This window comes from Podarcis raffonei, chromosome 1 (genome assembly GCF_027172205.1).
Source record: "Podarcis raffonei isolate rPodRaf1 chromosome 1, rPodRaf1.pri, whole genome shotgun sequence".
NCBI classification, from domain to species: Eukaryota; Metazoa; Chordata; class Lepidosauria; order Squamata; family Lacertidae; genus Podarcis; species Podarcis raffonei.
Genome location: NC_070602.1, coordinates 20,144,359 through 20,216,447, shown reverse-complemented (window position 1 = coordinate 20,216,447; position 72,089 = coordinate 20,144,359). Strand labels below are relative to the sequence as shown.

Sequence of the window (72,089 nt, the reverse complement as noted above, 5' to 3'; positions counted from 1 at the left end):
TCCATTCTTTTTTCTTTTTCTTTTTTCATAACATAAATCCCCCACCCCCAATACAGAAATCCATCCTCATTAAACGTGTACATAACATACAATAAGCATAACATACAACAATAGGTAAAGGTAAAGGTACCCCTGCCCGTACGGGCCAGTCTTGACAGACTCTGGGGTTGTGCGCCCATCTCACTTAAGAGGCCGGGGGCCAGCGCTGTCCGGAGACACTTCCGGGTCACGTGGCCAGCGTGACAAAGCTGCATCTGGCGAGCCAGCGCAGCACACGGAAACGCCGTTTACCTTCCCGCCAGTAAGCGGTCCCTATTTATCTACTTGCACCTGGGGGTGCTTTCGAATTGCTAGGTTGGCAGGCGCTGGGACCGAGCAACAGGAGCGCACCCCACCGCGGGGATTCGAACTGCCGACCTTTCGATCGGCAAGCCCTAGGCGCTGAAGCTTTTACCCACAGCGCCACCCGCGTCCCTTACAACATACAACAATACAAACAACCAAATAAAAGACTTCCTTTATCCTGTATCTGTCCTCCTGATTTACCAGTACTTCTTATATGCTGTTTCCTTTATGAATAATTATTAAGATTTTTCTAATTATAACTTAAATATCCACAAAGTCTCCTGCAGACATTAATTGAAACAAGTCCAGGTATGTATTTTAAGGCACTGTTTTGTGAAGTATTCTCTGCATTTCCCCCATGCTTTTTGTAATTCTTGTCTAGTGTGATCTCTAATTGCCTCTGTTATTCTAGCCAGTTCAATATACTCTAATAGTTTGTCTTGCCATTCCGTTTTTGTTGGCACAATTTCTTTTTTCCAGTTTTCAGCAATTAGGATCCTTGCCGCTCCTGTGACACAGAGGAATATTTTCTGATCTTCTCTTGCTATACCTGTGTCTGTTATCCCTAGTAGAAAAGCTTCTGTATTTTTCATAAAGTTATACTTAGACGACAGAGGACGAGACGGTTGGACAGTGTTCTCGAAGCTACAAACATGAGTTTGACGACAGAGGACGAGATGGTTGGACAGTGTTCTCGAAGCTACAAACATGAGTTTGACGACAGAGGACGAGATGGTTGGACAGTGTTCTCGAAGCTACAAACATGAGTTTGACGACAGAAGACGAGATGGTTGGACAGTGTTCTCGAAGCTACAACATGAGTTTGACCAAACTGTGGGAGGTAGTGGAAGACAGGAGTGCCTGGCGTGCTCTGGTCACACCAGAATTGGACATGACTAAACAACTAAACAACAACAATAACAAAGCAGTGATTCACGGGGATGTGGATTAACCCTTTCCCTCCCTGCCACTGCGATCCAAATGAAAATTGCCTATCCTCCAAGCTGCTATTAAGGTAGGAGGTCACCATCAACGCTGTTTGTCAGCTAAGAAGGTCTGGAAGTGTGTTTATATCAAAATTTTATTGAAAATACCATGGATCCATTCTCCAGAAATATCTAATATCCCAGGAAAACTGAGGACAGGATATTCAAGAGCAGGGGCTATATTTCAAAGGAGACAAATAAACAAGAATATAAACTTTTTTTCATTATGTTTTAAAATGTTGGTTAGAGGGCTGCCTCCATCCCTAGGCAATGTTTAAAAACACAATTATAAAATCAAAGAAGAAAGAGGTAGTGGGCAAGTGGTCAGTAAACCTGAAAATGAATTATTTCACTTTGGTTTTCTTTTCACAACAAAAGTAATCTGTTGTATAGTGAGCAAAATACACTTAAGAAAATGCACACTTGCCAAACTGAATGCATCACCCCAATGAATCATTTAACATCCTGATGTTTATTAATGCATTTAATCCATTTTGTTTGGAACTTTCCTTAAATAAATATGACCAATTGTTCTGTTTTTATTTAATGCATTAGCCTTAGGTCATAAAGCAATCCAATAAATTTAAAAGCTGCAACAACCGCAAACATATACAAAACAATAGTTGAGCAATAAAAGGGAAACTCATAGAATGAATGGATCCAAAAGCATATGAGAAGGTCGCATCTAGAAAAGAAATAAGCCACATTTATGTGGAAGCAGCTAACAATATTAACGACAACATTGTAGCTGGCAGTCATTATTGTTTTCCAAAAAGAGTCTCATACAGTGCAAGCCTATCACTGTCTGCTCAGACATTAGCCCCATTGAGTTCAATAGGCTTTACTTTACATATAAATGTTTATATGACTGCACATTGGGAGGATTTGTTCATTTCAAGCACTTCCAGGCATTGATTTATAAAAGCTTTTATCACAGCTGTTGAGCTACAGCAATATGTCTCATACCCAATCATAATTTGCACTTAAGATCAACAGATTTGAAAACAGTCACCGTGCAAGTGGGACCTGTAACAAAAAGGTGCAGCATGCAGAGACCCCTGTTCATAGTGTGGCGATATCTCCAGTATTTGAAGGTCTGTCTAGTCTATAGGGACCCTGAGAAAGAAGAGTGGGTGTGGTCTTCAGCCCACTAGACTTGCCCAAGAATAGTGAGCACCTGGACAGCAGACAGAGCAAGCACACAGGTGACCTGGTCACCTGCTCACAGTCTTTACCACCATGTCAGAGCATAAGACACCACTTTACCTGTTCAGTGTCTCAGCCACTGCCTCCCATTCCCCCTCCCAGAAGTTTTCCATTCCCGACCCCCGAAATCAGTCAGCATCAGGTGGCCACTGAGCTATTTTAGATATGTCCCACCCTGCCTCCTTAAGAGTTTTATTCCCAAAGATTTCTGCAAACCTGGTGGTTCCCTGAAATCTGCTTCTTGTGCAGCGTGCCATTTTATCTATGCAGGCGACAGCAGCCACTTCTGTATGTATGGCATGAAAAGCTGCCCATTGAATGGCCCCTTTGTGTCCATGTGTATGCATGTCCTGTCACAGAATCACGGAGTTGGAAGGGACCTCAATGGTTATTTAGTCCCGCCGTTGATTTGATTGATTTGTTTCAATTATATCAAATCAAACACAACTCTGTATACAGTGGTACCTCGGGATGCGAACGGGATCCGTTCTGGAGCACCATTTGCATCCTGAAGTGAATGTAACCCGCGTCTGCGCATGCGCGGGTCGCGTTTCACCGCTTCCACGCATGCACGTGACATCATTTTGACCTGCGCATGCACACGCGTCAAAACCTGGAAGTAATGCGCTCCGTTACTTCCGGGTCGCCACGGAGCGCAACCCAAAAATACTTAACTTGAAGCACATTTATCCCGAGGTATGACTGTATAATAAAAGTATAATGTACACTGAATGTCCCAATGCAATCCGTATTATGACTCAAAATAATATCAACACAAAGCATATATGTACAGGAACTTGAAAAAATATATATAGTCTTGCAAATTGCTATACAATATAACCAAGATTGAGAGTTCAATAGTTCAACGGTGTAGTAAATCTTGTCAATAAGACTGTGTACACAAAGGACTCCAGCTGACAACAAGACGTCGAGGTAAGGTCTTTGTTTCGTATGCCTTTTTCAGGTCAGTCCAGATATATTGGTAAACGTCAAGTTCGTGCTCATAATTAGGTCAGCTCCCAGCTTGCATGGGCTCTCAGTTCCTAGTATAATGCAGTTTAAATTATAAGCTTAAGGCTGTGTACACACAACATTTTATTCTGGGAGGCCAAGTAGTTGTTTCTTTTCTACATAGTCTACATACAATTTAGATCTACTGCATATGTTTTTAAAAAAATGCTCCTGAAAACCAGTGGCGGAGCTTCATGCTCCAGCACTGGGGGCGAAGAGCAGACGGGAGCATGGCTGGTGTGCGTCCCGGGGGCATCGCATGACACCCGCAGGGGCGTGGCGCATGTCCTGGGGGCATGGTGCACCACCTGTGGGGACGTGGTGCCCAGCGTGTGGGGGGGGCAGCTGCGATGGCACCCTACCGGGATCGTGGTGCTGTGGGGCGGTGCGCTCCCCCACCCCCCTCTTCCTCCCCCAGTGCTGAAAACTGGCTTGATTCTGGAAATAAAAGCTCGCCGCAGATTGATTCTGCATTACCCTGCAGTGTGTCTGTTTGAAAACAGATGTAGGCAGTTCCAGCAATTGTGGGTGATAGTGTAACCAGTTCCTTCTTCATTCACCTGGGACATGGGCAGGGAGGAAGAGACATGGACAACCTGATCAAGTAATGTCGTATCAAATTACCACGATAATAACCAGGATCTAGATGGATGGCAGGATCTAGAATTATTTTTGTAAATACAAGAGGCTGTCCTTCTTGTGTCCAGTTTGACTTTCAGAAGGAAGAGCTGCTCAGGTTGCATTTTCAACAAATATGATTGCATTTAAAGTGTAGTTTGATTCAAAGACCATCAACAAGAAATTTTGACCGTTGACTTTCAGTTCAATGACTTTCAGTGGGATGATGAGTCAACAAGCAGATTGTGTCGTAAGTGCAAGTTAAGTTAGCTAACAGAGCCTATAGATTTTATTTGCATCACCTGCCCACAGAGGTTCTTTTATTTTTAAGAGTACCGCAACTATAGTTGGCAAAGGGGCAATTTTACAGGATGACAACCACAAATACAGGATTTGACAGCCACAAATACAGGGTATATAGCGGTCCATGTTTTTCCACCCAGCGGACAGGCGTACTTCACGGCTGAACATGTGCACCCTGAAAGCAAGATTGGAGCGAAATTTGACAGGTTTCTCATGGTGAAGTAGATTAGTAGATGAAGCTTGCTTGAAGTAGGGGTGGGAGTGGGGCTCCATTTTTGAACTTTTCTCCCCAAAGCTAGACTCGGACTACTTCTGTGAAAAGTATTACTTTAGAAAATTTGATTTGTAACAAAGGTTGTCAAAACGATTTGGGTGCCTCTTGTTTTGGAAACCAGCTTCTGAAAGAAGATTGATTTTTAAAGCAAGCCTACAATGTCCCCCAACCCAACTAGAAGCTGTCTTTAATTGGGTCAGATATTTTGTCCACCAAAAACAGCTATCCTGATGTTGTGTGGGCCCCACTACCCCCAAATAAACAGGCAGGACTACATTGCTTCAGGCCACATAAGGGCACAACTTTATTGATTACAGATGTATATGTCTGGCATAGGCATTGAGTATACCCATCAAACTGCGAGCCTGCCTGCTGGAAAATACATATGGGGTCAACCCAAGACAAAAGAGGTACTATGACACACATCAAGAAGGACCCCTTGTGGGGCTGCCATGTCAAGGAGTGCTATGGTCCTAGCCCCCACCTGGGCATTTGGACAGAAGCAATTCCTTCCAGGAACATGGGTGGCGCTGTGGGTTAAACCACAGAGCCTAGGACTTGCCGATCAGAAGGTCAGCGGTTTGAATCCCCATGACGGGGTGAGCTCCCATTGCTTGGTCCCTGCTTCTGCCAACCTAGCAGTTCAAAAGCACGTCAAAGTGCAAGTAGATAAATACTTCTGGCGGGAAGGTAAACGGCGTTTCCGTGCACTGCTCTGGTTCGCCAGAAGTGGCTTAGTCATGCTGGCCACATGACCTGGAAGCTGTACACTGGCTCCCTCGGCCAATAAAACGAGATGAGCGCCCCAACCCCAGAGTCGGTCATGACTGGACCTACCTTTACCTTTAATTCCTTCAGGGCCCCTTTAATGCAGTATTTCCCAAACCTGGTTCTCCAGCTGTTTTTGGACGACAACTGCCATTATCCCTAGCTAGCAGGACCAGTGGTCAGGGATGATGGGAAATGTAGTCCAAAAACAGCTGGAGACCCAAGTTTGGGAAACACTGCTTTAATGGGATACTCCTAAAAACTGGAGGGGCAGTCAAAGGCTACAACCACCCCTCCGCCAAAGACTACGGCTTACCCAATGCCTAAACCACCAAAGTTGTGACAATTGGGATTAGGCAGGTGAAACCCAAGAACCGGGCCAATTAGTCCAATGGACAAAATCCTGCCCAGCCCTGAATACGTTGACCAACAATAGTCCTTAGCAAGGTTAAGCACAGACAAAAGCCAAGAAAAGGGAAGGAATGTGGGAGATCTGATGAGGAACTGAATGAGGAGGTGGAGGCTGGTGGGTTTTATATACTCGAGGTGGACTGAAGTGAAGTCTGCAGGCCTAGTCTGATCCACTGCTGGGGCTCAGCCAGTACTGCAGCTTGCCCACGATTGGCCAAATTGCGGGCAGGCTATGATCCACTTCCCAGGCTGGTGTGAGGACCATTTTGGGTCAGGCCGACCTGGGAAAACTGCCCGAGACATGCTCCCCATTGGATGAAAAGGTGTGGGGAGCCTCTGTCCTGCAATGCCACCTGACCAGGAAAGGTAAGCAGACTTGTTTGACTCCAACACCTATAAGCCTGGGCAGTATAGTTAGTGGTCGGGGATGATGGGAGCTGGAGTCCAGCAACATCTAGAGGGCAGGAGGTTAGGGAAGAAAGGCCTAATCCAATATATTGTATATTCTCACTGGCAGAAGCTCTGCAGAGTCTCAAGCAGAGCTATTTCAAATAATCTGCTAACCAACTCTTCTGGAGACAGTGGAGATTGAACTAGAAGCAATCAAGTGTGCTCTGCCACTGAGTTATGGCCTCTTCCAATGACCTCCTAAGTCAATACATATCTATTAAATAAAATATCAAAAGACCTACATGTCCAGGGTAGGTTTTCAGAATGTGTTTTTTATTCCAATTTGTGTGTGTGTGTGTAGTCATTTTAAAATTGTTGGACTACCATCAGCCTCAACCAGCATGCTCAATGGTCAGAGTAACGTAGTCCAACAATATATGGAGCCCCATATGCTGTAATATACTAATTGCTGCTGCATGTCCAGTGTAAATATTGCCAAAATGAGGCTGCTGCATGTTAGGTCCCATCAACTTGGCTAGTTTAGATGTATTCAAGTCTCCAGGGCCTGATGAACTGCATCCAAGAGTATTAAAAGAACTGGCAGATGTGATCTCAGAACCACTGGCAGTCATCTTTGAGAATTCCTGGAGAACAGGCGAAGTCCCGGCAGACTGGAGGAGGGCAAATGTTGTCCCTATTTTCAAAAAGGGGAAAAGAGAGGACCCAAATAATTACCGCCCAGTCAGTCTGACATCAATACCAGGGAAGATTCTGGAGCAGATCATTAAGCAAACAGTCTGTGAGCACCTAGAAAGGAATGCTGTGATCACCAATAGTCAGCATGGATTTCTGAAAAATAAGTCATGTCAGACTAACCTGATTTTATTTTTTGACAGAATTACAACCCTGGTAGATGAAGGGAACGCAGTGGATGTAGCCTACCTTGATTTCAGCAAGGCATTTGACAAGGTGCCCCATGATATTCTTGTAAAGAAGCTGGGAAAATGCAGTCTTGACTATGCTACCACTCAGTGGATTTGTAACTGGCTGACTGACCGAACCCCAAGGGTGCTTGGGGTTCCTCTTCATCCTGGAGAAGAGTGACTAGTGGGGTGCCACAGGGTTCTGTCTTGGGCCCGGTCTTATTCAACATCTTTATCAACGACTTGGATGATGGACTCAAGGGCATCCTGATCAAATTTGCAGATGACACCAAACTGGGAGGGGTGGCTAACACCCCAGAGGACAGGATCACACTTCAAAATGACCTTGACAGATTAGAGAACTGGGCCAAAACAAACAAGATGAATTTTAACAGGGAGAAATGTAAAGTATTGCACTTGGGCAAAAAAAAAATGAGAGGCACAAATACAAGATGGGTGACACCTGGCTTGAGAGCAGTACATGTGAAAAGGATCTAGGAGTCTTGGTGGACCACAAACTTGACATGAGCCAACAGTGTGACACGGCAGCTAAAAAAGCCAATGCAATTCTGGGCTGCATCAATAGGAGTATAGCATCTAGATCAAGGGAAGTAATAGTGCCACTGTATTCTGCTCTGGTCAGACCTCACCTGGAGTACTGTGTCCAGTTCTGGGCACCACAGTTCAAGAAGGACACTGACAAACTGGAACGTGTCCAGAGGAGGGCAACCAAAATGGTCAAAGGCCTGGAAACGATGCCTTATGAGGAACGGCTAAGGGAGCTGGGCATGTTTAGCCTGGAGAAGAGGAGGTTAAGGGGTGATATGATAGCCATATTCAAATATATAAAAGGATGTCACATAGAGGAGGGAGAAAGGTTGTTTTCTGCTGCTCCAGAGAAGCGGACATGGAGCAATGGATCCAAACTACAAGAAAGAAGATTCCACCTAAACATTAGGAAGAACTTTGTTATGTACTGAGTTGAATAGGATCCAAACTGCAGCAGTCTGATTGGTCCTAGAACAATAGGATCCAAAAGGCAGCAGTTTGATTGGTCCTAGAACAATAGGATTCAGAATGCAGCAGTCTGATTGGTCCTAGAACAAGGCAGCAGTATGATTGGTTGGCAGGAACCACCCAATCATGCTCCAGATAGAAGTGAATCCACAACCTGATTGGCTTACAGTAGAATTCCGGAATTAGCCAATCATGTGCAGCCCATTGTGTAAATAATGTATATAAAGCAGATACTTTGAGGGGATTCATTCATTCCTCTTCACCACTATGAGCTGAATAAAGAGCATGAAATCACTTTGCGACTCTAAGTATATTTCACTGGCGACGAAGGTGGGATCCCGCTGAGCTGAGCTGACTGCCACACACAGCACCGCAGCACCGCCACCTGCCGCACCGCTGCCTCGCACCGTGTATTCTCGCCGTTCAACCCAGCATCTGGAGACTGGGAAGCGTACGCCTCCCGTTTCACCTTCCTCCTAGAAGCCAAAGGGGTCACAGATGAAGAAGACGCCAAGAAGAGGGCAATATTCTTCAGCGTCTGGGGAGAGGAGACGTTTGAAATCGCCCGGGCTCTCCTTACGCCTGAAGACGTTGCTACTGTTCCAGTAGCAATAATGGAACAGCTGAAGGGGCACTTTTCGCCACAGCCCTCAGTGGTGGCTCGTCGAAATGCCTTCTACGCAAAGCGGCAAGCCCCTGGGGAAACCATAACTGGGTTTGTGACCTCTCTCCGCCAAGCTGCCCGGTTCTGCAACTTCTCAGAGCTGGAGAACATGCTTCGTGACCGCCTCGTCGGTGGCCTGAAGGATGAGAAGCTGCAACGACGCCTCTACGCTAAGAAGAACCTAACGTTCCAGGTCGCTCTGGAGGAGGCCCTGGCAACAGAAACTGCCGAGAGGTCGACGCAAGAGGCACGGCCGAGCCAGCCGTCCCAACCGAGGGTCCACCACGAAGACCTCACCAATGACTCAGGATCCAACAGGGAGGAGGTGCACCGAGTACAGCAGCGCACTCAAGCAGCCCACATACCACAGCTGCCTCAACGAGAAGGAGGGAACTGCGCAAGCTGTGGAGAAAGTCACGAGAGGAGGACCTGCCGTTTCCGCAACACAGAGTGCAGGCAGTGCAGAAAATTGGGACACATCGCCCGGGTGTGTCGGGCTCGGCCCACCCGACGCCAGGCATCAGATGACCAATCCAATAGTCCCAGGTCCCGGGGCCCAACGCACCAAGGCAACTCGACGGAGCTCACGGACTTCCAGGTATACCAGTTGCCCCACCCCAACGTAGAGAAAATTTATGTAGAGGTACAGATAGAGGGGGCCCCATGCCGCATGGAGCTTGACACGGGTTCAACTCTATCCATAATCTCGGCAAGGACCTTAAGGAAACTGTGTCCTACTGGGGGTCCCAAACTCAGGCCGGCCCCATTCACCCTCCGGGACTTCCAGAAACGTAAGGTCCCCACAATGGGGGTGGGGACCTTCAGGGTGCACTACCGAGGGCGGATGCGGCAACTGGACTTGCTTGTTGTGGTCAAGGGCCCCTACATTAGCTTACTGGGATTGGCATGGTTTGGACCACTGGTGCTAGCCGTCACCGGGGTGAACCACACTACCTTACAAGTGGACGTGGATGCCATATGCAAGGAATTTCCAGGGGTTTTCGAAGGGAAATTGGGACAGTATACGCCCCCCCCCATTGCTCTACAGCTTGACCCCGCAGTACGACCGGTCAGGCTCAAGGCCCGCTGGGTCCCATTCGCCCTGAAACCCCGTATAGACGAGGAATTGGACCGACTCGTGGAGCAAGGAGTGCTGGAGCCGGTGCCTAATGCCCCCTGGGAAACCCCAATTGTCACACCCGTCAAGCCTAATGGTTCGGTCTGCATCTGCGCAGACTACAAATGTACCATAAACAAGGCCCTCACGGCCCATGCATACCCAGTGCCAGTGGTCAGCCATGTCCTTGCTACCCTGGCTGGGTCGAAAATTTTTGGCAAGCTGGACCTGGCCCAAGCATATCAACAGCTGCCAGTAGATGAGGCCACAGCAGAGGCACAGACGATTGTGAAGCACAGAGGAGCGTTCAGGGTAAAGCGACTGCAATTCGGTGTCAGCGTGGCACCAGGCATATTCCAGAATCTAATGGACTCTCTCCTTAAAGGGATTCCTGGTGTCACCCCCTTCTTCGATGATGTGTTGATTGCCGGGCCCACACCCGAGGAGTTTGAGGACCGCCTCCGCACCGTTCTGCACCGTTTCCAGACGGCGGGTCTCAAGGTGAAGCAGGAAAAATGTCTACTAGGAGTGCCTCAGGTGGACTTTCTGGGATTTATGGTGGACGCAGAAGGGGTCCACCCGACTGGGGACAAGGTACGGGCCATTTGTGATGCCCCAGCGCCCAAGAACAAGACTGAACTTCAGGCCTTCTTGGGACTATTGAACTTTTACCATTCCTTCCCTCCCCACAAGGCGGCGGTAGCGGAGCCCCTACACAGACTCCTGGACAAGCGAGCCCCTTGGGTGTGGGGCCAGCGCCAGGAGGCCGCATTCCAGGCAGTCAAGGACTTGCTTGTCTCAAACTTGGTCTTGTCACACTTCGACGAGAGGCTGCCGGTGGTGCTAGCATGCGACGCCTCACCCTATGGCATTGGCGCAGTCCTGGGACACCAATTCCCGGATGGAAGAGAGGTACTGGTAGCATACTTTTCCCAGACAATGGGGGGGCCCGTATACTGTCCCAATTTCCCATCGAAAACCCCCGGAAATTCCTTGCATATGGCGTCCACGTCCACTTGTAAGCTAGTGTGGTTCACCCCGGTGACGGCTAGCCCCAGTGGTCCAAACCATGCCAATCCCAAAAGTTGTTTGTAAGATACTTTGCCAGTTTTGGTGGCAGATATGCTCGCGTTGTTAGCATAGCCAGTAAGCAGCAACTGAAAATTTAGTATCCAGCACTGTCAATTGACAACTATATAGCTCAACGTTTTGCAGTGTTTGACAGCTGGCATGCAGTAGCTATCAATATTGGAACAAGAAAGCAAAACACCTGACAGCAGCTTCTGACAGTATTTAACAACCTGCACTGATATGTTCCTGGTTAACACAGATTTAATTTGGACAGCAGTTTGACACTGACAGCTGGTAAGTAGTAGCACTTAACAGTTCATAGAATCATAGAGTTGGAAGAGACCACAAGGGCCATCGAGTCCAACCCCCTGCCAAGCAGGAAACACCATCAGAGCACTCCTGACATATGGTTGTCGCGCCTCTGCTTAAAGACCTCCAAAGAAGGAGACTCCACCACACTCCTTGGCAGCAAATTCCACTGTCGAATAGCTCTTACTGTCAGGAAGTTTGAAATATACTCAGAGTCGCAAAGTGATTTCATGCTCTTTATTCAGCTCATAGTGGTGAAGAGGAATGAATGGATCTATTGATGGCTGCTGGCCACAATGACTATATTCTGCCTCTCCTGTCAGAGGCAGTATGCCTCTGAATGTCAGTTGCTGGCAATCACAAGTTTTCAGTTCAGATCCTGTTTGTAGGCTGCTCATAGACTTCTAGTTGGCCACTCTGAGAAGAGGACACTGGACTCCATCGCTTTTGGCCTGGTCCAGCAAGACTCTTCTTATGTAAGACAGCCTCTATATGGTGCCCTGTACATACATTACTAGCTGAGGTGAACATGGCTTGTAGCAGTACTGATGTGGCTCATCCTGCCAAAGGCTCTTGTCATCTGTCAAAGCGAATCCATCATCCCCTATAAAATATAAAGCACCTGTCAAACCAAACATGCCATGAACTAATCAATTCAGAGACATTGTTGTCATAATGAAACAAATTGCCTATCAAGTCAAGCGCTGGGGAGAATTCAAGGCGCACGCAGCGGGGTCAGAATTCATTGATATGATAGATGTATTTATAAAAGCTTATCTGCATCATGGCTTTTAACGAGGCTTAAACTTAGCATGTCCCGAAGCTGGAAAAGGTACCTAACGTGGCACTGGCATTGGAAGAAAAGTTCTTATTTTTCCCAAGTAAGCAACGGATCTTAATACAGAACTTGGTTATACATGGGTGGATTTCTTTTATTTTTTACCCACCAAAGTTGTTTGCAGGCTACTGTGCCTCACTCACTCTCTCGGCTTTACACTCCTGGTATGGCCAGGAACTGGCGTTCCTGTGATAAGAACATCAGGAAAGCCTGTTGGATCAGGCAGACAGTCCTGGTCCGGGAAGTGGATCATAGCCTGCCTGCAAATTGGCCAATGGCAGTCAGGCTGCAGTACTAGCTTTGCCCCAGGTTGGATCAGACTAGGTTGGCTCTGGGGTATATAAGCCTGGCCATCCTCCACCTCCTCTTTCAGCAGTCAAGGAGGGGGTAGTGACTGGATAGGACAGAGATGTTCCTCCTCCCAGCCCTGCCAGCCTGCTCTCCCTTCTTTCAGTTCCCTATCTTATCCAGTTTTTAACCAGAGTTGGACAGGGCACACCTTGAAATAGGGGGCACCATTAGGCAGAGTGATTTAAGCTCCAAAATGCTACGTATTTAATCTTGCCTGTTAATTTTACCAGCAGGGAAGAAGTTGGTGTAGAAGGGAATGTGCTCTGCCCATCCCTGGTCTAGACTATTGTGTGCCACACAACTGACAAAACCACCACTCATCAATAAAGCGGCCCCAAGCTGTCATTCTGGAGGAAGAAGCGAATGAGGTGGGGAGGCCATTTGCAACACTCTTCCCTCGTAAACTCACCCAGAGTCCCAATAAATCCACTCTTCCAACCCCCTCCTGCTGTTTTATGTTTGCTTGGCGGAACTCACCCAGGAAGCAGGAATGCAATCCTCTTGTTCAACTGTAAATCAGTTGTGCCCTACTCATTGGAGACTCTGTGAACAGGCATCTATCTTCTCGCTGCAAAACTAAACATTACAGTACAACCGTGTGCTATGTAAGATTGTCGCCTGCTTCTCTGGGTTGCAAAGCATCCTCAGGAGCGAGGGATTTGCAGTAAGAAAGGGGCAGAAGGGGATCTGGTGTCCATTGCCATTCCTGTTTCTCTCTGAAACATCTTCTGCCAGTTGCTTTTTCCTTCCAGAGGTTTCACAGCTATGTGTATTTTGCAGTGTGGCTCTGGAATACCATGGGATGAAAAACAGCTTGGCGTTAAGGAGTTTCAGAGAGAAACTTCCTCCTCCCTCCCCACCTCTCTCTCCCTCCTCCACCTCCTCCCTTCCTCATTAAAAATAATCACTCCAAGGGTGCTTTTCAAGGGAAAAACAGCCAGTGGGCTTACATTACATGAAGCCCTTGCTGCACATGACTTGTCAAAGAGGCAAATGATACTAGGATTTTTTTAATCAGCATCACTGCAATATGCTTCCTTATGTCATCTTTCACTTCAAGGCTAGGAACGGCATCTCAACCAATCTGCAGGGCACCATAATAAGAGCTGATTCTGAGAAAAGAGGGAATCAGCTACCGTTGGGGAGAGAAATGAAACAAAATTGGTCTCGCAAGGTGCTAGATGCACATAAGAAAGTTGCTGTGATAATAATGGCTGGTGTTGGGGTTGTGGAATGATTTTGATCCCTTCTGCTGCCTTACCTTTTGCCTGTTGCTTATGCTTTCAGCAGTCACCATGATGGCTATCCAAGTTGTAGTTCAGTGGTGGAACATCTGCTTTGCACCCAGAAGGTCCCAGCGTCTCCAGGTTGGAAAGTCTGGAAAGTCACTGCCAGTAGATGTAGACAGTACTGAACGAGATGGGCCAATGGTCAGACTGTATATGGCATTTATTGACCTGACTAAGGCTTTCAACACTGTAAATCGTAATGCCCCATGGACTGTCCTTCTGAAAAGTGGCTGCCCAGATAAATTTGTAAACATCATTCAGCTCCTCCATGATAATATGACAGCAACAATAGCAGATAACAATGGTTCTCAAAGTGAACCATTCACAGTGGGATCAGATGTTAAACAGGGTTGTGTTATCGCCCCAACTCTATTCATTATCTTCATTGCATGATCCTACACTTTGTCGAAGGGAAACTCCCCACTGGAGTAGAAATCATATATCAAACAGATGGAAAGCTCTTCAATCTTTAGCAGGCTGAAAGCAAAGAGTAAGGTTACCGTAACTTCCATTATAGAGCTTCAGTATGCTGATGAAAATGTAGTGTGCGCACACTCAGAGGATGACCTTCAAACCATCCTAAATATTTTTGCAGAAGCTTATGAAAAGCTTGGCCTATCATTCAACATCCAAAAAAACAAAGTGCTGCACCAACAGGTACAAAATAACCCCTCTGCAGCACCACAAATCCAACTCGATGGTGTAATGTTGGAAAATGTCGATCACTTCTCCTACCTAGGCAGTTATCTTTCCACAAGGGCCAACATTAATGCCGAAATCCAGCATCGCCTGAGCTCTGTGAGTGCGGCTTTCTCCTGATTGAAGTGCAGAGTGTTTGAGGACCGGGACATTCACAGGGAAACCAAAATGCTTGTTTACAAAGCTATTGTACTACCAACCTTACTATATGCTTGTGAAACATGGACTACTTATAAACACCATCTCCAACTCCTTGAAAGATTCCATCAACGGTGTCTCCAAAAAATTTTACACATCACTTGGGAAGACAGGCAAACTAATATCAGTGTACTGGAAGAAGCAAAGATCACCAGTGTTGAAGCAATGATTCTTCAACATCAACTTCATTGGACTGGTCATGTTGTGCAGATGCCTGATTATTGTCTTCCAAAGCAACTACTCTATTCCGAACTTAAAAATGGAAAGTGTAATGCTGGTGGTCAACAAAAGAGGTATAAAGACTGTCTCAAGGCAAATCTAAAAAAATGTAGTATAAACACTGACAACTGGGAACCACTGGCCTGCGAGTGCTCCAGTTGGAGAATAGCCTTTACCAAAGGTGTCATGGGCTTTGAAGACACTTAAACTTGGGACACAAGGGACAAACATGCTAAAAGGAAGGCCCACTTGGCAAATGCACACCATGATCAACTCCCGCCCGGAAACCAATGTCCCCACTGTGGAAGGACATGTGGATCCAGAACTGGCCTCCACAGTCACTTACGGACTCATTGTTAAAACCATGTTTATGGAAGACAATCTTACTTGGCTACAAGTGATCGCCAAAGGAGGCTTGTCATTTGCGGAGGGTGGTATCAGCTTCTCCAAGAAAACATCTGGAGCAATGGACTCTGATCCAGGCTCAGGAACGCAATACCTCATGGACCACCTCTTTCCATATCAACCTACTCAGACCCTGAAATCATCTTCTGAGGCCCTTCTTCGTATGCCTCCTCCTTGAGAGGTCTAGAGTGTGGCAATGCAAGAACAAGCCTTCTCGGCAGTGGCTCCCTGTCTATGGAATGCTCTCCCCAAGGAAGTTTGCCCAACGCCTTCATTATACACCTTTAGGCATCAGGCAAAAATGTTCCTTTTTAACCAGGCCTTTGGTTGACCTGATCAACATTCTATGCCCTTTTAAAATGTGGCTTTTTTGGGGGGGATGTATTATTGGGTTATTGTTTTTATTTTTATTTTATTTATTGTGATTTTTTTGTGAACTGCCCTGAGACCTCCAGGTATAGGGCGGTATATAAATTCAATAAATAAATAATAATCCAGAGTCCTAAAAATGCCAGTGTTATGGATGACGGTTTACAGTGCACATCCTTAAGTCTGAATTGCCCACAGACCCAGGACAAGGATTAAATATCCTTTTGATGGTGCTGTATTGGGAAATAGTCCTTGCTGATCTACTGTAATTCACCCAGAGAGCCATCTGTATATCCCCATTGACCTTCTACTTATCTCTGGTCTAGGTGAGGCCATAAAACTGGGCCATGCTACGCAAAAAGTTTCATTAACTCCAGGGTTCCAATTAAGCTAATTTATTTAGGAACAAATGAGAAAATCAATTCCGAAATGGGGAGGAAATAAAACAAAACACAAGAGTAACTAGCTAACCTTTATAGGTGAGCCGAAAATAGAACAGTGTGCATTTCGAAAGAGCTTACAAGCAGGGTCTGGGTGTCTACGGGCAAAGAGTCAGGCCTCTTGACCAATCCCAAGAAGAGCCAGGAGATGTGGGCACTGGAATTCCAAAGGTCCAATCAAATAGCTCCAAATGGCCATGGTCTTTGGTTCGTCCTGCACATTCCTTTAGATAACAATTTGCTGAGTCATGGCAAGGCCTTCCGCTGATTCAGATTGTGGTGCCAACAGATGCCTGGGCAGGCCTATGCATAGTTTTAGCTCAGAGGCTTGATATAGGGAAGAGGGAGGGACCACCGGTTCATTACAAAGGCCAGATGTCAAGATGAGTCAGGGCCTCATGTCAAGGCTGGAGTCGGGACCTCATGTCAAGGCTGGAGAATCTTTTCCAGCCTGAGTGAAGCATTCCTTTCATGGGGAACCTCCCAGGGGGCTCTGTATTCCAGTATGGAGGGGTAACAGATACAAAGCCATCAACGTTTCCCTTTTTTAAAGGGAAATTCCCTTATTCCGAATAGGATGCCTCGCAAGAAAAGGGAAAAGTTGACAGCTATGAACAGATATGCTTCTTACCTCTGTAAAAGTAAAGGACCCCTGACCATTAAGTCCTGTTGCAAACGACTCTGGGGTTGCGGCGATTATCTCGCTTTAGTGGCCGAGGGAGCCGGCGTTTGTCCACAGACAGTTTTTCCAGGTCATGTGGCTAGTATGACTAAGCCGCTTCTGGCGAAACCAAAGCAGCGCACAGAAATGCCGTTTACCTTCCCGCTGGAGTGGTACCTATTGATCTACTTGCACTGTGACGTGCTTTGGAACTGCTAGGTGGGCAGGAGCAGGGACCGAGCAACAGGAGCTCACCCCGTCGCGGAGATTCTTACCTCTGTACACAGTAGACTAAATTCCAGCTGTGCAAAAGCCAGAGGTTTGCACAAATACACACACCCTTCCACCCTGGCACTATTGCAGTTCAAGGACACATAGCAGCCAGCCAAAAATATTTTGAAGGGGCTGCAGAGCAGGACCAGTGAGAGGTGAGGACTGGGAAAGGGAGTGTTGCTTAGTCAGAGCCCCAAGGGCAGACAGGGAACCCAGGGGGGGCTGCATTTGGCCACCAGGCCTGAGGTTCCCAACCTTTGGCCTAGTGGACCCTACTGCACGTTCCCTACCCCACCAAGATTCGGGTGGACCTTGCCTTACAGGAGCTCTGCCATTTTGAAAATACTAATTTCCTTTATTAGTCTTTTAAGCAGGAATATACGTACAGTGGTGCCTCAGGTTAAGTACTTAATTCATTCCGGAGGTCTGTTCTTAACCTGAAACTGTTCTTAACCTGAAGCACCACTTTAGCTAATGCGGCCTCCTGCTGCTGCCGCCGCGCCACCGGAGCACGATTTCTGTTCTCATCCTGAAGCAAAGTTCTTAACCCGAGGTACCAGTACTATTTCTGAGTTAGCGGAGTCTGTAACCTGAAGCGTATGTAACCTGAAGCATATGTAACCTGAGGTACCACTGTATTTCATCTTCCCGGGGTCCTTTTTTGCTGTTTGAGGCAAGATCTCTGCCATGTTCTCGTTTTTATTCTTATATGATTTTTTCCCCGGCTTAAATTTTGTGTTTACTGTGCTCTTATCTTGCGATCCCCCGGAAGGCCCTTTCGATGGAAAAGGTGGGACTGAAAGCAGATGAACAAAAGAGAAGGGGCAAAGAGTACCAGCTAATCTCTCTGCCTTTTCATTCAACAGATCATGCAACAATGTTCTGGTGCCTTTCGCCCCATTGTTCCCCTAAAATACCTGCGCAGGCACATTTCTGTCACATTACGCGGGTGGGCGGCTGGGAATTCCATCAAATTACCGATTATTTATTCAGTTCCCTAAGTGGTGCTGAAGAATGAATGAAAAATGTAAAGAGTTCCTTAAGTGCATTTTCTTCTGGCAATTCAATCCAATCAGGCTCTGGTATTAAAAATTCAGCATCTCTCGTCTGCTTTCTGTTGTAAGGAAACAACAGGGGGATGGAGTGGGGGGGCCATTTGGCAGACGTTCTGCACTCTGTCTCCAGGCAGGGCTCCTCAGATCCATTTGGACGGGGCTCACCAAAGGCAGCAAACCTCCAGATGCTTCGCTTGGGTGAATCCCATTGGGCTCCCTAGTACAAAGCACAGAACACAATAAAAATGGGATGGTGTTCATGTGGGGACAGTGTTTAGTTGACAACACCGTACATGCATTCAAAGGTGTAATGGGTATTCAGCTAGGTTTTACTCAGAGAATAGGCCCACTGAAATTAATGAACATGGCTAAGTTGGGGCCATTCATTTCGTTAAAAGAATCCTAAGGTCTCAAATATAAATTAAATGTTCATAAATGTACAAGACAAACACATGTGTAAGTATATAAACCACATGTCTGAAATAGCACAGGAGAGCAATCTCCCAAATTGACCTCAAATATTTCTCTGCAAGGAGAAATGAAATGGGAAAGCCCTCCCCCCCCATGTCTTTGCTTACAAATCCTGTTTAAAGGACGTATTTGTGTATGAATAGGGTGAGCTTGTGACCTGTATTCAGGAACTAAACTATTAACCATCACAAAAGAATGGCCAGGCTGCCCAGGTAAAGCAATCAGTGACTATTATCAAGTATCCTGGCAAGCAGGATTTCTGTTGTAGACCACCTCCTTCAGTAATGTATGTATGATGTTTCAGGGGGGTGGTCTTGGGCTATGGGGTGTTGTTGTTGTTTAGTCGTTTAGTCGTGTCCGACTCTACGTGACCCCATGGACCAGAGCACGCCAGGCACTCCTGTCTTCCACTGCCTCCCGCAGTTTAGTCAAACTCATGTTGGTAGCTTCAAGAACATTGTCCAACCATCTCGTCCCCTGTCGTCCCCTTCTCCTTGTCAGAAGAAATATCAACAACCTCCAATATGCAGATGACACAACCTTGATGGCAGAAAGTGAGGAGGAATTAAAGAACCTTTTAATGAGGGTGAAAGAGGAGAGCGCAAAATATGGTCTGAAGCTCAACATCAAAAAAACAAAGATCATGGCCACTGGGCCCATCACCTCCTGGCAATTAGAAGGGGAAGAAATGGAGGGAGAGATTTTACTTTCTTGGACTCCATGATCACTGCAGATGGTGACAGCAGTCACGAAATTAAAAGATGCGTGCTTCTTGGGAGAAAGGCGATGGCAAACCTAGACAGCATCCTTAAAAGCAGAGACATCACCTTGCCAACAAAGGCCCGTATAGTTAAAGCTATGGTTTTCGCAGTAGTGATGTATGGAAGTGAGAGCTGGACCATAAAGAATGCTGATCGCTGAAGAATTGATGCTTTTGAATTATGGTGCTGGAGGAGACTCTTGAGAGTCCCATGGACTGCAAGAAGATCAAACCTCTCCATTCTTAAGGAAATCAGCCCTGAGTGCTCACTGGAAGGACAGATCATGAAGCTGAGGCTCCAATACTTTGGCCACCTCATGAGAAGAGAAGACTCCCTGGAAAAGACCCTGATGCTGGGAAAGATGGAGGGCACAAGGAGAAGGGGACAACAGAGGACGAGATGGTTGGACAGTGTTCTCGAAGCTACCAGCATGAGTTTGACCAAGCTGCGGGAGGCGGTGGAGGACAGGGGTGCCTGGTGTGCTCTGGTCCATGGGGTCACAAAGAGCCAGACACGACTAAATGACTAAACAACAACATTTTCATTAGAGAAATGTTGGAGGGTCCGCTCACAACTGCCGCTGCCACTCCTTCCTGTCACTCCTGTCACAAAGGAGCCACTACTGAGGCAAGATGGACACAGAAAAGCCTCTCTGTGGAGAAGGACATGCAGATGCCAGCAGTGGCCTGAACAAACCTCGCTGACCCTGCCCACTCACAGAAGCACTCATTTACTTGCCCAGAGCAGGAATGCTTGCCATTTGCTATGTTATGTCTTCTATCTGCCCCGCTCTTCAGAAGGAAGAGGCGGGAGGTGGAGTTTGTTAGATCAACGTTTCAGCTTGCAATTAGCCATGCGATTCACTCGCTGCACCTGTAAACATTGTCTTGCCTATATATATATAGGCAAGATCTATACATTTATTAAACACTGGCAGAAATAGAAACCCGAATTCGAGTTCTTCTGGCAGCAAGGGCCAGGACACACTCTGTATAGCCTACCTTTCAACCAACAAGTATTGACAGAATAATAATAATTTTATTATTTGTTGCCCCAGCCACTCTGGGAGGCTCCCAACAGAATATTAAAAACACAATAAAACATCAAACATTAAAAACTTCCCTAAACAGAGCTGCCTTCAGATGTCTTCTAAAAGTCTAACAGCTGTTTATTTCCTTGACAACTGATGCGAGGGCATTCCATGGGGCAGTTGTGACTACTGAGAAGGACCTCTGCCTTTGCCCTATTGAAAGATTAAAGAGGGATACAGACAAAAATGGTCCTAGCTATGATGGGGACTAAGGCACTAGCAGAAGAGACTTGAAAAAAAGTTAGACAAATACATGAAGAATGTGAAGGTGTGAGGGAGGAAACTGAGGACTGGTGGTTCCCCTGATTTCTGGGTCGTCCCCCCCCCCGCGCCAGAGGCAGAATACAATTGTGGGTGGATTATTTTCTCAATTTTGTGAGATTAAAAACAGGGAACTTCGCTAACTGGGCCATGAGTCTCATCCAGCAAGCTAATCCTCACATTCCAAATGTTTGTATTGTTTAAGAGAGGTCTAAGAAAGGAGAACTTTGAATTGCTTTGGAGACTAGAACACGACATACAGTAAACGCAAACACACATAAATACGAGCACATTTTTTAAAAATCCTCTTTGGAAGCCAGACTCAATTGTCAAATTTCGTTAGATCTGCTTTATGAAGCAAAAGCAGAGCTTATGCACACATTCAGTGCAACAAAGGATTTCCTACTATGCCGCAGGAAATCTGACAAACCCAACAATTCACTAATTGACGTATGTTCCAGTGCTCTGAGCGGGGAAGGGGGGACGACAAAACCCTGTCCTCCCCTTTTTGAAGTAAACAGCTTTAAAGCAAATCTTCACGAAGCATTCTAATAACCCATGGTCTATCTTTGAGCGAGTGATGCATAGATGTCTATGAGAAGGTTCAGTTACTCCCAGGTAAGCATGTATAAGATAGCATGTATAAGATAGTGCAGCCTGCATTTGGCTTCCCAGGTGATGTCGAGTTACGTATTGCATAATTTGTCCAAGAAACTAAGTCAACCTTTGTCAACCTGGTGCCCCCTGTTGTCTGGTGGTGATGGGAGTTGTAATCTAAGCTGCCCAGAGGTCACCTGCTTGATGAAGGCTCTTCTAAGGCATGGGGATATTTTATTTATTTGTTTGTTTCTTTATTTAGGAGAATTAATTAGAGAATCCCTTATGAAGAAAGTTTGCAGCACATGATCGAAGTTTTATAAAATGATTCATGGCCTGGAAAAAGTGGAGAGAGAAAAATATTTCTGCACTGCTACAACACCTGAGCCTCTAGTGACAAAGCTTTATCTAGGAGCACTGCTAAATCACGTACCTGCTCCTTCCAAGGAAGGGCACCCAAATCAAGACAGGCAACTGACCTATTTCTCAGGCATGAGAGCCACTCACCCACAGAACCCTCCCCCTTCCTGGGCTTCAGACTGAATTTCTCCCCTCGTCCAGCTCGCTGCAGCAACGAGGCAGTGCACTGGTCCAGGGCCACAAAACTACAAACAATAGGGGTCCCCACATAGGGTAACACAAACAGCAACATGACCTGGAACTTTGTGAAAACTTAAAATGTACATATATTGAAGTCTCATGGTTGCAATGCACTTTATGGACAATGAATAAACCTACCAATACTGTGGAGTGCTGGTAAGGGTTGGGTTTGACATTATTATTATTATTATTATTATTATTATTATTATTATCTGTATACTGCCCTATACCCGCAGGTCTCAGGGCAGTTTACAGAATAAAATCAAAATATAAAACCACAAAATCCATAATCAAAATAAGAACAACAACCTAATAACACCTCCCCTAAACTCACATTTTAAAAAGGCATAGGATGCCAATCAAATCAACCAAAGGCCTGGTTTATTAGAGTGTGCATGTGCACAGCCACATATATAGACGAGAGATGCTTCATGAGTCATAATATGCTTTTTGCCCATGGCCCCATACTCCAAGTTACTTTGCCGCTTCAAATGCCATAAAGTGAACCCTATATCCATGTTCTCAGTGCTGAGTAATAAACAAACCATAAATCTAGAAGAAGTGAAGTTGGGGAGAGTCAGCTAAATTACTTTCATTAGTGCAATTTTTATTAAAGGGTATTTTACCTATTTATGAAGCGCACAGAATGCTTTTCACCACAGTGTTGTCCACACCTCACAGCTTCCAATCAAACACAATAAAACCAGGACAATTAAACTGAGGACAACAAAGATCGGCAGGCAGCAGTTAACGTTAACAAGACAGCAGCACAGAGACTTGGCCTGAGAGAAGAGATATGCTTTAACTAGGCAGCAGCAGCTTATCAAAGGTGTAGCCATCAATATTTTCCTAGGCAGCGAGGGGGGAAATTCTTAGTGGTTGCATTTTGCCTTGCATCTTCCCGGACAGCAACATTTGCCAGTGGGATGAGAAAGACTCGCTCTGCCAATCTCAAGAGTCCAGGTTAGCTGTAATGCAGATGCAAACCTCCGTATCTTCACCGAGGTGACCATACAAGTAGGTCTGCTTGGTTAATATAATCTTTGTCAAGTTCGTGTAAGTACCAATTCCTTGGTGAAAATTCTGAGCTGCAATTAGAGATTCTGTGTAGCTGTAATCTGGCCGCTTGCATGGAGATAACAGAATCCCTCCTGCTGTGAAGCAAACCACAGAGAATATGGTTTTCATAAAAAGCCAGTCTTCAGAAGCCCAATGTGTCCAACCATGGAGGCAGGGCGTAGTCAGAATGGCTAGTAGCTGTTGAAATTGAAGTTTAACTATATGCCATGTTAGTAAATACTTTATCTGTCCTGATTCCTCCAGCTCCAAGCTTCACTGGATGCCCATGAATTCTAGAGTTATAGGAGAGGGAGACCCAATGAGCATATACAAGAAATTAAGGTTTCACCCCAACATATACAACTTTACACTTTTCTTTTACTTTGAACTGCATTTACCAATTTATCACCTGAAATATACTTGGAGTCGAGTGTGGATTTCATGCTCTTTATTCAGCTCATAGTGGTGAGGAGGAATGGAAGTTCCCCCAGAATATCTGCTTTATATATATTATTTACACAATGGGCCCCACGTGATTGGCTAATTCCGGGATTCTCCTGTAGGCCAATCAGGTTGTGAATTCACTTCCACCTGGAGCTGGATTGGGTGGCTCCTGTGGACCAATCAGACTGCTGCATTCTGGATTCGATTGTTCTAAGACCAATCAGACTGCTGCATTCTGAATGCTATCGTTCTAGGACCAATAGCATTTTGGTCAGACTGCTGCATTTTGGATCCTATTCAACTCAGTACATAACACCACCCGTTCACTCTGTCATCCTTTTGGTGCTCTCCACCTTGTTTTCACCACCCTGAACCATTTAGTACAGGCCCACTCCTGATCCTTGTGGGCTGAGGGGTGGGGACACTCCATTTCTACATCTCTCCCTGCAGAGAACTGTTTCTTTATCCTTACTTTCTGCTCCCTGCTACATAACCAAATCCTGATACAGGAAGTCCTCTCCTCTTGAATCATAGGATTGTAGAGTTGGAAGGGAGTTGGAGGATCATCTAATCCAGGTATGTCCAACAGGTAGATCGTGATCTACTGGTAGATCACTGGACATCTGTGGTAGATCACCGGTTCCCCCCAAAGAAGCCTGCACCCCTAAAAAACGAGACTTTCCTCCTCCCAAATAAAGCTCAACAACTTTGACCTGAACCCCCCAAAAGGGGGTAGATTACTGCCAGTTTTTAACTCTGTGAGTAGATCGCAGTGTCTTGGGAGCTGGTCATCCACCCCGATCCATTGCAGGAATACGGGGATCGAACCTGCAACCTTGTCATCATCAGCACCACGCTCTAACCAACGGAGCTATTTCTTATTCCATAACCTGCAGCTTGCTCAGGAGTCTTTGGTGAGGCGCCTTGTAAAAAAAAGAAAAAAGAAAGCCTTTTGAAAATCTAATGAGCGCTTACGAACAACGGAGATGCTGTACGGCTGGGAAAACAGAAGTGACCTGTTGAACGTCTGCCTGCCTCTCATATCATCCGGGCATTTTTTTTAAGGCACAGGAGACCTGCCAAGGGGGAACACACACACACTCCATCTGCGTGTGCGTAATGTGTGTGTGTTTGGCATCGTAGCTGGGGACTCAGGTGGTTGGCTGGCTTAGCAATTTCCTTTGCACGAGGCAGAAGCCGGAGCAGGAGGCGGAGAGAGGAGAGCCTGTCCCCCTTTGTCTGCTGCTGCCGCTGCGACTGAGCGGCCCGGGAAAGGGGGCGTGGCCAGGCAGCAGCGAAGGCGGCTCCTCGCGCGGACTAGTTGCTTGTGGAGACTCCAGCTGGCGCCGCCGCCGCCGCCACAGCCAGCATCGGGGCGGACCATGTTCCGAGGAAGCTGGGGACAGCCAGGCAGCCGCGCGGGCTCCGCCACCCCAGGGAGCTGGAACTGGTAACGCGCCCCAAGCTGCTGCTGGGGGAGGCCCCTCCCCAGCCCCCCAGAGACGAAGCCACGCCGGGGGGCAGCAGCAACCTCAGCACCAGCTTCACCGCCAGCTCGGCGAGGAGCACCAACAACAACAGCGCCAGCAGCAGCAGCAGCACCACCTCGGGATCCAGCAGCACCATGGACCTCTCCTTTATGGCCGCGCAGGTAAATGGCGAGAGGAGGCGTCCCGACCCCACCCCGTCGAGGGTCCGCTGAGCCTTCGAACCGCCCCTCTCCGCGCCCCCGAATATTGGGAGGGGGGTGGTTTGCAACAGCGCCCCCCCCCCAAGATGCGTGGGTCATCCGTCTCTGACATCCATAGCCGTCGTGATGAATGAAAAGGGATTTTGCGTAAAGCGCTTAGGATTCCAGCGGAACCGCTTTGAGGTTCTGGGCAACTAAGCGGGATACAAGTCCCATCGAGTGAATACAGTGAAATGAATGGAGGAGGCTTTGGATAGAGGGGCGACCTCGAAGCCGCCCCTCGCTAGGAAAGGGTGTTGCGGTTGCACAGGTTTCTGGGTGGATGCTTTGAGATGCACTGACCCCCCCTTCCTTTTCTATTTTTAGGCGAGGAACAGGAGGAGGGGAGTGGGGAAGCCTCTCCCTCCCTCCCTCTCCCTCTCCCCCTTTTTTACTTTCCAGTAACAAGAGGTTTTAGGGCTTAGTGAAATAACCCCGAAAAGAACGTGGGCATGGGGGGATAAAGAGGTTTGTGCAAGATTTTTGTTTTCCCCTTTATTTTGAATGCAACAAGCCGATTTCCCCCTGAAGGAGATGAAGGGCTGCGTCTGCCTTGCAGCAGCAAATAATAGAATTCTCCAACTGCACTGATTTCTTTCATTTGCTCAAGACGTTTCTGTCCCACTTAATAATTTGCATTTCTAATAATAATAATGTATTACCCGTCCGTCACCCTAAGGTCCCAGGGTGTATGCAAAATTCAGTATGCTTGGAAACCTGTTAACTGTGGGATAATTAGATTTGGTGGTGTGTAGCATGAGTAAGTACACTTCCCTGTGGGGATAGAGCAGATGGGTAGGAATAATTTTCAAAATCCACCCCCCAATACTTCTATGTATATATAATGTAACAGCACTACCCTCTATGTTTACTCAGAGTAAACCCCACTAAGTTCAATGGGATTTACTCCCCATTATATAGATATAAGACTGGAGCTTTGCCTGTGCTTGTCTACTGAGAAATAAGCCCCACTGTCCTGTTCTGTGCCTGATCCATCCATCTTTCCATCCTCTGTCTTGACCTACCCATCCAGCACAGCCATGCTGACTATGGCTGATGGGATTTGTAGTCCAAAACATCTGGGAAGTATCAGGTTAGCAAAGTTCGATCTACTGTTAGATTTCTGGCTTGCAGTAGATAACCAAGGATTTCCAACACATAGTTGCTTAACAATAGCAACAACAACAACACACACACACACACACACACAGAGAGAGAGAGTTAGCTGCTGAAATGAGTGGGGGACAAGGACTTAAGGGAAAACAAGGAGTGCAGTTTTGTATGCAAAGACTGAGAACTGAGTTGCTAGACTGAGATACATGCGCAGCACAGGTGCTCTGTTCCTTAATTCTAAGGGTGTATCCACCCCTTTCCTAAACCACTATTTTCACAGAAGCATAGATATGTATTCTGGACTGGACTGTACTAAGCTCCAGCTGGCGGACTTCTAGGGTATTCTATGGTTAAAAAAACAGTCGATTCTGCAAGCTTGATGTCTGCCCACCCCTGCCTTATGGCAAAAGGTTTAGTAGAGCCTCAATGAAGGATTAAAGTTTAATTTCCTATATGGAAGAGTTGAAGGGAGGAAGCTCCTGCTGATTCTTATCTCCCCAGCTGGTTTCTTGACTGACCTCATATAGTGTCACTGAAGTCGGTCATAGGATGATCAGTGTTAGGAACTGAGATATGAAAGCTAGGAGCTAAATGGCACCTTAAACCTAGGTTATGGGCACAACAACGGAATGTCTCAGCACTTTTTTAATAACAAGAATACAAAGCTGAAAATGAATGAAATGCAGCTAAAATAATATGTTCATTTTTCACATGGTTTAGTCCTTCTCCTGCCCACCCCACTAATATTCTTAAGAGGGTCTCTTCTCCAGTCTTCAGAGAGTATCTGAAAGTGGGGAGGCAGAAAAAGGTCCTCTTTTCCTTCCACTCTGCAGTTTTAAATCTGAAATCTTAGGCACAGAGCTCAGAAACTGCTCGCGCTAATGAAATTCCTCGTCGCAAAATGCTCCTAGAACATTGGGAGTTTCGAACACTCAGGACGATAGATCTGGTGTAATCCTACTGTTCTTGTAAAAAGAAGAAGAAGAAGAAGAAGAAGAAGAAGAAGAAGAAGAAGAAGAAGAAGAAGAAGAAGAAAAGCAATCTTTTGGCATGACCAACCAAGAAATCCTCCTGCACAGTCCTAGTGAAATGAACAAGAGGCGCATGAGAACATGGGTGCGTTTTTGCCTGGTTCCCATAAATTGAAATGGACTGTGTGTAGGTGTATATCTTAGAAAGGTGTATATCTTAGAGTGCTCATTGTTTGGAAAGGTGGGTTGTGGTGGTGGAACCCCACCACCAAAGTAGATTTAATCAAAGTTCCCGCCCCCTGGATAAGTAGGTACCCAGAGTATGTTTTGAAAAGTTTTCTGTCTTTGCCATAAGGGCAGCTGAAGTTAGAAATCTCAGTAATAAACAGCACCTCCAGTTGTCATTGATCATTACTGGCACGCTTTCTCTCCCTTTTTCTCAAACATGGCATCTTAACAGTAGCTTTAGGAGCACAGCCAATATATTCTTGCCTGCTGGTTACTATCTAGCTGTCTGGCCCATTCATACTTATTGCAAAGCTTCAAGCTTATGTCAGGTGATTTCACGTTAAATTGAATTAGGCTGCATTAAGGAGAGATGAAATATTCGTCTGCTGGTAATTCTGACAGGCTTCCCTGCCCCCCACCTGACATAAATGCCTGTCTCTTCTCTCGGGAAGGGAAGAAGACCAGTTGCAAAATGGCTCTCCAGTTACATTTTGCATGATGTATTTTGGTAATAGGGAGAGCCAAAAGAACGTGGTTGTTTTACACCATAGCTCAGTAGCTTTGCATTCAGAAGGTCCTAAGTTCTGCTCTTGGCATTTGTAGGTAGGGCTGAGAGAGAACCTTGCCTAAAACCTGACTTAGTACAGTGGTACCTCAGGTTACAGATGCTTCAGGTTACAGATGCTTCAGGTTACAGACCCAGAAATAGTACCCTGGGTTAAGAACTTTGCTTCAGGATGAGAACAGAAATTGTGGGGCGGCAGCAGCAGGAGGCCCCATTAGGTAAAGTGGTACCTCAGGTTAAGAACAGTTTCAGGTTAAGAACGGACCTCCAGAATGAATTAAGTTCTTAACCCGAGGTACCACTGTATATAAGACATCTTAGAATCGCAGAATTGTAGAGTTGGAAGGGACCACAAGGATCATCTAATCCAACCTCCTGCAGTGCAGGAATAATAATTTTCTTATTTTTATACTGCCCATCTGACTGGTTTTGCCCCAGCCACTCTGGGCGGCTACCAACAAAAGCATAATAAAACATCAACTATTAGAAACTTCCCTGTACAGGGCTGCCTTCAGATGTCTTTGAAAAGGCAAATAGTTGTTTATTTCCTTGACATCTGATGGGAGGGCGTTCCACAGGGCGGGCGCCACTGCCAAGAAGGCCCACTGCCTGGTTCCCTGTAACCTCACTTCTCACAATGAGGAAACCAGTTTCTATGTATCTTACATTGTATTTAGTTTATGTATTGGATTGTATATTTATCATACCCTCTCTTTGTTCTACATGTGCACTGCTCTGACAAACATGAAATGGTTCCCTACTATAAGAACTGCTTGCAATATTTATGAAAATGTGTGGAATTTTTGCCCAACAAGTGGCCTATATTTATGATAAAAAAAATTGGTTAAAAAAAATCTATAGAGGGAAGAATGCAAACTGCAGCGTTTGGGGGCAAGAATGAACTTCCCTCAGTCCTGAGTTGCTTGCATTTTGCAGAGCAAGATTCAAACCTTGCTTCCCATTCACAATTCACAAGCCTACTGAATTGATGTAACTGAAGCAGAGGTCAATATAGCTTGCTCTCATAAGGTCTACTATCTCCTTGAATTGCTTTTGCAGGAACACAGGTGGGACCTGCAACAAAAGGTTGCAGCATGGAGTGTTCCTCCTATAGATTTCTCAATTCCATTACAACCCCTGTCCTGGTATACACATAACACTAAGCCATAGTTTGGTTAACAAACTTTGAGTTAACCATGAATTTCCCCACAGTTGATCAAACAAATCATGGCATGCTTCTCCAAAGTTTAGTTTGTTTCCCAGCTATTCTTGTCTTGTGCCTTTGTTGCTTGGTGAGAGAATGGGAAGGGGAGCCACTGGAATAATTTCCTATTTCCAGGGAGCTGTTTTGCTTCCATAATCATAGAACCATAGAGTTGTAGTGTTGGAAGTGTGGGAATGTTGAGGAAGGTACGAGAGGATATATTGATTAAATATTATCCCTCCTCACTCATGCTAGTGAGCAAGCCGTAGAGAACATTCCTTTGCAGATTGCTGGAAGCAAGTTGATGGATTCGTTACAATCATTTAAATTAAGCAATCCAGTCTGGCTTGTCCAGTCTGGATTGTTCCTGGTAAGTTTCCCCTTTATTTCCCTCTTAAAATAATAATAACACGACAGTCTTCTTTAAAAGTAAGAGCAAAGTTTACTTACATTCAGTTCACAGCAGTAATCTGAAGGCAGGCTTTATCTTGTGGTTATAGTTACACTGTAGAGAAAAGAAGTCCGAGTTACGCCTTGTGGCTTCCATCCATATGCTGGCTAAGAACCAGGAAAGGAGTCCGAAAGGAGAAAATGGAAGATGGCTGTGTGGCTTGTCCTTTTACAGGGTCTGCTAGGGTCACGCCCATCTACCTGGTCACACACAGGGAGGAGGCTCCAGAACAGGTATGTTAGGAAGTCCTCCCTGTCTGGAACTACATTCCCCAGTGTGTCCACTCCAGGCAACAGGAAAATGTTGTCTTTGACTGCTTCAGTGAAGATATATCCCACAGGAAGAGACCACAAGGGTCATCTAGTCCAAATCCCTACAATGCAGAAATCTTTTTGCCCAGCGTGGGGCTCAAACACAAGATCCTGAGATTAGGAGTCTCTGCTCTGCTGACTGAGCTATCCCTTCAGCATCCCCATTCTCTAGGCCAAGAGTTTTCCCACTTCATGCCTTTGAGTACCTCTTTCTACAGGAACTTGTGTGTTGCAGAGAGCCAGGGTGGTGTAGTGGTTAGAGTGTCAGACTAGGACTTGGGAGACCAGGGTTCCAATCCCCACTCGGCTGTGAAGCTCACTGGGTGACCTTGGGCCAGTGACTCTTGCTCTGCCTAGCCTACTTCAGGGGTTGTTGTGATGATAAAAATGGAAGGGGGGAGAAATGTGGACACCACCTGGAGTTCATCGAGAAAAGGTGGGATATAAATGTAATGGTAATTTTTTTAAAAAAGAAAAGAACACATTGTCAGTAGGCATGGAACGGTGGCTAGGTGTATTGAGCCTTATTGTTGACTCTCGGGAGCTAGGAACGATCATTTCTGAATGAGCTTTGCAAGGGGAAGTTGGTTTTTTGTTGTTGTTTAGTCGTTTAGTCGTGTCCGACTCTTCGTGACCCCATGGACCAGAGCACGCCAGGCACTCCTGTCTTCAACTGCCTCCCGCAGTTTCGTCAAACTCATGCTGGTAGCTTCGAGAACACTGTCCAACCATCTCGTCCTCTGTTGTCCCCTTCTCCTTGTGCCCTCCATCTTTCCCAACATCAGGGTCTTTTCCAGGGAGTCTTCTCTTCTCATGAGGTGGCCAAAGTATTGGAGCCTCAGCTTCAGGATCTGTCCTTCCAGTGAGCACTCAGGGGTGATTTCCTTAAGAATGGATAGGTTTGATCTTCTTGCAGTCCATGGGACTCTCAAGAGTCTCCTCCAGCACCATAATTCAAAAGCATCAATTCTTCGGCGATCAGCCTTCTTTATGGTCCAGCTCTCACATCCATACATCACTGCTGGGAAAACCATAGCTTTAACTATACGGACCTTTGTAGCTGAAGGCAATTTAAGCTCTCTATCTTTCTCTGTCTTTTTCTGAGACACAGCATCTGAAGATCTGTGCTCTTCAAATGTTACTGAAGGGGGAACAATGCAGAATTACTGAGCTCCTGTTAGTGGAGTTCATGCTGATTGCATGGCCCTTTTGTGTTTCTGGATCTTAGAAACAGAAGAGGAGCAAACAATGAATCCCGTCTGCTTGCAAATGTAGGCCTTCCAAGTTTCGCTCCTGGCCTGTGTATCCATGACAGTAATGAATGTACCATTCCCGTTTGGCAATGTATTCTTTTCTGGAACAAATCCAAGGAAATGAGCTTTAAAAAGAGAAAGAGGTTATATTTTTTCCAGGGGTTGGGGAAAAAAGAACCTGGTGGAGACGCCACATGTTAAAAATGCATGAATACCTGCCTAGATGTGGCACACAGACATCGACTACTCAGAGATGAAAAATGCACAGCTTCTTTGATGCTTGGCAGCAAACCTTCATAGTGTGAGTATTTGGGTTTCTCTCAAGGGAAGCTGTTGACCTGGTTCCTAAGATAAGTTAAGGAAGTTCATGGAAGGTACCTTAAGATGTAGATTTGAATTTGTGTAATGCAGGTTATGTCAGTACAGTGGTACCTTGGGTTAAGTACTTAATTTGTTCCGGAGGTCCGTTCTTAACCTGAAACTGTTCTTAACCTGAAGCACCACTTTAGCTAATGGGGCCTCCCGCTGCGCCTCCGGAGCACGATTTCTGTTCTCATCCTGAAGCAAAGTTCTTAACCCAAGGTACTATTTCTGGGTTAGCGAAGTCTGTAACCTGAAGTGTCTGTAACCTGAAGTGTATGTAACCCAAGGTACCACCGTATATGGCTAACAGGAAACAGTAAGTAATTGGTCCCATCGCTTGGCTCTGGGGTGCCATTTTGCATTGGTTTCACCTGCCTCCCAAAGCCCCAATTTTGCACTTGGTTTCATTTGGGGGACCTCAGGCTTCCGATGGGTAGGGTGGAAGCAAAGTCAATTTAGCAAACCTGATTTGTCAGTGCCATTCCAATGGGCTTCACCAGATGCCTGTCCACAAAAGAAAGCACCATTAAAACATTTCCAGAAACGATGGTCTTTGGAACATACTGCATGACTATGTTGTTGTTTCATGCAACAGATGACTGGACAGTTTTAGTTCTTTAATTCTTAACAGGAATGTGTCTGTGGCTTTCAGTTGCATTATTTCTCTCCTATATGTACCGCATTTTTCCGTGTATAAGACTACATTTTTTCTAAATTTTTGAAGTTTAGAATAAGGGGTTGTCTTATAAATGGATAGTGCATAGTGCATTTTCTTAATTTTGGGTTAAAAAAAAGGGTTGTCTTATACATGGGGGCATCTTATACATGGAAAAATATGGTAGCCTGGTGGGGAGGGGAGAGGGGTGAAGCTGCAGTCATGCATGCTGGCCCCTTGGAAGGTGGGGTAGAATCCAGGAATAACCATAGTGTAATGTCTTTTATTAGGACCAACTAAATATCACAAGGCAGTGAGAAATCGATTGCCACCTGCTGCATATGCCTACCTGAACCTCAAGGCTTGGGTCTGCAAGAAGAACTGAAAATGTGATTCTTCTTAGGATCCAAGCTGGGCTAGTCTGCCCATGAGGCAGTTGCCTCAGGGCTGCATGGCTCTGGGTAGCTGGGAGGGGTGGCAGATCTGGCCTTTGTGGAGCACAGCCAGTGGGCAGATGCGGGTAGATGCAGGCACGAAGCAGAGGAGGAGGCAATAGACATCCACATTCTCTTGAGAAAACCCTGGGAGATTTTCTGGGAATGTTTTTCCTACATTGGTGGTGACAGACGAGTAGTTTGATCCAAATTGCACTAAATGGTGAACCTACGTAATTCGCTCTTTCCGAAACAATGCCCAAACCGAAACAGCCCTCCTTTGAAATTTGCACTTCTCTAAATTTTGCCACACATTTCTCCAGCCAAGTAATGTGCACAAAAATGCATATACTAGGATAAAGTGTGGGTGAAGGTATATATATTAGTGAAAATAACATGCAAAAATGCATGATATTAAGGGAAAGCGTACTGCAAAAAGAAAAAGTGCATGTTAGGCAAAACTGCGTATGTATATCAGGAGAAAATTGCACTAAAATACTGATGAATTCTCATTAAAACTTTTTTTTAAAAAAAATGCAAAGTGAGGTAGAAATGTGGAGAACTGGATCTAAAAATTGACAAATTTGCCAATTCTTGGTCCAGAATCTATAAAGCTACCTAATTGCTCCACTGTAGGACAGCACAGATTTCTATAACACAGCAGAAGACTCCATTCTGGCTGCCATACAGACATTTTGAGGTGGGGAGCCTCTACATAGCCCTAACTTCCCCACTGGGGTTTTAGAATGCTTTGGCCGAATCATGCCTGTAGGGGCTCCCATAAGACCATTGTGTCCAGAATCTAAAATTGCCTAATTTCTCCATTGGACATTGGCCTGCTTGCTTAAACATCATGATCTATGGCAGGCAGTGTTATGTCTTCTTAATGGACCCCTGCTTTTTGTGGGGCGGGGGGGTAGAACGCCCTATCCACCCTGGATAGTGCTGTATTAACTCTTTGGCAGGGAAGTCTGTGCCATTTTGCAGTCTGCCAAATTGAAAAAGCATGCACACATCATTCACATCCCTGATGTAACTGAAAGGGTGATCATCATTTTGTAGTCTCGACCCCATTGCAAAGAGCTAAACTTTCTAAACAAGCATGCCTACTGTGGCATGCCTAAGGTTTCTTTTCTCTATATCCAGCAGGGTTCAGTTCTTGACAATTGATTAGTTTCAACGATTGGGTTAAGAAGGGGGAAAAAATCTCATCCCAGTCATAATTTTGCAAGCCAAGCATTTGGTCTAAAGTGGGAATATTATTCTACCTGGCTCTTGTTAGGATGTCATGTGTAACGGTCTCATTTGACAACCCCCATTTAGATCCTTGAAGTGAAATGCGGCGATGTGGAAAATTAGAACAATGTCGCCAGGAAGTTCAGCAGTGACCAAGTGTGTTAGCGCAGGCAGCGCTTCCACGTGAAATGCTTCGTGGCACGAAATCCCTTCAAGGAGTGTGGAATGTTAATCCTTTGACACTCGGTTGATCCATCAAAACCTCCAGCTGTCAAATCTGCTAGGTCCTCGGTGAATGTGATGCACCGTAGCACAAAAGTGGGGCATCGCTGGTGGCAAAGCACTAACCTTTTCTTTGGAGACAAGATTAGGATTGTCCAAGGTGGAAGTATCCTTTTAGGTAATTCACTGTCCAGCCAGAAGGCCTTGGACAAATAGCATCAGTTGTGTCTTCTCCTACATAGGCTGAAAACGTAAATGTGCTTGCTTTGGCAGTAACTTTAATTGTATCACCATAATGTAGTGATGCAGAATGGGAAAGGGCCATAGCTTGGTGGTTGATCTCATGTTCAGACCCTGGCATCTCCAGATACGGCTGGGGAAGACTCTTGCCTCAAACCCTGGAGAGCCATTCATCACAAGGAAGCTTCCTGTGTCCAAGATATATGAAGTAGTGGTCAGAGTGTTGGTCACTCAAATCCCTACTCAGTTGTGAAGCTCACTAGGTGACCTTTGGCCAGTCACTTTCTCTTAGCCTAACCCTCTTCATAGGATTGTTTAGAGGAGAAAATGGGGAGGAGGAGAACACTGTATGCCACCTTGAACTTCCTGGAGGAAAGGTGGGATATAAATGATAAAATAAAATAAATATAAATTTATCTTAAATGAGATTGGTAGGATCAGCAGTAGTGTTTGTTTTTTGGTGTGTTTTTTTGGTAAATAAATTTATATTAGTTTTTCACAGTTACATTTTCACAAATAAAAACAAATACCTTTAAACAAACTTTCTCTGAGATCCTTTAAATCTCTGGACTTCCCTTGTTACCCTCTTCTAGTTACTTATATTAACCAATTTCTTTTGCATATCCATTCTTAAACCTTTTCCATTATTATTTCCCTTAATTTTATCTAATTTTCTACTAGTTGCAAGCATTTACTTAAAATCCTGCCAATGTTTCAGCTTGTTTACAGTATTTTTGCACATAAACAATAAACAATTCCCACTCTTTGTTAAATTTCTCGTTATCATAGTCTCTGAGCTTTGCCGTTAATTTTGCCCTTTCTGCGTAGTCCATTAGCTTGATCTGCCATTCTTCTTTTGTCGGTGTCTTCCTTCCATCTTTGGGCTAACAGTATTCAGGCAACTATTGTAGCATACATAAATATTTTCTTCTGTTCTTTAGGTAATTCAGTTCCTATCCTAATAAGAAAGCTTCCGGTTTTTTAACAAAAGTCATTATAGGTCATTTCCCAGAAGCTTTTAATAACCTTACATTCCCACCACATATGCTAGACTGTACCCTCCTTTTCTCTACATTTCCGACACTTATTAGAAGTAATTTTTAAGTTTCTCCTGGATATTTCTCTCTCTCTCTCTCTCTCTCTCTTGTGTGTGTGCTCACTTGCTACTCACAACACATTTCTGAGAAGAGTAATACACATAGGGTTGCCCTTGGCTTTTTAGCAAAAAAGGTTAATCTGTTTCTGAAATCCCAATTAACCCGTATTTATAGGTTTAAACAGATTTTGCATGTCTTCAAAGTACAAGTGAATTTTTCAGAAGTGTGGATAGTGTGCATAGGTTTATATGAATGAACACACATGTATACCTGCTTCAATTGTTCATCTTTCGATAGTTGTGTTTTGTTTGTGGTGATAATGTTCCCTTTCTGTTGTTAGCCCAATTACCACACATTCCCATTTGAGAGTGAATTTTGTACTCACAAGCCCTAAAGGTTCCAGCAGTCAGCGAGTTGGAAAAATGCTTTAAAAATTCTGTTCACATCCCTTATTGGCTACAAGCGTGTTTGAAATCATAAGTTGATAAGAAAGGCTGTCCTGGCTGCAAGAGGCCAAATCCCTTGTGATGTCTGAAAATTCAGCACTGTACATTTTTAGTCATAACTGGAATTTCTCTTTCTGAGTTTCCTAATGCCCAGCAGGCTCTGAATCTAGAAAATGAAGAATACATTACAGCTGAATTGCCTGACCTGCTTGCAAAATTATGCAAGGTGCCACCCGAGCTACTGATACAAGCCTTCTGCAGCCTACATTTCAGATATCTTGGACCATTATCTGTGCTGGCTGAGGCTGATGGGAGTTTCAGTCCACAACATTGGACTGGGGGAGGTTGGGCAGTGTCATTGTCTGGGGTCCAAGTTTGATTTGCAACCACAAAGCAATGAGTGCCAAAGCAAATGAATACAGTGCAGTCTAATGAGCTTACAGAGCAATCCGATACATGCCTTCTGAGAAGTAAGCCCCGTTGAATTTAATAGGGCTTATTCTCAAATATAAGGTTGCAGCCATACTTGAACTGACATTAAAATAAATGAGTTAATGTCCTAGTAAGGCTGTTGGGGTTGACAGTGTTCGTTGCACAGATCAGGAAACACTCCAGCACCCCAAAAAGCAGGTACGATTCCTAGGTTTTGTTAGCTTTGGTTTCTGCTTGCACAGGGAGCTTCTCTTTAGGAATTTGCCAGGATGATGGAGACTGGAGAAAAAGAATACCCCACACTAGGTGTGATACAACCTAGCTTGTTTGTTGGGTCATAACCAACCAATCAGGAAGTGGCATGGGGAAACAGGGCCTAGTGTGACCTGAGTGGAGGAACTCCTTTCCTCTGTTCTGCTCCCTTGGGACTTAAAAGCTAGACTTCCTCAAACCTAGTTATAACATTTCCAAAACGTACAAAGCATTTTGCCCTGGGGTAATAGAATGGAAAGCATTGTTGTTGTTGTTGCCATGCCCATCTGGCTGGGCTGGGCTGCCCTAGCCACTCTGGGTGACTTCCAACACACATAATAATAATAATAATAATAATAATAATAATAGACACCAAACATTAATAGTAACAACCAGATCCTATATAAAAGGTCACAATAACTTTAAAATAAACAGCAGCATGTTGTCGTTTAGTCGTGTCCGACTCTTCGTGACCCCATGGACCAGAGCATGCCAGGCACTCCTGTCTTCCACTGCCTCCCGCAGTTTGGTCAACTTATATCAAATAAAGCAACATTCAATAATCCATTAGAATCCAATAGTAAACAGTAAAATTAAACATCAGCAAATTATAATTAAACAGTTACACTTATCAGTTGCTTACTTTCTCTCCCTCGATGCTTAAAAAAGGGGTGACACAGCAAATTTAAATTCCTAACTATTCTAAGCTGTCCTCTCTTGGGAAACAAATTGTAATCGCATAAATAGTTTTTCTCAGGATGTTGGTGTAATAGACTTGTCTCTTGAATAATGACAGGGGTAGAGGGCTCATCTGTGTAATGCCAAACTATAGTTTGTTGTTACGTCTGAACTGAGTGACAGAGAAGTGCTCAGCTGCCTGAATAAGTCCATTCTTTCTCATTGAGTTTGTTGATTCAGTCTTCCACAACCTGGTTCCCTCTGGAGATGATTGGGCTTCAGCTCTTATCATCCCAGGTCATAGGTCATGCTGGCTGGGGCTGATGTGAAATTGGGAGTCACACAACCTCTGGAAAGCACCAGGTAGGCAAAGGCCGATTTAGTTTTTAGATCTACTTAATATGTCTCTGCACATGGTTTTGGGCAGACTTCAATCATGGCAACACAAACCATTATCTAAGAGTTGTGATGCCATGATTCACCCACATGGCTCAGCACGCAGAGCTGTTCTGTGTAACATGATTCTGCTTTGCGTTTAGTTTGTGCAGTCTTCTACCCCATCGCTTTTAGTTAGCCCTCCTCTGCCGGTTTAAATCCCAGTTCACTATAATGGTAAGACGCAATGAAAGGGCATGTGAGGACGCAACTGAAAGAGATGTCTTAGGCATTGCTAGCACCTGTGAAATGACCTATTAGTGGAATAGCCTTTGCCAAATCAACGAGGTGGGGGGGGGGAGCTGCCATTTTTGCAACTCTTACATTTCACACTGCTAGCTTGAACATACCATGGAAATGACAGATGGCTAGGAGACTGAAATCAGACATTTTAATGACAGATTTCGTGCTGAAGGTGAGGCAGATGGCATGCTTTCCTGGCAAGTGTGCTCAGAGATGGAAAAAACAGGAATCGGCCAATAGAAACTTTTGCTGCGAAACACCTTGCCTTCCTCTGTAGATCATCAGCCTTGCACACAGAATGCCCTGTGTGGAGCAAAGTGTGTGTGTGTGTGTGTGCGCGCGCACACACACACACACTTTTTTGGAAGACTCCACACAATACTGAGGCACCTTTGAATATTTTTACAGAGAGGCTCAGGATAGAATTCATAACAAATTGGAAATACTTGCAACAAATCTTTGCAAACTTTCTAATGGAAGGGTAGCCTGCCTTGTGGCTTAAGACGTTTGCTCTTAAAAACAGATTTAAGAGATGTTTCACAGGCCCATGGCACAAATTTGCATAGATTTGTATAGAGTGCCTCTGGGCAAATTAAGGTGGCAGGTGGGTGGGTGCTCTCTCACAGTGGCCCATCAATATATTGAATTTTAAGTGCAGGACTAAGGGACAGAAGGTCTGATGCCTAACATAGAAGTTATGGTGCTCAGACCCTCTGGGAAAACCCATTAACAATGTCCCCTATCCAGGAATATCAGCGGAACATAGAAAAATGCCATAAACTTAGTCTGATGATTGGTCTATCTAGCTCAGTATTATCTGTACTGGCGAGACCCCGCTCTCCAGGGTTTCAGGCAATGGATTGAATGTGAGGCGCTTTTCATGCAGACGAATTTTCATGCTTTATTACTGAGCCAAGGGCCTGCTGGCTCTCAGTGTGATGGCTCTGTATCAAGTGTGGGGGACATTTGGCCTTCTAGAAGTTGCTGAACCAAAGCTCTACACAGCCCCGGAAAGCATGGCCAATGGCCAGGGGTTGCTGGGGGTTGCCATTGTTGTTGGCATCATGGAGTGCACCTCCAGGAGTGAAGTCGAAACACTACATTAGCAGCACCGAAGTGGTGTAGTAGTTAAGAGCGGTAGACTCATAATCTGGTGAATCGGGTTCACGTCTCTGCTCCTCCACATGCAGCTGCTGGGTGACCTTGGGCTAGTCACACTTCTCTGAAGTCTCTCAGCCCCACTCACCTCACAGAGTGTTTGTTGTGGGGGAGGAAGGGAAAGGAGAATGTTAGCCGCTTTGAAACTCTTTCGGGTAATGATAAAGCGGAATATCAGATCCAGACTCTTCTTCTTCTTCTTCTTCCTCTCCAGATTTGTGTGGGGTTTACTGCTTAGCCTTTTCTTCTCTCAAAGATATCCTGCAAGGCAGTAGAGGTTTAGGACCAGAGTTTTCCTTCTCCTAGATGGGCTACTTTCCCATGTTGACAAGCCCCATCTGCCCCTCACTACAGCATGTGCAAAAACTGCCTTCTTGACTGTTTGGTCTTGTCCGCTCAATCTGCCGAAGCCCATCTTCGCATGCAGGTTTCATCTAGGCCAGTGTTACCTGTACAGACTGGCAGCTTTGCAATTGTAATGTCATGTGCTTTAGAGTCTCATAAGTCACTTTGTGAAAGCAGGGCACCCTGAAAGTAAAAACAAACAAACCTCCGTTGCATCTCTGTTAATTTTCACTTGGTGTGATCTCTGTACAGGTGGTTGGCTGATGGGGAGTGAGAGATACCTGGCATGTGTGAGCTCCTTCCTTGGAGACCTTGGACTGGGGAGAAACTTGAGAGTCAGAGTTGTCCTTCTGTTCCTCACTTCCCTCTACAGCATGTGCAGAAGCCGCCTTCTTGACTGTTGGACCCACTATTGGTCTCATCCACTCAATCTGCCAGGGCCTGTCTTATACCCACTATTTTAAAAGTTCTTAAAAGTGGGGTAACAATGCCTCTTGACAGGAAACGCTGAGAATTGTAGCTCTGTGAGATGAACAACAGCTCTCCGCACCATTAGCAAACTACAGCTCCCATAATTTTTGGGAGAGGAAACCATGACTGTTAAAAGCGGTAGCTTTAAATGTACAGCAAATGTGGCCTACCTCTCCAGTGAATGGAAGCTGATGTAGGAAGCAAACACAACCCATTCGTAACGATAAAGACTTCTGTAATGCTTGTCTCAAAGGTCGCTATTTGAATTCTACAGACTAATATTTTTACCACTTCAGATCATTCACTCCGTTGTATCTGTGCTGTGTTGGTGTTTGCTGACTGGGTCTTAATTGGAGGACGCAACTTGGGACGCAAGCCAAGTTCTTGTGTTAAAATAGCATATGTGGTGGCCGCTTGGAAATAGAACTGACAGGGCCTTGCTTTTGTGTGGGAAGCAGCTACCCATCTTGCAGTCGCTGTGTTAGCTATGGATCACAGCATCCACTCCTTCAGATGAAAAGCTTTGTAGCGTGGAATGGAGCAAAAGCAGATGTGCTGGCAATAGCAGCCTGGAGAAAAACCAATCAGGTCACATAGATGCATCTTAGAGTTCTAAGCAGGTACATTTTCATGTAAGGCAACAAGTCTTTGTTTCCTTGCTGAAAGCTATACATTGGTATATTTACCCATACTTTTCGTTAGTGGGAAAGGCCATTGTATGAACAAGTAAAGAAGAAGATTTTTTTTAGCTTATAAATATGGGAGCATCGCTCTTTGTTTTTCTTTCATCTGATTCTTTCATCTGCCACCATCTCTTCCTTGCTTTTGAGCCATTCTATTTACTCTTAAATGATCTCATTCTTTCATCCATAACAGCACAGTAGTGCTTTAAGAGAAGTAATGATAACACTATCAATAGCTTGTTGGACTGGGTAACTCTTTTGATAAGTGTCCGGGAACTGCCATCGGCTCAGGGGCGAGAGAGGGAAAGGCGGATGGATTACAGAGAGCCCCCAAAAATCGTGGGAAGCAGCACTTCCTCAGCGGAGGATGGAAGCCACGGCTCTAGTGGGGAGGAGATGCAGGGCTCAGAGGATGCAAGGCGGTGCCAGGACACCTTGCCTGAGCAAAGCGGGGAGGAGGGAGGTCCCCCTTTACCCAAGCCTTCCCTGCGCAGTAGGCTTTCGCGCAGAGAGGGGAGGCGCAGATTGGGGGTCAAGAAACTACTCTGCTGGCGAAGATTCAAGGACCACCCACTCTCAGATTCTGCTAGTGAATGAGCAAGACATGGAATAGAGGCGCTCTGCATTGTAAAGCTTTTTAGCACCAATAATGAAGCTTTAGAACAGACCAGTGAGGCATCTTGCCTGATTGCTCTCGAGCAACCACCTGATAGCCTTAACAATAAGCTTCTTAATCTGAGCATTTTTCCTTTTCATCCAAGTACATCAGTAGCTTCTCCTGAGCATGCTAAGGCTTTGTTCAGAGAGCAGCGAAATCATAGCAGTTTTGCACACGTCACTTAAACTGTGCACCGGGAGCCAAACTGGATGTTTTCCCAAGATCCACAACTGATCTCTTCACTTACCTTTTTCAATAAAAACTAAATGCAGCTGGGTTTGGGGGGTGGAAGGGGTTTGTGCTTCTAATTGTGATTGGTGACAGAGTGAGCAAAAAGGTGCAAGACTGCAGTCTAAGACAGTTCTTCAAGTTGCAGCTGTAGAAATTAGAATCATAGAATAGTGGAGTTGAGGGACCCCAAGGGTCCTCTAGTCCAACTCCCCTGCAATGCAGGAATCTCAGCTAAAGCGTCCATGACAGATGGCCATCTAACCTCTGCTTAAGAACCTTCAAGCAAGGAGAGTCCACAACCTCCTGAGGGACAGACCATTCCTGTTAGCTCTTCAACCATAGTTTAGAGGTCCCGGGTCCTAAGGAAGTCAGACTGGCCTCCACCAGGGCCAGGGCCTTTTCAGTGATGGCTCCGACCTGGTGGAATGCTCTGTCCCATGAGGCTAGGGCCCTGCAGGATTTAACCTCCTTCCATCGGGCCTGTAAGACAGAACTATTCCGCCTGGCCTTTGATTTTAATTCAGCCTGATCTTTTATTTCCCTTTTCTTCCCCCCTCCCCTTTTATGAAGATTAGCCGCTCTGAGACCCAACAACTAATTCTCCCCTGGCCTCCTCGCTGGCCCAGGTAGGACCAATTCAGCCAGCTAGCCCTGGGGATTATCTAATGCTTATTTCCCCTAAATTGATTTTTGAATTTTATTGTTATTCATGTTTTTATACTGTATTTTATGCTGCTTTTATAATTAAGTGTTTTAAATTTGTTGTCAGCCACCCTGAGCCCGGTTTTTAACACGGAAAGGGCGGGGTATAAATAAAAAAATTATATTATATTATTATTTATTATTCAGGTTTAGCAAAGTCCTTCCCCTGGATTCCCATCCTCTTTTAGGCAAATGATGAAATGGGAATGCCAGCAACTAAAATTTCTAGGGGCTCACCTTTGTACTAAGACCATAGGAAGAGCCTTCTCGATCAAGCAACAGTCCTTCCAAGGCCCAGCAAGACCAGCATCTTGTTCTCACAATGGTCCACCAGAAGGTGATGAGAAGCCTGAAAGCAGGACGTGAGCACAACAGCGCTCTCAGCAACTGGCATTCTGAGATGTACTACCTCCCACAGCAGAGGCAGAACATAGTGATAGTGTTGGGTTGCCATGTGTCCTCTTTTTCCAGGACACGTCCTCTTTTTCAGGGGTAAATATTGTGTCCAGGTGGATTTTTTAAAATTTGCCCAAATGTCTCTGGCTATAATTTTTTGGATGGGACATAGACATTACTAGTGGCTGAAGATTTGCTTTCCTCTTCTCTTCTCCTGCCCCCCTCAGCAGTAGGCCACAGCTTCTATAGCCTACATATAAGGTAAAGGTAAAGGGACCCCTGACCATTAGGTCCAGTCATGGCCGACTCTGGGGTTGTGGCGCTCATCTCGCTTTACTGGCCGAGGGAGCCGGCGTACAGCTTCTGGGTCATGTGGCCAGCATGACTAAGCCGCTTCTGGCGAACCAGAGCAGCGCATGGAAACGCTGTTTACCTTCCCGCCAGAGTGGTACCTATTTATCTACTTGCACTTTGACGCGCTTTCGAACTGCTAGGTTGGCAGGAGCAGGGACTGAACAACGGGAGCTCACCTCGTTGCGGGGATTCAAACCGCCGACCTTCTGATCAGCAAGTCCTAGGCTCTGTGGTTTAACCCACAGCGCCACCCGCGTCCCTAGCCTACATATAGTAGGGGTATTTAAACGAGAGTCATCATAGCATCCTCTTTTTTGCTCTTCAAAATATGGCAACCCTACAATAGTGTCTCTAAGTAGTCATTCATAGCCCAATAGTCACACAGCACATAGTTAATCTATGAATTTGCTCCCAGTAGAGGTTGTGATGGCCACCAAGTTGGATGGCTTCAAGAGGATTATACCAGTTCATGGAGACTAACACTATCAGTGGTTACTTCTTCTGTCTTTACTGGCGGCCAGCATTCTAGGTTACCGCAATTGAATCTCTTTATGCTCTTCCTTAAATCATTCTATCATGCATTGGTGTTTTTATCTCAATGGAAATACTGTACCCAGAAACCTATCGTTTACGCTCATTAGGGTACTGGGTTTCGAGTACATTTCCCCTACTCCTTTTCATTACACACAGTAAACATTTTCCTGCTAGGAAGGTAAACCCCATAACCCTCTGAAATCAGTGACCTAATTATGTATGACAGTCATTAGCCCAGTGGAACAGCAGCCTGCCTGAGAGCATCTGTTTGAGAAAGCCCTGTGTTGCCGTTTTACTCTGATGCATTTGAAATGCAAATCGCAGCGCTAATTAGACAGCCTTTCTGCATCGAACCACATAGCTCTTTTCTCTTGAAGCTTGTATGCAACTGTCAGGCAGGCTTCAGAAGAGTTTGGGGGGTTTTCGCCTGTCGCTGTCCGCAGCATTCTCGTTTTCCCAAATGTGCAAGAGAGTTTCTTATGAGGCAAGTGATCTGAGGATGCATCTCTGTAACCTTGCATGCTCACAGAGCCACTCCCATTTCTTGGGGCCCTAATCTCCAAATCCTTCCATGCAGATGTGGGGTGTGGTTCTCCATGAAGCCGCAGTCAACTGAGCCTGCGTGCATAAATATTGTTAAAACAGCCGCTCTCTTAGAACAGCCTCCTGGCTACAATAGTCACCATACGCCTCCTTGAATAAAAGACATCTTTCATTGCCTGTAGGGAAAGTGCTCTCTCTGCTGGGCTTCAGGGGACATCTGTCAACAATGGAGGTAGAGGATCTCTTCAAGTAAAGACTCCTAAACCAACCTAGTTGCATCATTTAAGCTCTACCGAATGTTTGGGGAAGGGGTCAGCAAACTTTTTCAGCTGGGGGCCAGTCCACTGTCCCTCAGACCTTGTGGGGGGTCAGGCTATGTTTTTTTTTTGGGGGGGGAGAATGAATTCCTATGCCCCACAAATAACCCAGAGATGCATTTTAAATAAAAGCACACATTCTGCTCATATAAAAACACCAGGCAGGCCCCACAAATAACCCAGAGATGCATTTAAAATAAAAGGGCACATTCTACTCATGTAAAAAACACGCTGATTCCCAGACCGTCCATGGGCTGGATTTAGAAGGTGATTGGGCTGCATCTGGCCCCCAGGCCTTAGTTTGCGTACCCATGGTTTGGGAGAACGGGAGCTCTGAGGCAAGGGGGCAGCCTTGTGGGGAGGAAAACTTATCAATGGCCCACATAAGGGCAGTCTTTTATGTATTGGCAAAATGAACTACATCAGAAAAAGAGGTCAAAAGAGGTTACAGATTCAGTGTAGTGGTGAGAGTGTTGGACTAGGACTTGGGAGACTAGGGTTCAAATCCCAACTCACACATGATACTCTCACTGGCTGATCCTGGTCCAGTCACTGCCTCTCAGCCTAACCTACTTACAGGGTTGTTGTGGGGAACAAATGAGGGAGAGAACCACCTTGAGCTCAATGAAGAAAAAAAGTGGAATGTACCGGTAAATGCAATACATAAGTAATAAATAATCTTGTGTATCAGTCAAAAATTTCTTTTTGCCTGTACTCAAACCATTGATATATCCCATCCAATCAGGCTGTCAGAGCTGCTTGTTTGTCTGTTTTAAGCATTTTATGTTACATGTACTCATCCATCAATAAGGCTCTCGGAGAAGCTTGCATAAGATCAATAAAAACCAGACAGCCTTTGCCCACGGACTTGCACCATAAAAGACACCATACAAAGGGGAAAATGGAGAGGGAAAGTAAACAAGGAAAGTCAGGTACTAGTTCTTGAAAGTCTTAAAATAAGCAGCTAGAATAGAAACAATTCAAGGAGAAAGGCCTAATGGAGCTCATCTCTCAGTAGAAAGTCAAGATACAGTGCTATGTGTGGCCCTGATCCAATTCAAAGATGTTATTGACATCAAGCTTCAACTCATGAGGTGAGGGGAAGACCCCATCTGCCGAATCACCCCGATTTACCTTGTTACCCAGTCACCACAAAGAGTCAGTGCATACCTTGAATCAATTACTGCTTCAAGTTATTTCAAGGAAGAATGCGCGCAGCCATTTTGGGAAGCCATGAGTAGCATTCAACTAAGTCTTGCTCAGAGAAGGCCCTTTGAAATTAATGAACATGGCTTAAGTTAGGTTTGTTCGTTTCAGCGGGTCTATTCAAGAGTAAAAGGTACTTGAATAGCACCTCATGGAACCACATTCTCTCTTAAAACTGAGATCATGAAGAAACATGCATATGTCACGAGGCCCTAGAATTAATTGGCTCACCAATGCACAGCGACGGTAATTCGTTTAATAGCAAATGCTCTCAGAAAAGATTACTGAAAGGCACAGATTGAGTCATAGGTTGGGCTGGTTATTTTTCAGGCTGAATTTTCAGCACTGTGAATAAAATAACCAACAATGTAAACTTAATGTGCCCCATGCATTTTTGTTTTTAAAAAGAAATATTTACATTAACCGCACAAAATGTTAATTGCACACACATAAACAGTGCAAGGGTGAGTTTACTCAGCCTCCTTTCCAGGCAAATGTTACAAAACTAAACAGATCTCTTATGATTTTTCTCTGAGGCTCTGGTTGAAGGGAAAAGCTTCCCATATGGTTCCTGTATTACATCTCAGAGCTGGCTTTTAATTCTTCTTTACAGCAGAGCTTAACACTTTATCAGTTTATTTGCAAAGATTTCAGGATGCAGTGTTCACCAGAGGAGTACTTTGCTTATGTGTGGTGATGGTAACGGAACAGAGCTTGGTTTCTTGGTTCCCTGGCTTTTGTTTAACAAAAAAAAATCATGCTTCTGCTTCTGAAGCAGAAGGCAGGGATTAACACATGTGACCAGCTTCTGCTTTTGGTCTAAAATGGAAGGGATTAAGAACATCAGGCCAATGGCCCACCTAGTCCAGCATCCTGTTCTCACAGTGGCAAAATGGGCAAGCAGGGTCTGTGTGCAGCAACACTCTTCCCATTTGTGCTTCCCAGAAAGTGGTATTCAGAAGCGTTCTGCCTTCCAAAGAAGAGGAAAAACATGGCAAACATGGCTAGTAGCCGTTGATGGCCTAGCTATGATGACTTTGTGTCTGAGGCAGTGCCAGTTGCTGGAAATCACAAGTAGGAAAAGCGCTGTTGCACTGATGTCCTGATGCTTGCAGGCCTTCTGTCTCATAGGCCTCTGCAGGATGTGAAGAAATACTAACTTTTGCCTGTCCTGAATCTTCCAAAATTCAGCTCCATTCAATGACCTCTAGTTCCTATAATATGAGAGAGGCAGGGAAAGACTTTTCCCTGTTCTAAAGTTAAAGATTCAGAACACCATAACTTTTCCCTGTCAAGGACAAAAGGAACATTTGTGATTTCGGGCGCATCAATGGCTGGGAAAGGGGAGGGGAAGGATAAACAGTCCTTACCTGTCACACAGGTAAGTTCAGAAGTGATGCTAAATGTGGGTTGCCAGTTTGGGGGGAAGCAGTTTTTTGGGGACTCCTGCCCAGAATTTTTCTGGCACATGTTTTCTTTCCAGTGTTAAAGGTTGGTGCACTTTCTGTTGATCCGAAGAAAATACCAATTAAATGACATAATTTTTCGTGGGGAGATGGGTCTAAGATGATGGTTGACACACCTCCCAGATTTCATAACCCGGATGAGTGGGGTTGGAGAAATGGCATAATAAAAGAAAGGGTTATAGCAGTTAGGCTTGAATTACTGTTATAACAACAAGGGTTGGTGCCGTGCTGTTTTTATTGTAATTATGTTTAAATAGATCTCTAATATTTTTATACAATATTAATTCTATTAATGTTTAATTGTTTTTAATTATTTTTTCTCACCTTGTTTTTAGCTGTTCCTATTTTATCTGTAAGTCACCTTGAGTCCGTCAGGGGGAAAGGCTGGGTGTAAATAAATAAGAATAAGAATATAAGAATAAGAATAATTAGGAATGTATGAGGGTTATATCTCTATGCAGCACTGTGGTTCTTGGCTAGTGGGTCTGACAACAGTCTGGAAGGAATCAGCCCCAAAGAGGAAACAGGATGTTTGACTGAATGGATCTTTAATGTCATCTGTACATTCTTCTGCTTATTGTGTTGCGGCAGTGATATAAACCTCATAGTACTGTTAAATCTCAAATCACAGTCCAACATCTAAAACTTGAATGAACATCCAGTTATCTCACATTAAGGCACTTCGCCAAGTTTCACTGCAGAAGGCATGTTGATATTCTTAGGGGGATATACAAGCCTTGGGCTGGTTCATTCTGTCTGGGGCTGCCATTCTGTAGAGGCACGTTGAGATGTATTTACTAAACTGAGTAGAGTCATTGCTGCAGGTAATGGCAGAAAATGCTTCATTCTCAACACCTGACAGTCAGCCACCTTGGGGATGCAATCGTAAATCTACCTGTTTAGAGACAGGTCACTGCCCACATCAAACTGTAAGCCCAGTGGTAATACTAGAATGTGAATTGTCCATGACAGCAGGACTCTCAAAGGAGGTGTGTTTTTTTTTTGCTTTCTGTTTAAGATAAACAAAATGGAAAAAAAGAAAATGCCCACCTCCATTTCATAGTTTTTAAGGGTTCTCGGATATATAAAGTGAAGTGGGACACAGGAATATATTTACCTTCTGCAAAGTACTTTTAAATAATGTGTGTGTTTTTATTTAGCATTCTGCTCTCATCCCGTATTCATTTCACAATGATATGGGAGGTAATTACAAGAGCAATGTAAGGTAATTAATTTTGTATATTTCAAAAATGGATATTCCATTGCTGTTTCCAAGGTCTGCTTTCTGTTATTTTGATTTAATTCGACAATTAACCAGCAATGCAAGGTCATGGATGGAAGCGTGCAAACTGAGTTTGCCATCAACCTGTCTGTATCACTCTTGTTATGCGTTTGGACTGCTAAATTAAGATAGACCAGAATTGCTCCAGGGATGAAGCCTTAAGGGTGTCTCTTAAGGGACCATGTGAAAATATCCTTCTGGAGTCCAGAGGCAGGGTGTGGAGAGACGAAACTCTGTTTTGCAGATCCTCTCCCCCAATTAGATAGCTGGGTACTCTTCACCATTACGCAGCATGTTGTCCAAACAAATGTTCTGTGTCTAAGTAGAATCACTGCTGATTCATTTGAACAGTAAATTTAATTGATTGACAAGGTGGAATGTGTGCAGAGGACGACGACCAAGATGATCAAGGGTCTGGAATCCAAGCCTTCTGGGGAATGATTGAGGGAACAGGGTATGCTTAGCTTGGATAAGAGGAGACTGAGAGACGATATGATAGCCATCTTCAAATATCTCAAGTGCTGTCACATGGAAGATGGAGTGAGCTTGTTTTCTCCTGTTCTGGAGGATAGGACTCAAACCAATGGCTTCAAGTTACATGAAAGGAGATTCCAACTAAAAATCAGGAATTGTAGGAAAGGACATAAGAAGAAAGGACTGTAAGCTTTTCCAATACGCAGTAACGGCAGCCAGAATTGTGTTGGCCCAGAAGTGGAAACAAGAGGAGATACCGACGATAGAAGAATGGAGATTAAAATTGACAGACTATGCAGAACTGGACAAATTAACTGGGAAAATTAGATATAGTAAAGATCAAAAGTTCATCGAGGACTGGGAAAAATTTGTGGACTATCTGAAAAATACATGTGGTGTTAACACAACGCTAGTGGGATTTCAAGAGGCACTGTAAAAAACAAATAAGTATTGTTTATTAGAAATAATAGGAGTAAGGAGGAATATTGGCAATACGAAAGAAGGGACTGTGTATTAAAGGTATAAATATGGATGATTGTCAGAGACGCTGAAGGAAGTCCAAAACAGTCATAATTTGTTGTACTCGGGATAATATGTATAATTGGATGAAAACTAATAAAATTTATTATAAAAAAAAAAATCAGGAAGACCTTTCTGACAAGAAGAGCTGTTTGACAGTGGAACGAACTCCCTTGGGAGGTTGTAGACTCTCCTTCCTTGGAGGTTTTTAAGCAGAGGTTGGATGGTACTCTGTCATTGATGCAACCGCCTCAGGCGGTAGAATCCACGGGGGCAGCAGGTCCCGATGTCAATCTTTCTTCCTCTCTTGTTACTGATGTAGATTTTTTTTCCCCTCACTCCTTCTTCCCAGGCACGAAGTGGGGTTCTGCTTTGGGGTCTGCCTCGGGTGCCGAAATGTCTTGTGCCGGCTCTGCCCCCTACATTGCAGAAATCACAGCTGATCAGGGTAGATATGTAAGGGTCTGATACCAGGGAATGTGGGCAGTACTGACTTAGATGGACTAATCGATCTGATTTATTATAAAGCAACTTCCTAGGTTCTGAAAGGGTGGCTGGGGCGGGTGGAGGACGTACATATTTGTTGATGTATGTTGCTGTAGATTCCCCCCTCCCCCCCCATTTTAGGTTTGATGTTACATTAGTTATGGAGCAAGACTTCTTCTTTATTGGCCCTGATCCAGGAAGCCCCTTTAAACCCATGCAAGAGACTGTACGCAAGCAATGCAGCTTACAACACATTCATGAACAGCAGCTCCTTATATAGTAGCACAAACTGCCCGCCCCCCGCCCCCCGCAAAAGGAATATTAAAAATATTTGCACTGCAGCATGCAGTGAGGAGGGGCACTGTTGTCTGAAAAAATATATATCATGCAGCACTAGTTTTTAATCTGCTAACAGATTACACCCACATTTTCTGGAATTGTCCCCCCCCCCCTTTTTTTAGGAATTCCATTTCTGAAACAATTTCAGAAATGTTAGGCTCCATTTGGATATGAGTTCCTAAGATATTTCTGCTTGGATACTTAAAAGGTATTATCATAGACAGCGATCAAGGGGTTGTAATCAATTTGATTACTGCAGCAAAAATAATAATTGCTAAGAATTCGGGGGACGAGCTTTTTTTTCTCACACTACTTTTGAGTGGGTTGAGAAGATTTGGAATATGGTAAAAATGAATGAGCAAACTCATTATAGGAGAATACAAGCAGAATTAACCAAATAGATATACCGTATTTTTTGCTCTATAAGACTCCCTTTTTCCCTCCTAAAAAGTAAGGGGAAATGTGTGTGCGTCTTATGGAGCGAATGTAGGCTGCGCAGCTATCCCAGAAGCCAGAACAGCAAGAGGGATTGCTGCTTTCACTGCGCAGCAATCCCTCTTACTGTTCTGGCTTCTGAGATTCAGAATATTTTTTTCTTGTTTTCCTCCTCCAAAAACTACGTGCGTCTTGTGGTCTGGTGCGTCTTATAGAGCAAAAAATACGGTATTTGGGGAGCTCAGGGAGGGCAGAAACCTCCCATAGAACAGAAGGGCAAAAGCTGCTTGGTATTGCTTTTCAGTATATGGAGAAATTGTATTTTTTTGATACACTGGAATAGCAAGTACAATGATAATATACAGAATGCTCTCCATTCATCATAATGTGGGGGTTTTCTAGTTGGAAATTTTATTACTGTATTTTAAACTTACTGGTTCTGGCTGTTTTTTGCAAACTATAACAATAAACATTGTACCACAGCATTTACAAAATGTAACTAACTTATTATTAGTATTAATAAGGAACATATCCTCCAAAACTCTTTCAACATTTTATTTTATTTTTCTTTTAGGTACAAGATCCCCCCCTCAAAAAAAAATGCAGCTCCACTATATATGGGATTAAAAAGCAAATAATTTTATAAGTTATCAAAACCAACAAATTTATGATTAGTGGCCTAGTTCTTTAACTAATTTAGCACACAAATATAAGCATTTTAAAGCATGAAACATTACACATCTATCTGTTTTTGCATCCTATTGTTATTTAGAACAAAGACTATGAGCAAAAGGGGAAATTGGTGCAGATAAATATTTATTTTATGATGAATTAAAATTCAAACTTGAACCTACTTAGTGTATTGGTAGTCTTGTTTGCGTGTTGAGGTTCCCATGCCACTCCCCTAAATAAATCACACATCACACATCAATTTTTGTTTAGGTTTTTGGCATAATTTTGGCCACAACTTTATTCAAATACAAAAAATGTGAGTGGTTGCTTAGGCATTGGTTATGACTATCTGTCCTTGCCTGGGGACAGAACTGACTTCCGGATTCCAGCGGAAGCCAGTGTGGGAAACAAATATTGGGTGAGAAATGAAGCTGGGCATCAGTCCCTCACTTCTCACCCGCATGTTCCTGTGGGGCTTGCACGGCCCAAGTCCGATGCCAGGGACAAGGACGAAAAGAATGGCAAGCCCCTGGATTCCTTTAATGGAATTCCCTTTACACACCACCATTGGAGGGGTAGGCACTTACCCCTCCACCAATTTTAACCAATGCCTAACTGCCAACCTTACAAGTTGTGACAATTTGCTACGCAGTAGGCAAAAACCAAATGGCAACAGCCAATCAGCCAGATGGCAAAATTCCTACCAGGCCCCTGCACCAAGGCAGACGACCCCATGACAGGCATAGCAAGGTCAAGCAAACAACCCCCCCCCCATTACAGGGAGGGTGGGCGGGTGATCCGGTGCAAACAGCCAAGAGGACACCCAGAGTTGGGCGTCCAGCATTTAAAACCTCTGACCCCACCTCCAAATTTGGCAACATTCAGTTCTCCCCAGTAACTCAATTTAACCATTTTGCTGCCTGGGTCCTGCTCCAAAATCTGCCCAGCCACAATAGGGTGGCCTGTATCCCCAACCGCAACACGTGCTCTCTCTATGGAGAACATGCTTTGTTTCACTTTATATAATTTCATTATTATATTTCTCTTTCAGTTTTCTCTCTCTCTCTTATATTTTGAATGGCAAGCTGTATAATGTGTAGACTTGTATCAGGCTGTATTTATTGACAGCATCCTGCTCTTTGGGGCACTTATTTTTATTTTCACTAAATAAAACATTTTTGTACTTGACCTTTAACACTGATTTTTATCCATAGCAAAGAGATTTCCTTTGTGAGCAAGCTCACTTTCACACTAATACTTTAACATATACATTTCAAGGCATAAATGTGAAGGTTGCTGAGGCAAAGGGGGCCAGGAGGGGCAATATAAAAATTTTATTTCTTAGCAAAACTTGGAACCAGTGGGAACTGCACCCTCATTCTGAATCTCAATTGAGGAAAATCTACATTATTTCATGTAAGAATTATTAGTTACATAGGTGTCAAATGTGCTAGCTTTTGGGGGGGGATCACAGCATATATTTTTTTCATTACTGCATACTAATGTTAAGTATTTATGATGTTGGGCCTCTCTCATTTAAACAATGGTGCAAAGAGATGCTGAGCCACAAGGTCGGAATACATGGCATATGTGCAACCATGTGCTTTCTGAATTCAATAATTGCTTCCATAGCAATAAGTGCTTCATTAGAAAGAATTTATTCTTCCCTCAAGAAGCCTTTCTTTCCTTAATATGAACAGGCTGACATACCTTAAACCTTCTTTTCCTTTACATCTCTTCTGCAAAATATTGATGGCCTGCAAGAAATGCATCTTCTCCTGGCTCCTAAAACAACAATCCTCTGCAGGGCCGGCCCTCCCATTGGGCAGAATAAAGCGGCTGCCTCAGGCAGCAGTTGCAGGGGGGCAGGAAGTGATGCAGGGTGTTGGAGGACAGAGATGTGTGTGTCAGACAGCTTGCCCGGTGCCCCCTCAACTGAACAACTGGCCTCCATTGTGGTTCTGTTGCCTTTTGAGGCTTTGCCCTCGGGTGGGAAAAATATTGCGCCCGGGAAAGGGAAGTGGGAGTCAACAGACACTCAAGGAATAGTTTCAGAGAAAAAGCTTTATTTCTACCATCCATGAACTGGTAGAAGGAGCAAGTGTGATAACTCACAAAAAGCATGCACGGGTTCACAGTCATGTGCACAAACATATATACCCCTTCCAGTTCCCTCCCCCTTTCTCCTCCTTCTTCCAGAATCCTGCCCATGAGTTCCTCTGAGCATGAACAGAAAGCTGTCTTGGGACTATTCTGGACTCTTGGCACCCTTCCCAGGAAAGGGGAGTGAGAGCCAAGGGGTTGAGGAGCCCTGGTGGTTCAGCATGTCCAAGATGTTGCAACCGAAAGAGATAAGATTCGTTTCTCAGGCCTGCTTTGAACAGAGCCTATTCATTAGCCTTTAAAAGTAACATTTTACCTATGCACAGCATGTTGTGAGAAAAGCAGAGAAAAGCTGTTTTGGATTTTTAGAAGACAAAAGGAATTTTGGACAGTTTTGAGGCCTGGTGTGATTATTGAAGCCTGGGGTGATTTCAGACAGGATTTGGGTATCCTGTCCCTTCAGTTCAAGTTTGATTCAGCTGCTTGACCAAATGGAGAGGGGCCATCTGATCATCTGAGAACCTTTTCCACTTTGATCCATGTTTGTTTTGAATTTCTTAATAAAAATAAGTAGGATGGGGAGAGCTGGAAAGTCCCCCCCCCCAAAAAAAATGAAGGTCTGGATTGTTTGCAATCTGAATTTTTAGAGTTTCTTCCCCTTTTCAGTCTTTACTTTTTATTTCCTGATAATCTGTTGTTGAAAACAGATGTGGTCTGTTTGTACAACTTAGTCCTGGGCCAAGATCATTTGGAATGGATTCTAGCATCCTTTTAAGCATACGAGGTACTTAATCTTCCCCCAGAGTTCACAAATACTTGCATGGCCTTGAGAGAATATTGAAATGTACAAGATGGTGAGTAGAAAGATGGAAATGTAGGGAACTGCCTTATAAAGCAGGTCCGACTATTTTCCGTATAGCCCCGTATTGGTAACTTTGAGTTGCCTTGGCTGTCCACTACCTGAAGCAGAGGTCTTTCATATTGCCTGCCACTTGACCTGGTTTTAAACTGGAGATCCCGGGGATTGAACCTGTGACTTTCTGAATGCAAAGCCAGAGCTCTACTGCTGAGCTGTGGTACCCCCCACCCCTATGCTTTGGTTCCCCTCTGACTGAAAGACATTAATGAGAAATTTTCCTGTTGAGTCCGGCTGCTTCTAGACCATCACACTATCATTCATTCATACAAAATGGAGTTGATGGTCTTTCACAACAAAGCCACTTCCATAAGAAGTGGAGTTTTTGTGGCAAGGAAAGTGACAGGAAAATGCATTGGATAATGGCAGTGTTGGGCGACATCCTAAAACCACCATCCAAACAAGATGAATGCTCAATAAACAAGACAATCTGGCAGAGCCCTCTGTTGGATACTGCGATCGGAAACCTAAAGATTGCTTTAAACCACATCGTTCAGTTTTCCCGCAGCTAGTATATGTTTGTGCCAAACAAAATCAATTTCCACAAGCATCATTTCATTTGTTTCCTGAGCTTTTTTGTGAATACAGAAAACATAGTCTAAAACACCCCTTTTCAAGCTCTTTCCCTAAATGTCTTGTAAAGGGCTTGACACTGATCTCTTAAGATTTTCTGCCAACCCTGGGGAAAGTAAGGCACCGAGGGTACAATTTAAATGGAAAGATGATGTATTGTGGGGCTTTGCTACAAATAGCACATTGCCCAATTATAAGAATAATCTTCTCCAAAGCTTGCCTAGTAGAGACATGTTAGAAACCCAATCGGTCCCCTTAGCTATTTGGCTATCTGAGCTTAGGGCCAGCTCTGATGTGTCTTTCTTCACTGATGAAGGCTCTCAAACCACTAGACTTTGAGAGCTTTCTGTAACAATGATTCACATGGACAATTAAGAAGAGTAATTCCCCCAGCTTCCCCCAAAGGAAGAGAACTGTGGGTTTTCCCAGTTGCTCATTTGAAAATATCTGCTTCTCTTTTCTCATTTTCCTTTTGTGCTCGCTTCTTCAAATCTCACAGTACTACAGAAGATTTTTAAGTATACAGTGGTACCTCAGGTTACAAACACCTCAGGTTACAAACACTTCGTGTTACAGACTCCGCTAACCCGGAAGTAGTACCTCGGGCTAAGAACTTTACCTCAGGATGAGAACAGAAATCATGCGGCAGCGGGAGGCCCCATTCGTTAAAGTGGTACCTCAGGTTAAGAACGGTTTCAGGTTAAGAACGGACCTCCGAAACGAATTAAGTTCCTAACCAGAGGTACCACTGTACTGGTATTAGACACCTAGGGCAGTGTTCAACTAAATAACTATGCAAGTGGAACATTTATTGCAGTGAGACTTGGTCCCCATCCCTCAGTCTCTGTGTGTCCTGAATCTGCTCCAGAGAATTGGGGTAACCCCTAGAACAGATTTAGGGGGTGCACAGGGAAGAATAAGAGGGAGGGACTTTCCATTGCAGTCATCTTCATGCTGTGATGAATCGCATCCCTATTAAAATTCTTTAGGTGTGACATTTTGGGTTTAAAAACACAATATGCAGCAGAAGTCCACAGTAAGTCATAACGTCCAAGTGAACATACAGCCGCGTATTACAAAACCACACTAAGAAAACAAAATAAAATCTTGAGCTGAGAATGTACTAACATGACTAACAAAATACAGAAGTTAACACTACCATGAAAGCTGGGAGAATAGAAAAGGCTTCGCTTGATGCCTAAACAACAACAATGTAGGTACTCTCAAGCCAGTTTCCCTTGGGTGAGCATTTCATAACCAGGGCACTGCCCAGCAAGAATGAATGTAAGACGAGCCTACTGGATTAGGGCCAGTGGCTCATCTAGTCAAGCATCCTGCTATCACAGTGGTCAACCAGATGCATATGTGAAGTCTTCAAGTAGCACCTGAGCACAGCAGCACTCCTCCTGACTCTTTGGTTTCCAGTAACTGGTATTCTCAAGCTTACGGAACACCAACGAGAAAAGTTCTCTTTCTCAAAGCCACCCCCAACTTCTGATGGAGAAGACACTTGGATGAGGGGCTCCATCATATGGGAGGAGACATTCCCTTGGGTACTGAGGTGCCAAGCAATGTGGTATCCCATCCTTCTTCAAACAATTCAGGGTGGCAAAGATGGAGGGTACTGTTCTCATTTTATCCATGCAGCAATCCTCTCTGAGGTAGATTCTGTTAACTCAGTGAGTTTTATGGCTTAGCAGCCCTTCAAGTTGAAGACTCATCTCTTTAAAATAGGACATGAGGGCACCCCAGCTCAATCTCTTAAAGTTTCTTAAAATTCTCTTAAATTATGGGTCTTGTCATATCAGATGGTTAACTTTGTCTTAATTGACTGCAGAATTTGTGGGGAATGGTGATGGCAGAGGCTGCCTGTCATAGGAACTTCAAGCCCAGCTGTTAGCTTTCATGGCAGAATTTGTCCTGGGCTCCAGAAAAGCTCTGAATTAGAATTTAAATTCATCTGAAGGAAAAGACTCTTAATTCCCACCCCCCTAAAGTACTGGTTTCTTTCCTGGGATCAAGAAGGCACTTGGATATGCTGAAATGTGTGTCCACTTGAATACATTTTCCATCTGGGTGTTTTCCCCTCCCACCAATAAACTGTGTAAGATACTATGTTAGAAGCTTGAAATCCCATAACAAATATTTATCTTGGACAAGGCCTGTTTACTGAAATGGTCTTTCTGGAAGAATGACTCTTGAACTGATGTCATACAGAGTAGGTCTATCCTTTACTGAGGATAGAATCGCCAGCCTGGGACATCAGGCCTTCAGAAACCAGGTCTAATGGGCTAAATTAGCCACTTGCTAGCCCTCTCTCCTTCACTTCCTTCCACTAACTACTGTTACCTCGCCATACTGTCCAATTTTTTCTGACACAAAACTGGGAAGTGCAGTTTCCGGGATGTGCTCGTAGCAAGTTAAGTGACCCATGCTTCACTTTCACCACAAAGGAAACACTTTTTGGGGGCAAAAGCACATGAGACCGCAGCACCCAAAATGACCGCCAATATCTCGTGTGAAAAAATGGGATGCCCCGTTTTTCCCCAGGGCTCTTGGAAGGTATGCCTCACTTCATGCACCTCTACTATAACACATTTGAAACCCATCATCTGCATGTTAGGAGTCCTTTTGGAACACCATGTGACACAGTCCATAAAGAGGTAGGCCCTGCTAAACTCTGCACTGTGGTCTTCAAGTTTTAGAGTATTCGCTTTAAGGCACAGAACCAGAAGCACATGCAGTTTTCTTACCCTCCTACAAGCAATGCTAGTGTAAAGTCACTGCAAAACAGAAACACCCATAGCATTTATTTTTCATGAAAACATGTCTTGCACCTCTCTTAAAAGTATATTTTTGCCATCCTCACCATTATATCACCAGATATTGCTGGACTCCACCACAAACAGCAGATGATGGAAGTTGTAGTCCAACAGCACCTGGAGGACAGCAAACAAGTATCTATTTATGGACCTTTTCCTCCAATTCTTGACCCTAATGTTCTAAATTCTTCTTCCACAGCTTCCAGTTATGGGAGGAGCCTTCATGGATTCACCCAACGAGGACTTTAGTACGGAATACTCCTTGTTTAATTCCTCCGCCAACGTCCACGCAGCTTCTTCGATGCCGAACCAGCCTGAAGACGCCTCCCGTTCTTCAAACGACGCCATTTTGTTATGGATTGCAATTATAGCCACAATTGGAAACATAGTTGTTGTCGGAGTTGTGTATGCCTTCACGTTCTGAGAAGAAAGGACAACAGCTCGGGGAGGTGGACAGTTGCTGTTTCATCAGCGCAGAGTGTGTGTATGTATGTAGATATATATATGCGCACATGCCTATATACAAATGTAAATCTTTTTAAATATTTGTAGGTAGACCCTTGTTAGCTAAGAACAAGCTTAACCAATAGGTGACCAAAAGATAAATGGGGGGGGGAGCCACCCTTGAAGTCCTTTGTAAGTGATGTGGGGAGGAAGCATCTCATTAACAGCATAATCAATTAAATGTAAAGTTTAACATGAAAAGCCAGTGAATTTATACTTTGTCAGATCATTGGTCCATCTAGCTCGCTATTGTCTTACTGACTCAGCAGATCTCCAGGATTTCAGATAGAGGGACTTTTCCCCTTCCCCTATCTGGAGATACCAGGGATTGATCCTGAGACCTGAATGCAAAAGCAGAGGCTTCATGACTGAGCTACAGCCTTTCCCCATAATGCAAACTGGAACGCACACAAGAGAAAAGGCAGGTTTGCTTACCAAGGGCTCTGATGCTTGCTGGCTAGTGAATTTGTTGCTTATCTCATTTCTCTATGGTTTTAAGTATCTCATTACTCCTGAATTGGAGCTTTGTACATGAATACCTGCATCCTCAGGTTCTGCAGCAATATCTTTCCTTGCCCTCCATAGGCACTGGACAAGTAGACATGCAGAACTGGTTTGAATTTTTATTTTAAAATGGCAGGAAGGTATGCATGTGGAGAGTACCCCTTTTTTGTTGTCCATTCCAAAGGCACATTGAAATATTTCAATTAGTTTTGTAGATATGGTTACTTTCCTAGCAGTTTGTTCTGCCGGTGAAAGAAAACGACTCAGGTGTCTAGAAAGTTGTACGATCCAGTTGCAAAAATCTGAAAACCCTGGGTCTGGAAGGATAACATGGTGGAAGTCCAGGATCTGATAATGAAATAGAGGCTTGCAACAATATTGATAGATATTTTTGGTTACATGGGGAAACATAGTGGTGACAGCCCCAAAGCCACTCTCTCATGCACAGAGGGAGATTCTGATGTCTTCTAACCCAGCTGCATTGACCAAAGTCTGTGATGGTCTAGAACAGAATGAGATGTTATTGTGTGTCTGTGGCTCAGAAACCAATGCCACTCTTTCACCAGGTCCATAGAGATATTCATATAAAAACTCATGTCAAAGGGAATTAGGAGAAGGCCTTTTTTTTTTTGCTGTTGTTCTAAACGAGGGATAGAGAACCTATTATTGTGGCTCCAGTTTCCAGCAGACCCAGCCAGCATGGGCAATAGACAGGGATGATGGGAGCTGTAGTCCAGCACCATATGGAGGGCTCCAGTTGTCCACTCACTGCTCTACACTCACTGCCGTGGTTGCCACCTGCTACTTCTCCTCTGAGTCATCATTTCTCCCACCTGCTTGCTTGCCAGACACAGTCAAAGAGCAATCAGACAGTGATGGCTGGTTATCAGCGTCACTACTGCAGCACATAGAGGTCTAAAGGGAGTGGTGTATTGGCAAATGGAGATGACACCAATCTGTTACCATTCCTCTTGTAGGGTCTCTGTCTCCAGTGTCCTAGAGTCACCCAGTCAGCGTGAAAGGGGAGCTTTTGTAGCCTCTGTATGCTCTCAAGCTAAGCATTTAGGGACACCAAGAACACAAGGTGCTTCAGTTTCAGGAGAATGTTGTGAAATGGAACTTCATGGAGAGAAAAAACACACAACTCAAGTCACTCTGAAAGAAGATACTGGAACACTCCAAATCATTTGCCTGTGGACATGCATAGAAAATGGTAGTTCTAAAAAATAATATTATAGAAGGTTATATAATTGTAGAAGGGATATAGCTGTGAGGGAGCATGGCTAGGACTAGCAGGAAGGGACCTGCACTTCTAAATTTGTCACTACACTCGTGGCCAAAGGTTCTCTGCCCCAGTTCCAAGCCATCATTTGTACTTCATATATATCTTCTACCTCTTACCATTCCCAAAGCTCACCCCACATTTCAGACCTTATGTGATTATTTCTCAAGAGCGTCTGTATTATTTTTCTGGCCAACTTTCTGGTTCTGCACTCTTGAGTGGCTGTTGTTATAAGCAGGTTAATGAGCATTCTCCCTGCATTAGCAACATGGTTTCAGTTAGCATGTCATATAAAAGGATAATCATGACAAATGCTATGAAAGTGCACTTTGTGTTTTTATTTATTATCAGCACTTTGTGTTTATTATTTATTTTTTGCAGTCGAATATTTCAGTGTTTCCAAAAGTGGATGTAGAAATCTTGGTGAACATTTCCTGTGTTGCATTTGGAAATGCTGTGAAGAATAAGCTATTAATAAGCAAAGGCCTGATTCTCGAGATCATTGCACTGTGGTTGTTGCACGGAAGGCAGAGTCAGAGGCTGCAATCCTGTGCACATATCTTCCTGGGAGAAAGCCCCATGGTGAGAAAAATGCTCATAGGACTGGACCGGGAAACCTGTCATAAATAACTGCAGAGATAAAGATGGAGGATGCAGTTAAACCTCTAAAAATGATGGAAGAGGTATCAGTAGAAGGAAAATATCAGTACGGCTAGTGAATATTTATAGGCATCGTCTAACTCCCCCCCCCATTTATACAACAGGCCTACCTTTCAAACAGTTGACTAGCAATACATCTTCTCTTGCCTTACCATTATTTTCCATCAAGTCATCAGTCATCATTTGCTCAAGCAGCACATTTGCAAAGCTAAGCAGGGTCTGGTCTGGTTTCAAATTGGATGGGAGACCGAGTGTTGAGATTCCTGCATTGCAGGAAATAGGACTAGATGACCCTCAGGATCCCTTCCAACTCTACGATTCTGTGAGTCTGCTGCTCAAACCCAAATTTCCCCAGTTCACCCCTCCCCCGTCAGTTCCCATTCCAAACCACTAATGAAAACTAAATGACTCTAGTTTCACGCTCCTGAGTGCTTTTTTTGTTTTGTTGCAAGCCTATTGCTAGCTTCATGATTAGATTGATTAGATATTCATAGGCGTTTCAGCAGCTCTGGCACATTTTTGCAGCGAAAACAAACTTTGCACCGTCAATAAGAGAGAAAACCATTTCACCATGGTTACACACAATTGTACTTATTTTATTTTATTTTTACCCAGTGGGCTCCCTGTGCTGCTTGATGAATTTGCTGATAACAATGCTTCGCTTGAGCTAATTTGTGGGTTTTAATCTAAGTGCAATTAACAGTGTTTGTTTTTGTTTGCCGACAGACTAGACCAAATTTTAAAAGAACATTCAGCCTTGGAAAAAAAGAGCAGACTAAAACAAATTGTGGAGAAAAGAATCAGGCTGTCTTTTTAAAGAGCGAGAGATGTAATTGCATTGCACGAGTGTGCTGTTTTCAGAAAACAAGACAGAGAAGTAGTTCTCTCCACCCCATATTTTCCATATTCACGGTTTGCTAATATTATTAGTAATGGTCTCACATAACTCTATTACTGATTCAAGACCAAACTGCTACTAATATTCTGTGGTATTGCTTCCCACAAGAGGCAGCGATGGCCATCAACACGAATGGCTTAACAATTAGACAAATTGAGGAAAAGGCTATCAAAGGGTTATATCTGACTAAATTCTACTCAGAGGAGAATTGTTGAAATTAATGGACTTAGGAAGGGACAAATAAAATTGACCATCCTAGTTCAGTGATTTGTTGTGTGTTTTCCCCTCCTATGAATGCTTCCTCTGCGGTATCCTAGAGATATTCAAGATCTTAATAACTTCTCCATATTTTCCTGCAGGGGAGTTATTAATGTGCAAAGCAGTTCTGTTTTTCACATCATGTCCCAGATAATGTAATTTTGCTCAGTGTCCTGCAGGTAATCACAGAAGTGGAGGGCCTGTGAAATGAATTCAGTTAAAAAAAGGGGGGGGAAACCCTTTGGAAAAAAATTAATTTTGCATTTAGAGTTCTCACAGCTTGAATCTGCATCTCTTTGCTTAGATAATGAAGAGCTACCCATTTCTAGTACAGTGGTACCTTGGTTTTAGAACAGATTAGTTTATGAACAACTTGGAAATACAGTGGTACCTCTGGATGCGAACGGGATCCGTTCTGGAGCCCTGTTCGCATCCAGAAGCGAACGCAACCCGTGTCTGCGCGTGCGTGGGTCATGATTCGCAGCTTCCGTGCATACGCGTGACGTCATTTTGACCGTCTGCGCATGCGCAAGCGGCGAAACCCAGAAGTAATGCGCTCCGTTACTTCCGGGTCGCCGCAGCGCACAACCCGAAAATACTTATCCTGAAGCTACTTCAACCCGAGGTATGACTGTAGAACACTGCAAACCCGGAAGTAGGTGTGTTTTGATTTGTGAGCTTTGCCTTGAAAGCTGAACATGTTCTGCTTCCTGTTGAGTGTATTCCATTTGTAAATCGAGTCCCCCGCTGCTAATCAAAGGTTTCCTGTTGAGTCTGTCAGCGGTTGAGTCCTGAGCACCCACACAACACAGAGGTGATATTTGGAGCTTTTGTTTTTGGTGGTTTTTTTGCATTTTTCTTTGTGTGACTTTTTTATTTTTTTGACTGTGACTTGTTCTTCATTTTATGGGACTGACTTGTGACTGTGGCTTGTGACTTTGTTTTTGTGACTTGTTTTTGTGACTGTGTGGAATTCAGTTCAGCTCCTGGTTGATTGTGTGACTGCAGAAATGGATAAAAGCCCCCCATCCAAACAATGACTATCATCAGTGCACGTAAGAATTTTTTTTTTTTAATTTTTATCATCTGCAATACTGTCTTATTTATTTTATAGTACAGTACATTGATTATTGCTTTTACTTTATGGATCAATGGTCTCATTAGATAGTAAAATTCATGTTAAATTGCTGTTTTGGGGGTTGTTTTTAAAAGTCTGGAACGGATTAATCCATTTTGCATTACAGTCACACCTCGGGTTAAGGTAGCTTCAGGTTGAGCATTTTCAGGTTGCGCTCCGCGGCGACCCGGAAGTAACAGAGCATGTTACTTCCGGGTTTTGCTGCTCGCGCATGCGCAGATGCTCAAAATGATGTCACGCGCATGCGGAGAAGTGGCGAGTCGTGACCCGTGCATGTCAGACACGCAGACACAGGTTGTGTTCTGCTCTGGATGCGAACAGGGCTCTGGAACGGATCCCGTTCGCATCCAGAGGTACCACTGTACTTTCTATGGGAAAGCACGCCTTGGTTTTAGAACACAGACTTCTGGAATGGATTAAGTTTGGGAACCAAGGTACCACTGTAATGCTGTGATGAATGGCCACAGCTGTATAAGGAACAAATGTATGAAACCATGCACTGTAGCAGCTTCTTATTAGTGAGAGCATAAACTTTTAATCTTAAGTGCATGAACTTTGAATACTATGTGAGTGAGTGCGTAGCCAAGCTGTGGAATTTACCAGCACAGGAAGTCGTGATGGCCATCAATTTGAGTGCCTTCAAAAGCAGGTTAGGCAAATTCATGGAGGTTAAGTCTCTGTTACCCTGTTGGAGGCAGTATAAGTCTCCCCCATTTCTGGGTGAGAACAATTCCCAGTGTGTTCCCAGAAGCGACCTCCGGTGGTGTGGAGAGACTCTCTACACAGTGGGGATGTCAAGCTTGGCTCTTTAGCTCTCCTGAGTCTGCTCATGCAGAGAAGTTTCCAGTATTAATTTGCCCCTTTTATAAATCTGCAAATGTTCTGTTATTTTTAACCAACCTAAAATACTGGGCTGTTTTTGAAGCCATCAATATAGAAGCAGAGCCAGTTGTTTTGATAGCCCCAAACAAGTCTGGTATGGGATGTAACTGGGTGTCTCTTTTGCACTCCAGTTACGCTCCTTCAGAGCTTGGAAGCCCCGTTAGGGCCAAAGCATACATAAGGTTATGCACTCTTGGGATTCTGGACACAAATCAGAATTCTGATGTAAATTTCTCATGTGGGTCGTTCTATGGTAAGTGGGTGGTTAATTTATTTATTTTTCACTATTTTGCAGAACTTTTTAAGGCGAGTGTGTGTTCTTTCTCTCTCCCTATTCTTTTGCAATGTGCTGAATGCTGTCAAGGTGTTTGTGAGGTTTTGCACAAAAGAAGCCATCAGTTTTGCAAAGCATGTTCTTTCCTCTTTTTTAAGTAGTCTAACGTGACAGGTGTTCAACTACAAAGAAGAATCCTGTCATCTGTACTGTAGCATGTGCTGCCAATGAAGTCTCTGGCTGCAGCACCCTAATACAGTCATACCTTGGATCTCAAACGCCTTGGCTCCTGAACAAAATCAGCTCCCGAGCGATCAAAACACGGGAGTGTTCCGGTTTGCGAACGTTCTTTGGAACCCGAGCGTCCGACGGGCTTTCCACGGCTTCTGATTGGCTGCAGGAGTTTCTTTAGCCAATCCAAAGCTGTGCTTTGGTTTCTGAACATGTTGGAAGTCGAACGGACTTCCGGAACGGATTCTGTTCAACTTCCAAGGTACAACTGTACTACTAAGGCAGGTGGAAGAGTTTCTGGATGCCATTAGCTGAGATGCTTTGAGCCTAGAGTGGCCAACTGCCATGGTGCCACCATGTTGGTTGCTGAGGGAGCTGCCTAGTACTCTAGAAGGGCCTACTACTCACACCTGCCCTGGCCCCCTTTACCTTTTTTTTTTCACCCAGCATTTGATGCAGGCCAGGAGTATTGGAGCGGCCATTTTTGATTTCCAACAACGCCCCCTCTCAATGCATTGTGGGAAATTCAAATGGTCTCTCCAAGATCCAGCTACCAGTTCATCATTTCAGCACCGTGCTGCTGCTGTCAGGTGATCCTTCAGGAGAAGCCACATCATCAGAGGTTCCCTTCACCTGAGCTAGATCCTGCTGTCCAGAGTCTTGTGATGGAATCTTTATATTCCCTCTCTCTCTCTCTCTCTCTCTCTCTCTCTCTCTCTCTCTCTTTGATACTCTTTTTCTTTATACGGCTTGGTTTCTTTGGAAAGGTCAACAGTTGTACCATTTTTATCTTGTATGAATTGTTCTACAGAAACTTATTCTTGTAATAAAACATGTTCTTGATAACTGGGGTTTCTGAGCAGAGGGCAAAACATTGAGAATGCTTCTGTGTTTTACCCGGGGTTTGCATAACATCTTGTATATGTCTTGAACTGGTTTAAGCAAACCAAATGTATACTACTTTTTCACTACTACAGTGCTCCTTGTTGTTTATGAGCCTCACTATACATGTAATTATTGATATTATTATTATTATATTATTATTATTATTATTAATTGGGTAGGGTGAAAATGCCTTTGTTAAAGTACAGTTATATTTGTGCTTTTCTAAAAAAACAAAACTATTAAAGTTATCAATGTTTGCAAATGGTGATATTTTGATTCTTTTCCTATCGTTACTGTTTTTCTTTTCTTTTACAAAAATGCAATGCATCTGCAGTCAGGTAATGTGACCTTATACTGGATTTTCTTCCCTTATCAGGTTATTTGTAGATCAGGAAAATTCAAATGGGGGATGAGGTAGGCAGTGCAGGCTGCAACGTGGATAAAGAATATATTGTGTGGATGCCAAAAAACTGAAACAAATGCAAGCAGCTTCAAACCCACCTTAAAACCCCAGTGTGAAAGAGCCCCCTGTCTATGTCACAAGCCATGATCTAGCTCATTACAATGTGTTACGCTTTGCAGATGCCATTAGACTTCTCCCTTTTTACCTTCACAGCAACTGTCAGTTGTCTATTACAGGCACATCCTATGCACGGCACTCTTAGGTTGCCAGTACTCCCAGCTGAGGGATCCATACTGTGGTTTAGACAGGAAGCATTTTGCCCTGAGGCTCTGTTCTGACTCACTATCCTAAATCCATGTGCTGCTGCTGTAACCCTGACGCCTGATGACAGGGTTGATTCACAGCTGTGGGCTCTGGAGAAATCCTGGTTGAATTACTGCCCTGAAAGTCGGCGTGCTCAACTGTTTCTGTTGCAGCAAACATTAAATGATATGTCTCTTAAGATCTTCATGGAAGAAATAATTTCAGTTCACCGTAATATGTTGCAATAGGCTGAGAATTTACATTGCCAGCCAAAAGAATAAGTCTGGGGTGCTTCATTGGATATATTTTCACTGTGTGTTGTTCCCTCCCATCAATTTTTTCTTCTTCTTCTTCTTCGGCGATCGCTCTTAGCTAAGTAAGATTGTCTTCCATGAATATGGTGTTAACAGTGTGTCCATAAGTGACTGTGGAGGCCAATTCTGGATCCTCACATCCTTCCACAGCGGGGAAATAGGTTTGCGGGTGGGAGCTGATCATGGTGAAGATGTGCCAAACGTGCCTTCCTCTGCAGTCTCGTGGTCAAGCCCATTCCTTGTAGGCCACCGTGAGAATAGATTGGCCATTGGCCAGACCCAGCAGGCACTTCTTATGTTCTTAAGGCCCCATATTCATTCCCAAGCATTCAAAGAAAACCATACAAAGCTAGATGGACACAACATAAGACATCTTCATATGTAATAAGAGGACAGTTGCCTTCAGGGAACTCCCAGCAGAAATGTGATCAATAGACGTCATGGACAAGACCAGGCTTAATTCTGAATGGTTAGTGCCAGGAGAAGATTTAGGCACGCCCCAAAAGAGTGTCCTAGTGCACCTCTCTACTTTTGTCTGTACCTAGAAAAGCCAACGTGGTGCTCTCTGGGTGTTGCTGGACTCCATGTCCCATCATCCCCAAACCAACATGGCCAATGGTCTAGTAGGATGGGTGTTGTAGTCCATCGGCATCTGGAAGGCACATTGGCTGCCCCTGGTTTATGGGACAGAATGACAGTCTACGGGGGAAAGTGAAGCACTATATGTGGAGAGACCATTGCAGGGATGGCATCTCTAGACCTGACACACGATACCCCAGACACAGTTAAAGGGTTCCTATATATAGTGCACTTTAGCTGCAGGTGTCTAGTCTACAATATACAGTTCCTTCCTCCACCCAAGCCACAATCATATTAATAATGGGTATTCTACCAGATTTGTGGATTTTAATCTTTTACAAGAGTTCATTGTCCAAAGAACCTTGATTATGGAGCAGCTGATTCATGTAATTAATAAATAACTGGTAGATAAATAATAATGTCATGTGAAATTTTCTTGATTTTACTGTTTTGTGAACCAGTTTGAGGTTTGTTTTGTTTTTACAATCAAGCAGTGTACAAATTTCACAAAATAAATAAATGCAGTGTTCTGTACCTGTTTTTGCCTAACCTAACAGGGTTTCTCCTCCCTGTTCTTTAATTAATACACTCAAATTCTGTTTTTGGGTTGAAAGCGTTTTGTTCCTCAATTACATGAGAATATAAGTGACAACCCAAGAGCAATTTTCTTCTTTGGCTGTCCCAAGGATTCTCACAGAAGGACTCGACTTGGCTTTGCCAAACCACATAAATGCTAGAACGGCTTCCGTCTTGCGCTGTTTTACATGTGGGTGAAGTTAAATGCTCATATCCAGGTGTTGCTTGTCAGTAACGCTCAACTGAAAACAGCCCTGCTAGCACTTCCTCTATATGGATTCATCAATGAGGCAAACTTTTAAGAATGGAAAGATACAGAAATGCAAATCTGCATATGACAGTTTTTATCAGCCTGGTGCCTTATAGTTGAAGGCCTCAATTTCTCCTTTACAGAGAATATAAGAACGTCATTGCTGTGTCAGACGCAAAGTCCAAATCAAGTCCAACATCCTGGTTTCTATGCTTCCTGTTTGCCATTTGTATGTAAGGTTTCACCCATGGGCATCTGCCGAACAGTTTAATTTTTTAAGGCCACCGTCTTTTTTTTTTAAGATACGCTTTATTAAACTTTTTGAAGATGCAAATTAAAAATAAAATAAACAGCTAAGCAGCTACACATACAAATGATCTTAATACTTTCTTCTTTCTATTTTCTTTACAGGGTTTTCTTTGCCAGATTTTTTATTACAGGGTTTTGAGATGGCTCAAAAGATCCATATTCCAGAGGATCTCAAGGGTGCATTACCTTTTACCTTTGTGTTGTCAGTGAGCAGTTTCCATATTTTCTCAAGAGGGTCTTTTATATTTTGTCCCCTATTTGCCCGTTGTTTTGTATTAATTGCTGTCAGAGGGCATTTTGATACCGCTGGTCAATATTTGCATTTTGTAGTTGCTCTCGGTGCTCATGAAGCCAAAAGTAAGTGATTCAACAGCTCTTTTTGATCAAGATCTAGATTTTTCATCCAAGAACACATTAAGCAGCACCAAAGTCGGATTGACCATTGATCTCACTGATCTCCTGGTATAAGAGCTTCCAAAACACTTGTACCACAATCTTCTCAAAGTTTCACCTTGAGCTCTTCTCGCTGTTGTGGAGGTATAGAGCTGTTGGTTTAAATCAGACTCTGTTGGCATAATCAAGAGTCTCATCTGCACTATACATTTATAGCAGCATCATATCACTTTAAACAATCATGGCTTCCTCCAGAGAATCCTGGGAAGTCTGTGTTCTTAGGAGAGGCTGTTCCCCCTTTCAGAACTAGAGTTCTTAGAGTAGTTTAACAAATCAATTCCCTCTTCCTTGGGAACTTCAAGAATTGCATCTCTGTGAGGGGAACAGGGGTTTACTATCAACTCTCAGCACCCTTAACAAACGAAATTTCCCAGGATTCTTTTTGGGAGTAGCCATGACTATTTAAAGTGGTGCCATACTGCTTTGAATTTATAGCACAGATGGGGTCAACGTCAAGGTGACGCAAGCATATTCCAGCCTAACTGTGTTGGTAAAAGTCAAGTTAGGTTTAATTTGCTTCTTCTTCTGTATACCAAACATCTGCTCTTCACTTCTGTATTCTGGTGACAGAACCAAAACAGAATTAAAGTTTCATTGCAGCTGCAACTTGCTGTTTATTTCAACCAGCTGTCCATCTTTTTCTAAAGGCACTCGTGCTAGTTAAGGGAGCAGCGTAGAGTTCTCTCATGGGAGATACATTTCTTGAGAGATGAAAGAGTGGCTTATTTAAGTTGAAGGTGGCAGACTTGGGGCACGTTCACATGGCAACTTCTTGTGGATTTGGTGCTATTAAGGTTTTCTGCAGCATCTGCTTACTGTTGACTTCATCGACATGCCAGCCTGTATTCTTTCCCCATTTAATCTGGATTTTTCGTTTCTGTGGAAAGCCCAACCATTGTTAAAACATCGGCACTGGTTGCCCATTTACTGCTAATCAAGGTTCAAAGTCATTGTGTGAATTCATAATGCCGTGAACAATTGAGGTCTAGGGTACCTGAGGGACTGCCTAAACCCTTATATCCCAGCTAGATCACTCAGGTCATCTGCAGGAGCCTTGTTGGCTGTCCCCTGAGTTGACAAGGTTCATTTGTCATGGAACGACCTCCCATCAGTTGTCAAGGAGATAAAGAACTATACAGGGACTCTAGTCAAAGAACAGCATTTTGAATACATTATAAACATGCAACACCAGAGGGTGCAGTAGAGCAGAAAACTTCTATGCGATTTTACATAGCATTTTTTTCTTTTGTTATAACAATTTAATTTCTGACTTGTAGCGTTTTTTCCTGTGTGTAGATCCCTCCCAACTTTTACAAGAAACCTGAAGACAGCCCTGTATAGGTGAGGGTTTTTTTTTAAAAAAAGTTTGATGTTTTATTTTGTTTTTATATCTATTGGAAGCCGCCCAGAGTGGCTGAGGCAACCCAGCCAGATGTGCGGGGCATAAATAATAAAATGATTTATTATTGTTGTTAAAGCCAAGCCTTTAATGCCATTGGTCCAGTCTTGGGGAATCTTCTTCCAATAAGATTCAGCAGGCGCCTTCTGTTCCAACTTGTAAACTTTTAAAGGTGAGTGCAGTACTGAATTCAGCACAGGACCACATTGAGACTGGCCTGGGGTAACTTTTCTCGCTCTTGCTTTGCTTGTTGTTGTGTATGCTAAGCAGTCTTCTCTGGTGGTGCTGGAGATACAGCGGTACCTCTGGTTACATACTTAATTCGTTCTGGAGGTCCTTTCTTAACCTGAAACTGTTCTTAACCTGAAGCACCACTTTAGCTAATGGGGCCTCCCGCTGCTGCTGCTGCTGCTGCTGCATCGCTGCCTCACAATTTCTGTTCTCATCCTGAAGCAAAGTTCTTAACCCGAGGTACTATTTCTGGGCTAGCGGAGCTTGTAATCTGAAGCGTATGTAACCTGAAGCGTATGTAACCTGAGGTACCACTGTACTTATCTTGGTGCTGGGGGTGGGGTGACGATTCTTGGATCTCTTCTTTGTCCTTCATTTCCCATTGTGATGGGGTAGGCTAACACCAAGTTTTGCCACCAGGGGTCACTGTTTAAACTAGTTGAGACACTAACTTGACCCCATATCAGTTCCCATGAAAGGGGAGGGGGGGGAATGCAAAATATATTGCAACAACTGGCACCTGCAAACAAAAAGAAAAACCATGTTGCAGTGTGAAATGCTCCTGTTCAGCCATGCCCTTTTCCAAGATTCTGCCTCCTAAAACTTTTTACTTCCTTTTTCCAGTTTCTTTTCAAAGGAGAGCTCAATAATATGTTTTCTTGGGCACTGTGAAATCAGACTAGAACAGGGATCAGCAAACTTTTTCAGTAGGGGACCAGTCCACTGTCCCTCAGACCTTGTGGGGGGCCGGGCTATATTTTGGAGGGGGGGATGAACGAATTTCTATGCCCCACAAATAATCCAGAGATGCATTTTAAATAAAAGGACACATTCTACTCATGTAAAAACACGCTGATTCCCGGACTGTCTGCAGGCCGGATTTAGAAGGTGATTGGGCTGGATCCGGGCCTCAGTTTGCCTACCCATGGACTAGAACTAGCTATATTAAGTACATTTGTTACATACTACACCTTCTCAAACTTTACATTCAAAAACTAGCCCAACCCCTTGTACCCATTTTTGAGAGAGAAGTCAAAGTGCCCAGTAATATAATATCTGGGGAAAGTCTTTGAAACATTCTGGTTACCTAAATCCAAGACAACTCCACCCACAAGAGACATTTAGGGGACATGCTCTTGGGTCAAGGGCTAGTTTGCTGCCTTTCAAGCAGTATTTGTGTTGGAAAGCCAATACTGAATGCACACAAAGGACTCATTTAATTCCCTCGAAACCAAGTGTTGCTTATACAACACAGCAAACAAGGTCATTTGCAATCTTGCCCCTAAAAATGTCCTTTCTGGCATGGCACAGAGAAAGAACCCACCAATTTAAAACAATTTAACAACACTGGCCAGACACATCGGCACTGTTCTGTCCCAAACAATCCCATTGCAGTGTAAACCCAGGGATGGGATCGTGTAAGCTCTGCAAATGAGCTGTAGCAATAATAAATTCCCCAGTAATTGCTACTGAATTTTGTAAACAGCAGATGGCTCAGTGAGCTTAAGCAGACTGCATCAAGACTGCTGGGCACTGTCAACTGCTTTCAGGACATTCCCTGCAGCATTTGTCTGCTATTGATTATCCCCTTCATTTTCTCACCCTCAACAAGAGGCTCTCTGCCTGTTCACTGCCACCTTCTAAAGTTTTGCGTGCTCTTATTTCATCACCCCTGAGCAGCCGTTAACCAACCAGTTCCAGAAATCCATTTGCAAAGAAGGAAGTTCTTGTCAGAGTAGACCACTGAAATCAATGTAAAGAAAAAGAAGGTACCTTTTATCATATGTGGTGGTCATGTAAGGTAATAAAACCTTGCTGGGAAATTATATATAATGAATTGAAAAAAAGTTTAAAAATAACTTTTGTAAAAACAACAACCAGAAGCTTTTTTTAATTGGGAATTGTAGGCACCAATATCCCAAAGGAGCAGAAAAGACTCTCTATGTATGCAACAGCTGCATGGATGTTGCTAGCCCAGAGATGGACAAAAGACAAGGGATGGCAAACCAAGACTATGGCA

The 72,089-nt window shown here is 44.2% G+C and overlaps 1 protein-coding gene across 1 annotated transcript; it reads left to right on the top strand.

The window, feature by feature from the left end:
- Positions 1-24,700: 24,700 nt before the first annotated feature.
- C1H14orf132 (chromosome 1 C14orf132 homolog) lies at positions 24,701-58,441 on the top strand. The gene is made up of 2 exons (XM_053375758.1): positions 24,701-25,144; positions 57,936-58,441. Exons 1-2 carry the CDS (start codon positions 25,118-25,120, stop codon positions 58,158-58,160), a joined length of 252 nt encoding a protein of 83 aa, XP_053231733.1. The 5' UTR covers positions 24,701-25,117; the 3' UTR covers positions 58,161-58,441.
- Positions 58,442-72,089: the final 13,648 nt, after the last annotated feature.

Bases quoted from the DNA above. Each gene is read 5' to 3' on its own strand.
- C1H14orf132 (XM_053375758.1), top strand. From the start codon at position 25,118: ATGGACCTCTCCTTTATGGCCGCGCAG. The intron at 25,145-57,935 runs GTAAATGGCGAG...CTTCTTCCACAG, and splicing joins TCTCCTTTATGGCCGCGCAG to CTTCCAGTTATGGGAGGAGC.